We start from the raw sequence: 72089 nt of genomic DNA on the forward strand, positions 1-72089 counted from the left end.
AGTACTTGTGTCTCAAAATGTTTCCTCACACGTGGAAAAAAAAAAAAAGCCTCTAATGAACTGTAAACACTACATTTCTAATTTAAGGGAGTTTCATCTGTTTCTGTTTCTCCTGTCAGCTCAGCTGTTGCTGTCATTGCATCACTGTTATGTGTGGTGTAGTAATCTCCATGACTGGGACAGAGATGCAGATGCTAAAATGGAGGCATTCCTGACATGGGTGGACAGTGGCTCAACTCTCTCGGTTTCTATTTGCAGGCTATACAGTTCGATCCAGAAACTCACCTGCCTACTGTTAGCAACACGTGTACAGGCTGTACTCTCTGCCTCAGTGTCTGCCCTATTATGGACTGTATCAGGATGGTTTCCAGGGCAACACCTTATGAACCAAAGAGAGGCCTACCATTAGCCGTGAAGCCGGTGTGTTAAGGTGATTTTTAAGACAGCTGCTGTGAACTTTGATGTTCCAACCTAGGTTGATCTTTAAAAACAATAACAATTGTAATCATTATGATCAGCTCTTTCCAAACTTTATAGCTATGGATATATAATTTCTAAATAAGTGTCTAAATTGTAAAACAATGTCTAATGCCAGTGACCAATTAATGGTCATAAAATGGAATAATTCTTCTCTGAAGTAGCTGGTGAGTAACCGAGGACCAGTTAATTGGATGTGCTCTGTCCGTTGTCTGCTGTGAAAAATTAACTTTTCATGGCAATTAGTGTGACAATTTCTAAATTGCCCTATGCCGTGCTCACTCTTTGATTTCTAATTGTAAGCGAAATGAACTATTTTGGAACTGAGTGCACTTTCGTATACAGGAGACCGTTTCCAAGGAAACACTTCATAATTAAAAATTACCTGTAATTTTAACATTGTTTCTAAGGACATGTAATTAGCTCCATTAAGAACAATTGAAGAAAGTCAAGGCATTATTTACTATGACAAGAGGAATGAAACCTGGAAGAGAATTTTCTAGAGTCTTCTTAAGTCCCCCTTTCTGAAGTAACTCACTCTTTGGTGCTGGACACTGAAAGGGAGATTATTTTCTGACTAAAATGCTATTGACCACTCATGCCTGAAACGGGTGTTAGGCTGCCCGAAAATAGACTATGTGTCACTTTTATTTGAATACCAAAGCTGTGTTCCTAATGAAATAAGATATCAGGATGGATGTCTAATGAGTGCTACACTTTCACTGAACACAGACTGCTTGGTCTGCTTCTCATAGTCACCTTTGTGATGAGAGCAATTAATGTTCAAACAAGGGCTAGATTACACAGCACTGAGCCATAGGCTTCATAATTCATCAGCAACAAAAAAAAGCATCATATCTGAAACTTATACATACTGAGAAAAATGGGTCTGACTCTGCTTTACTTTGATACTCATGTGATTTTAAACTAATAAAAGAGAATGTGTATTTTTTGGATATTGATAAATATTTTTCTATATCTTTACTTCTATAATCAGTAAACAGTATCACATAAATTCATTTATTCCTTCTTTATGGCACATTTTAAAGTGAATCTATAGAAAGTAAGTGAGAAACAACAATCTGTGGCATGTTTCTATGATAAATATCTACACGATTAAATGTGTATGATTAAATAATCACAAATAAAATTTTATGATCTATTATCAATGTAGTCTCCTGTTTTATTTTTTCCAAATACACCCTTCTGCCAGCTATTTACATTTTGACACGAAACAGTTTGGGACTGTTTCTACAGAAAATTTCATCTAAATGCTGGACATGTGTCAGTTGAAATTTAATGAAGAAAATGATAGTATCATTCTCAAATGCTTTTCTTCTCTTCCTTCTTAACCCCATCTCTACTGAATGTAACAGGATACAGGCCCATGGAGAATGGCTACTTATGTGAAGATGCTGCCTGCCTCATGGGAGCATGCATCTCTTATTATTACTCCTTATATAGTTGTGCAGTATCTAGAACTTAGAAAATGGTCTCCTTTGTGTTGTTTTCACAATACAAGCCTCTTTGAGAGTTGGAAGTCCTTAGTTAAGAGATCCAGCTGTCTGAAAAAACAAACAAACAAACAAATAAACAAATAAATAACATGAATTGTGTAGAGCTACAAAGAGGCTGTGATATGTAATTGGTGAAGATGAATGTTGGAGAGAAGTGTGCATATGTATATGTGCCTGGACATAGATAGCAAATGTCAACTTTAGATGTCCCTCAAGAGCTGCCTACCTTATTTATTGATAAAGAGCCTCTCACTGGGGTCTGGAACCTGGCTGTCACCAAGTGAACTAGGTTTGATTTACCAGTGAGTCCCAGGGATCCTCCTGTCCCCACTTCCCCAGTGCTGGGACTGCAAACGCTCATCAGCATGCCCATCTGCCATACATAGCTTCTATGGTGAAACTAAGGTCCTCGTATGTTCATATGTTTCTTGTCAATCATCTCACTGATGGAGCTATCTTCTCAGCTCCCCAAGAGCCTTTTTACTGTGAGAGTTGATCAACTCTCAAGAAATATGATAATCCCCCAGAAAGACATCCTGTGCATATATACTAGAGTTCTCAAGAATCTGCCTTCTAGGACGCTATTCTGCTAGTTCAGATCAAAACATGGCCTCTGAGATCTCTCCTGAGAAAAAGAGCACACAGGGGTGTTTTAGCTCATTTCTATTCTACTTTGGGGAACTATGAGTGACCAAGGCATGGAGCTATTCTTTAGCAACCCATGTCTGAACAATGGTATCGTTCCTTATATGTGTTTCATTCTGGTATGTTTCATCACTAACGTTCATTGAGAAACCTTTTTTATCCATGCTGTCTGTGGAAAACATAATTTAGTTTTGCATCCTTGGCTTGCAAAGAGACTCAGAGTAGAATAAGGTGGAAAAGTAATCTCATTTTTGGCCCAACAAAACCCCACAATCCAGTGGTCCTAAAATGCATCTTTATAGCTCTTCTAAGTGGAGGCAAAGAACCTGCTCAGAGAATCTGGTTAATATTTCCCAACTAGTGTCTCAGAAACTTTATGATTTTCCACATACAAGGTAGCTAGTTGTATGTGTTAACTTGACTGGACAACAGGTCCCACATACTTGGTCAATCTTTTATATTCATGTTTATTATTAAATTGGTGGACACTAAGAAAAGCAAACTGCCTTCTAGAGCATGAGATGGTGCCACACATGAACCAGGGGCCTCATTAGAACAAGAATCCACCTTCAGGAAGGAGTCTCATACACAAAGTATTCATACTTCATTATGACTCCTCATCAGGCTTAGTCTAGACTTGAACTGTAAACTTTTCACAGTCCCTTGCCTCAGTCTCATAGTATCAATTGAACTCTGTAAGTCATCATGGTTGTGTAAGCCAACATCTTAAAGTTATTTAGTTCGATCCCATTGCTTTCTTGGCTCTGAAGAACATCAATGAATGTGATTGACACATCTTATCTGAATGCTATAATGATCAGATTTGGCTGCTATCAATTTTTTTCACTTATAGATGAAGACCGTATTCTCACTCAACCCAAGTAACTTACTCCAAGTTACCCACCTAATTGAGTGTGTTTCTAAGTGCACCAGCTTATTTCCCTTATTCCTTCATTTACTCACCTAGCTCTTCGTTCACTCCACAAATATCAAAGAGTTACAAAGTATGAACAACTTGATTAGAGATAAGGATGTGAAATCAAATGATGGCTGTCCCCTGACTTCAATTTGGGATGATATAATAAACTATAATCAACCGAGTGGCTCACAAGGAACAGAAAATTTATTCTCACTATTCTGGAGAACAAGAAAAGTCTAAAATCAATGTGTCAACATACTTAACAGTTGGCCATAACCAACCAGCCTTCTGGTTTGTAAATGTCATGTTTCACTGTGGCTTCACATAGTAGAAGGAATAAATACTCCCCATGGATCTTCTTATTAGAGCATTAATCCTGCATATGAGGGCTTCATCCTCACAATCTAATCACCTCTGAAAAATGTGGCATCTGAAAGCTATCACCTTGGAGATTATAATTTCATCTGGTGTGTGTGTTTATCTGTGTGTGTGTGTGTGTCTGTGTGTGTGTGTGTGTGTGTGTCTGGATGTATGTCTGTGTGTGTGTGTCTGTGTGTGTTTATTTTTGAGTTTCCATATATTAGATACACTATTCACTTTTCTTTGACTTTAGGTTTTTGTAGTAATTATTAAAAACAAAAACAAACAAACAAACAAACAACAACAACAACAACAACAAAAACGGCCACCAGTCAAGCCGACTGTTTAGGCTGTGGTGTCTCTGCCTAGCTCAGACGCCATGTTACTTGGCCAGAAACTACGTGTGCACCGCAGCTAGAAACAGCCAGTCAGAGATACCAACCTTGCCACCCACAAGAAGCCAGCATGGGAGATGGCTCTGCCAATCTTCCACACTGTCTCTGCAAGGCTGGGCATTGCCCAGACCATCCTGCCAACCACACAGGCTCCGTACAGATGAGACTCTAATGCTTAGATTATCCAAAGGCTTATATATTTGGTAATGATCAATAACAAGATGCCCATACAATCAGAAGTGTAACCCAATACCCAATCTAGGTATACCAACTACCTTTGACTTGCAGAGACACGTGAACATCTGCCTCCATGTTCGACTCTCTTATTCCTCTCCTAGTTCCTCCTCTTCCTTCTCCTCTTCCTCTCCTTTTCTCCTCCTCTTCCTCTCCTTTATTCCTCCTTTTCCTCTCCTTACTCCTCCCACCTTAGCTCCTCCTACATTAGGTAGCCAGTGACTAGTCTGAGAAATATCATGTGATAATGTTATCTGAAAGGCACTGCCCTTAGGAATGAGCTGGCTACATGGCAGGGTCTTATTCACTTTTATCCTCTGAAGTTAATCCAATTAACTGGGAAGCTATTATAGATTCACTATTATCTATCCAGAGCTGAAACATTTTCCTATTTCTCACTGATGCACACAATTCCACAAACAGCCTGCCAAGTAAAACTTGGATTTGATCCCTAATGACTCTGGGATGTCCTTGTAGTCTATAGCTTTTCCTTTTGTTTATTAATATGACCACTGATATGGGATAATGCACATTCTCTTAAATGTTAAAAATCACAAATGATATCTTTAAGTTGAGTGGTCTCATTGGAAACTCGATTGTGATCTACAACCAGCAATTATTAATCTTCATGGTACTTCCCCTTGTGACCATACTTAACCACTTTAACATGCAATATAAACTACTGTGTTATAAAGGAGACCAGGTCATTTTATCATTGGCTAAGAGTCAATGGCACTGAGTCATTCAGATTTAAGGATGCACACAATTATTTACCTGCTGATTTTATACACTACTTTTCCCTATGGTATGTTCTGCTCCAGCTAAATGGCTTCTGTGTCATCCTGCCTTCCTGCCAGCCTGGCCTTTTTATTCCACTATTACTGATAAACTCACAGTTATAGATTGCAGGTGGTTTTCAAAGATTTGCATTAATCAACAATTAATAGGTCAAGATTTTTTAAATTACCAATAATTTTCCTTTAAGAGGGTTCTATTGAACATATGGTTATCATGTCTTAGTGATGCTGGCTTATTTATCTTTCTGGGCTTTTCTGAGATGTATCTTCTTAGAACTCAGGCATGTGGTATAAGATACATTGCCAAATAGACACATATACATGGCTATCAAAATCTAAGACTACTAAAAAGAGTATCTCTAAATTTTTTCTTAAAATATTAAAGTTCATGTGAAAGATAGAAAAACTTTCAATTTACTTTTTGCTTTTTTGCACAATTTTAAAAGACATTATTGGAGAAGATTGAAGGATTTAGAACCAGAGTTCAGGAAACTGATCATGAAAATATTTATACTGCACCTTTTGTTTTGCAATGTTTGGACAACTACATCTTGCAAGCTTTACACGCTTTATGTTTCATGGTGCTCTGGCTGAGATGTTAATTAGCTTATCACCGCTGTGACAAAATGCCCAACATGAGAGGCATAAAGAATGAAGAACTTCCTTTTGCTCTTGATCTCAAAGATTTTAGTTCATGGCTCTCTGTACCCATCATGTTAGCCCCTGATGACATAAGGGCATAATGGTAAAAGAAGATGGCATGTCTGTTTACATTTGTTTACATTGTGACTGCTGGGGAAGGGTGAGAGAGGGAGAAGAGGAGAGAGAGAGAGAGAGAGAGAGAGAGAGAGAGAGAGAGAGAGAGAGAGAGAGAGAGAGAGAGAACGAAATCCCAATAACTCTTAAAGGGACTTTTCTTTCTCCCATTAGGCCCCATATCTCAAAGTCTCTACTTCCTATTAATAAAGTACATAGTTGGTAACCAAGTTATTATGTCAAATTCATTGGAAGGACACTAAAGAACCAAACCATGTTGACCAATATATGATGTTGTTTAAAAATAGGAATGATAGTTTATTTCTGTTTGAGATTAGAAACACAAATAATTACATTACAATCCAGAGTCTGTGCAAGAGTCATGCCCAATGGCAATACCTTCTCTTGCATCATAAAGCTTCAGTAACTTTTCAATTAAAACCTAAGTTTCTTAAAGACAAGAATGTAGTAATTTAGGCTTGTCTCTGGTAAAGAGAGTAATATAGTAGTCAAAGGATCTGCCTAACCAAGAACACCAATAATAAGTCATATCAATGATAAAGGTAAAAGAAAAACATTCAAATATTACAAAGTATTTTGGCATCTCCACTTCACCAAACTTTAAACTTAATATCTACAGTATTTATTGACCATGGATATAGAAATCAATCTCCAAAGTAAATATGTCTCCAAAGTAAATATGTTAGTTCTCAGTTTTTCTCATTCCTGCATATGTAATGTCACTTCTATCATAGTTAGATGTACTTCTAACCTGCCAAACCTTGGAAGAGGAAACCTCACTTGAGGAATTACTTCCATTATATTAACCAGTAGGCATGACTATTGAGTATTTTCTTACTGCCAATTGATGTAGCAGGGCCCATCCCACTGTGGGCGGTACCATCCCTTAGCAGGCACACCTGGGTTGTATAAGAAAATATCTAAGCAAGCCAGTAAGAAGCGCTCCTCTTTAGTCTCAGCTTTAATTCCTGCCTTCAGGCCCCTACCCTGAGCTCAGACTTCTCTCAAGGATTAACTATAAGCTATAAACTGAAATACACTGTTCAAGTTGTGTTGCGTCAGTGATTTGTCACAGCAATGGGACACAAACTCTTCCTTCTTTTTCTTCTTTATCTTTTCATTTCTCCTACTATTTGGAGATCAGAACTTTTAATCAAGTGACAGAAGCACAACTCAAACTGGTTTAGGTAAAGGGAAAAAAAGAATTTTATTGCTTAGCTAAGAGCTCTGAGGTAGAGTTCACTGAATTTAATAAATCATGAGTTTTTACTGTTCTGTCTGATGATTAGGCAAAACAGTACTGTCCTTGTTAGTTTTTATCATCAACTTGATACAACCTAGAGTCCATCAAATCAACCCACAACTATGTCTATGGAAAATTGTCTTCACAATTGATATGGCAGGGTCTGGCCTACAGTGGATAGAACTATTCTTAGGAAAGTGATGTTGGGCTATCTAAAAACTAGATAGGAAATAGCCAAAGAACGAGCCAAATAGCATTTCTCCATGTATTCTCCTCCATTCTCCTACCTTCAGATCCATGCCTCGACTTCCCTCAGTGAGGGATTGTGACCTGAAAGTATAAGATGAACTAAATCTTTTCTTTTCTAAGTTGCTTTCAATCATGATGTTTATCACAATAACAGAAAACAAACTAGGGTGATTACCTTCTTCTAAACTGTCTTAATTACTAGGAGCTAATATGTTGATGCTTTGGAAATGGCAACTGAATACACAGACTGAAATAAAGTGGCTGCTCAGTGGAGCTCAACAACCAGGCACATTGTCCTAGATCATCTAAATGGACTGACTGTAAGTAATCACTGGAGTCCTCCTAAGTGAAAGGAGAGCATCAGGAGGTGCGACAGGCGGGTAGACTCAGATCTGGGTTGGGAAATGGAATGAGTTACTCCATAAAGACTGTACAGCTTTGAACTGAGACCATCCAAAAAACTGATTTTTCTCCTGGGACCTCTAGAGAGGAGCATCATCCTGCCATTATCTTGAACATCATCCAGTGAGAACCATGTTAGAACATGCCATCCAGATATGTGATATTGTTTTCATATTGCTTTATGTCACTCAGTCTGGGAAAATCTGCCATAGCAGCAACAGAAAATTCAAACATCCTGCCAGGTGCAAGTGGCCTCCTGTAATGATTTGATTCTGTAGTGTCCTGCAAATGTGCTAAAGGCTTCGGTTTCTGGCTGCTAGGATATTTAGAAAGTCATTTGCTCATGAGGCCTTTGGCTTCATTGGGGGATTTTTGCATTGAAAGAGATAATTTGATGTCATTATTGGGACAGATGGAGACTTAGGAGGTGGTGCAATGTTGGAGGAGGTAGGTTACTTGGGGACTGCCTTTTGAAAGCATATCTTATCCCTGTCCTCTGTTTCTCATGTCCTCCTGGTCTCTGGAGTCTTCTTTGACATGACCCACTACCAGGATGTTCTGCCTCACCTTAGACTCAAAGCAATGAAGTCAAATGACCATGGCCTAAAACTATGAGCCAAAATTAATAACCTGATTTTTTATGGCTTCTCTCAGTTATTTGTCACAGCAATATTTAAAAAAAAAAAATGCACTTTCTGGATGCCTGCTACAAACAAATTCTGCATGACTCATGATAGATAGACCAAAGAATATTAATTACAATCTATTTCACTTCATTCTTCCCATAATTTTGCTGATCCCTGTTGACTCTGCTTTGAAATAAGTGCCCTGTGTCTACTTCTGTTCTCACTGTCCTATCTCAGGTCTTTATCTGGGAATTAAAAGAGATTAATTTTAAGCTCCCTTTTGTTTCTGTGTTTTAAGAAACTGTTAAGAAACATGATCTTAGAATTTTACAGTAGTATCCATGTGCTTACAGTAAATAGCAGAGATCCACAGACATAAGAGAAAACGAATCCAGAATGGTAAAATCAAACAGTATCCTCTAAGATGTACTCTTTTGGTAGCTCTTTTTGAATGTACATACCTTATACTTACCAAATGGTGTTTGTATTGTTGAACTTCTTTTTTTCAGTCAATAACAGCCTTGGAAGATCTGTTCGTCTCCATGACTATGGCATTCACCAGGACAGTTTCAATAATATGCAATACCCTATTTCATGAATATGGCATAATTCTGTGTTTTCCTTACTGCTGAAGGAAATGTGGGTTACTGTGGTTTTCTATAATAAGTAATTGCCTCATAAGTATTCCTATGCCCATTTTTGACATTCAAATATACATGCATTGGATAAATAGCTGTCAGTAAAATTAATAAGTAAAAGGAATATGCCATGTTCAGCTTTGTTTGTACTACCACTGGTCATCAGATAATTTCAGAATCTAAGTCTTGATTTAGATGCAACTCTACTGGCGAGCATACAAATCTGAAAACCAAAACCAACATAAAACAACCAAAAAAAAACTGAAGCAGATAGAATTTCATTGGTCCCTATCCAAATTATGTGATTGATCTGCTAGTAAAACTTAGCATGCAAGTTTCATGCTGCGATAAATGAGAAATGAAGTTCTCTTAATGTTTATGCATTGTAAGAGGTTTATTTATTTAGCAAAAGAAGTTTATTAACTTCCGAATTGTATGTTGAAATGAACAGATGACAGTCCATTTCAGGGTTGAGAATGGACTCACCTCTAGCTTTGGAATGTTTCTGTCCTTTCAGAATTCATATGTAGAAATTCTACCCTCCCACCATGGCAATGATACTGAGAAGGTGCTATTGCCAGAAGCCATGGAATGATTCTAACTTATTCTAATGGTATTAGAGTCCTTATTTTAAAGGCCCCAGGGGAGCTAGTTTGTCCCTTTCCCTATGTCAGACACAGCAAATAAGCAACATGTATGAATCAAGATACAGACCCTTCCTGGATCTGCAGACACCTTAATCTTAGCCTTCCAGTCTCCAAAACTGTGAGAACTTTATTGCTTGGAGTTTCCCATCACATAGTGTTTAATTTTACTGACCTGAAGGAAGTATGTCACCTTTCCTTAAAGAAGACCTTCATAGGCACAAGGAATTTGTTAGATAGTAGACATTCTAACAAGTTTGATTTGATATGTCAATAATAAAAAAAACTGTATTTTGGATATTCTAATGAAGTCAACCACTCTTTCTAAGAAATATCTTACTGACATGTAACCATTACATGTATTTATGGAAGTTCAATGTGATAATTAAAACCATGCATACAATGTGATCATGTGAGGAGATTTGCCATGCTCATCTCTTTAAACACGATTTCTTTGTGTTGAAAACCTTTCAGTTGCTCATAAAGCATATTGTGTGTGGCATATGTTTAGCCTACTGTGTCCCGGAGCCCTGTAATCCATTCCTCCTGGACCCATGGTCTAGCCTTCTGTTCTCTCCTCCTAACCCTTCTGAACTCCTAGCGGTCACAATTCTAACTCTCTACTTCCACAATATAGATATTTTAAGCTGGGACACAAGTCAGTCACTAGATGGTCACAAATCAACATCTTTCCTCCCCACATTTCCAATATTGGAGCCAATTCTATGTTCTCCAAGTGATAATTTATTAAAATCTCTCAGATGGGAAGGCCACTCACATTATCACGAAGTTGTTGAAATTCCTGGAGTACACTTAACTTTTGTATCAATCTTACCAGCTGGCAAACTATTTTAATTTGCTCACACAGAACCGGCTCACTAAGATGATCTCATACCACAGTATAAGGAAGAATATAATGGTCAAATGCCTACTTCAGATACTGTTATATCATCTCAAGCAAGATATTCTGAATGTCTGAACTGATAAGGCAGTATTGACTGAGGTAGCAAGTAGGGAAAGATTTCAAAAATGTTGATCAAGAGAGTTAAGAATGAAAATATATATATATATATATATATATATATGTATATATATATATATATATATATATATATATTAAGAATCTAGCAGTTATCAATTTCTATGTGAAGAAATGATGTAATACCAGGTATCCAGTATGTAATTCTAATAAAGTATTGAGTATGATATTATAATGATATCCTGATACCCATCCACAGGATACAAAGGATGCCTATTAGAGTATATATACCATTACTATGAGAATTGAATTTATAGAAAGAAATTTAGTTTACTGCTTGAAAATACAAATTCTTTCCTTTGGCCTCCACATGTAGGCACATGTATGCATGCACCTCATATATCTGCTGCTCTGACACATGCACACACACACACAAAGAGAGAAAGAGAGAGAGAGAGAGAGAAAGAGAGAGAGAGAGAGAGAGAGAGAGAGAGAGAGAGAGAGAGAGAGAGAGACCATAAACATATACTATGCTTACTTCCAGGTAACTCTCCACCCATTTCTTAACAGCTAAATTTTAAAAAATTGAGACTACTCACCATTGTTTATTCAATTATTTATCAACCCCTTCCTTTCTTTCTTCCTTCCTTCTTTCCACCTCACTGTCTTTCTCTTTCTTTTACTTGCAACAGAGTTCTTAAACATCAATATTATAGCAAAATTTAATGCACAAAACAACCGCAACCATGAACTGTTTTCCCATTTTCTATTGAACTTCATCTCATGCTTGGAGAGAGTTCCTTGTCTTTCTTCAGAAACTGCCACCAGTGCCTCGGTTTCTTCTCTGGGGACATCCTCAAGAGTAAGAATCAATAATTCCTTCTTGGCCCTGTCTTTAGTTCCTATGCATCTGACCATTTGTATTCAGGGTTCCATTTTTATATGTCTACAATGATGTGCAAGCCTTGGCAATCGTGATCTTGGTGCACAATAAATTATTTTATAATAGCTTTATAGAACTATAAATCACACAACAGCACTTCCAGTGCATGAGTCAGTAGTTTGAATTCATTCACAGTCAGAGAGCCAACACTACTCGGCTCACCACCCACGTCCTATGAGCGACACTCCCCATCTGGCTTCACTCCAACTTCATGCCAATGCTAATCTGCTTTGTGTCTCTGCAGATTAACCTATTTCTGGATATTTTGTATAAATAGAAACACTCAATATGCACCGTTTTAAGAGTGATTGCTTTCATTCAGCCCAATGGTTTCAAGGTTTTTTTCATGTAGTAGAAAGTAGTAATGCTGCTTGCCTTTGGGGGTGAGTAATACTTCATTATGAGGATATAATATCAATTATTTGCTCATTTGTAGGATTTGTGGACATTGAATTGTTTTCGTGTTTTGACTAGCATGAATGAAGTTACTATGAATATTCAAAATATAAGTTTTGTAATAGATACATGTTTTCATTTCTTGAGTATCTAAGATACCAATGAGTCCACTTACTGAGACATATGGTAACTCTATATGTAATCTTGTAAAAACAAAAAAAAAAAAAAAACATTAAGCCATCTCCCAAACAATAGCATTTTATGCCATCATCACCAACAGTGCATAAAGGGTTCCTCAAACTTTTGCTAACACCTGCTATTATTTATTCTCTAGATTTTAGTTATCTGTGATATAAAATACTACCTCATTGCAGTTTTGATTTGTGCTTAGCTAATGTCTTATGACCTTTAATATGACTTAACTATTTTTATATCTCCTTTGTGAAAAGGTTTTTTCATAGTCCCTTCTGTAATGATTAGTCTTGTCAATTTGATATGATTTAGAATCACTTGGGAAGAAAGTCTCAGGGGGTAATTGCCTAGATCAGGGTGACTATGAGCATGTCTGTTGAGAATTGTCTTGATCACATTAATTGCTGTGGGAAGCCCAGGCTACTGTGGGCAGCACCACTCCCTAGATGAGTGAAGAAAGCAAGCTGGGCACCAAGAGCACATGCATGTATTCATTCTTCCCCCATTCTTCATGTGGATGTGGCCAGCTTCTTTAAGTTCTTGCCACCTAAGGCTTCTATCCTGTGCTAGACTGTAATCTGGAATTTTGAGTTCAAATAAGCCCTTTCTCCCTTTAAGTTGTTTTTGACAGGATATTTTGTTGCAGCAGCTAGGAGGGAAACTAAGACCTCAGTCTTAATAGAAACATAGGGAGCTCCTATGAAACAAGATGAGAAATGTCCCTCTGGCCTTTATACTCACTCTCATCTATGTGCACATGTGCACACACACATATGAATCCGCACAGAGAAGAGCGCAGAGGCAAAAACAACAATATGCTAATATTTTTTCTTTATTCTGACAGTATCTTTATGGACAAGCGTATATAATCAGTGTTCTGTAATTCTGTTTTTCTAGCTACAAAACTACATAAGGATTCTGCACTGTGACAGTTTTAAAATCTTCTAAAATTTTACCCGTAAATATCTGAATTGTTGATGTTATTGTTGTTGCAGAAGGAAATGTGCTGAGGGGCTAGCACATTTTTTAACGCACACTCCCATCTTGCTGACGACTTGTGGAAGGCAAGGGTCCTGCCAGCATCTGGCTACCTGGCAGACTCCAAGGGCAGCTGGGATGGAACCTAAAACTTGCTTCTGGGTCTTCCACATAATTAACATGTTTATAGGCCATCTGGGTTCTTTGATTTCACTGTCACCATTTCTTGCTTTCTGAAGATTTTCTATGTGGCTCTTCCTCTGAGACTAAAATCATTAATAAGGCCTTCCTTAGTCAGGGACACTGGCTTCTTTAATGTGTCTGGCAACTCTCTGCACCCCCTCTGGATGCATCTCATAATGAAGCACCCTACAGACCAAAGGAGGGCGGTATTTAGATTTCACATTGCTGTCATCAAATTAGCAGGCCTCATTAGGAGGAAATTAGAGATTTGGGACTTCCTAATATAATAGATTCTTAAAAATCCCATCCAAGGAATTAGAAAACCTCCTCAAAGAGAACTACTGCAAAAGGAAGGGCTGTGTCTGTGCAAAGCTCCCTCAGATGGGGAGACATGTGGAAATATCAGACCTTTGCCATATTTGAATATTCCCAGGCCTCCCCAGCACATGTAGAACAGTAAGTCACAGGCACATTGTGTAATCAACTTCAGTGGCTGATGAACCGTCAGTGCAAGCCTACTCATGTACTAGCTCTTTAAAACCAGCTGTTAAAGGGGCACGATAGTTGTACTTCGTTTATTTATTTATTTATTTATTTATTTATTATATTTGTTGGAGAAAAACTATGTGTACATGAATGCAGGTGTACCCAGAAGCTAGAAGAGGGAGTCAAGTCCCCTAGAGTAGGAATTGTAGGCAGGCTGTTATCCACATAGGGGCATGGGTGCTGGGAACCTAATTCAGGTCTTCTGCAAACCCTTGGAGTGTTGTTTTTGTTTTTGTTTTTGTTTTTGTTTTTGTTTTTGTTTTTACCACTGAACAGAACCATCTTTCCAGCCCCAGCAGCTCTTTTTTTTCCTCAGGCACCCCACTCACTCCTCAGTTTTCAGCAAAGGTTGCTGAGAAGTGATGTACTCTCCTAACCACCTGGGTCCTAGCCTGCTGACCCTGGAAGACACTGTCAGTTCCCAATTCTCTTCACTGTCAATCAGGCAGCCACACTTACCTGGCCTGATTTAACTGTGGAACCGTTTCCTCCTGTGTGAAGTTTGCTTGCATCTCCAGGGCAAGAACATTTCTTTACTTCTCTTGCAGGACCCTGTGGCTTGGAGCTGTGTGAGAAAACAGGAGACACTAGCTAAATATTTTACTTGACTAATTGTCAACCTCATATAGCCTAACCTTAGGAAAGACTAAACTCTACTAAAATAGATGTTTTGCTTCAGGGGAAAGGGAAAAAAATAACCTAAAGAGAAGAAACACATTTCCCATTCAAAGACTAGACAGTCACCCAGAGCCACCCACGTTAATCAGCTTACTGCCTCAGGTAAGTAAAGGCAGGGGCCTCAGAAGGGTGCCACCTGCCATATAAAGTCTCTCCCTAGGTGGTATGCTCAGTAGCTCCATCTTGCTACCACACATCAAACTCTAAATCTCTGGGCAAACTCCCATAGCCTACTCCAAATATAGTTTCATAAGCAAAATACACAGTGAGAGTCCAAACAGTCAAGAGCCTTGGAGTACTACACCCATTGACCCGGCTGTGCTTTCCACTGGGCTAGGAAAATGGGAGGAATCTAAGGTGAGCCGATGACATGGCTGCATTCGTCAATCTCAGTTTCTAAGTCTAGTGCCTCAGGATTGGCACTTCATCAACAACAATAAGAGTCACAATAAAAAATGTGGTAAATAATAGTAGTAATCATAGTAATAGCAATAATAATAATAGTAGTATAATAATATTATGTATACTAATAATAATAACTGTTAATATTCACTGATCTATTATATAGTATCTATTTGCCCTAATCCCTGTATTTATGGTCCTCCAATTGATTTAGAATAAATGATGGATATAATTTACAAATTTAGAGATCTGAATAGTTCCTGATGTCACTAATGAGATGAGAGCACTAAGCTTCGTGTATCTGTTGAGTTTTAGTCATTGGGGGAATAAAATTCTGTATTAGAATTTCTTTCCTCCAAGAACATTTTTCATTAAGCATTAAGGTCCTACAAACAGGCCCTGGCTTCCCAAAAAGCAGCACCTAGACCTATAATCACCTCAGACCCAGATGCTTAGATGTAGATGTAAAAATACAATTAAAGCCAGGACAACACGACTCTGTTAGAGCCCAGCTATCCTACCACAGCAGGCCCTGAATATTACAACATGACTGAAGCACAATGCAGGGTTGTAGAAAGAAAGATACAAGTCACCTATTTCTAGATAAGTTATCTACTTCTTCCAGGACTTCCTATCTGCATGGAGAATATTTCTGTCCACTTCAGAGCTTTCCCAGGTAGAGCACACCACAGAAACCCTATAGTTGTTTCCACAGACTTTCTTAATAACCACTGGAAGAAACAAGAAAGGCTGAAAAGTAAGTCTTGTTGCTTTAAGTAAATCAACCACCAGCATCTTGTCAAAAGCTTAACCACTGATGTGCATCCAGCTATGGACATTCAGTGAGTACAGCTTAGGTAATGTACTGACTAGTATAATGAGTGATCCCACCTCAACCTAACACAAATAAACAAGAAATCTGAACTCACCAATAAGAAGACAACCTTCTCCGATGCTCCAGAAACATGTTTCCAACATGAAAACCTAAATCTTATAATATATGGGCTTCCTTTATTGCATTCAGAAAAGTTTCCTTCTTTCTCAAATTATGACATATGCCAATATGTGTATGTATAGATAAATCACACGAGACTAATGTTTTATCCTCCAAGTGGTAATTAGAAGCAAAATTTAATATAAAACTAATGTTTTTCTCACCTTTGCAAAAGCTTAAAACAAGCATAGTGTAGAATAAAAAGAAAGCATCATTACACTGTTTTTTATCACTTGTTCAACTTGTCAAGAAAATAAGTACCAGATATCAAACACATATCATACAATCACACACACACACACACACACACACACTACATATGCATGCCAGGTGTTTTCTTTAGGTTTCTTGCAACCACTCTATTTCCCCTTGTTAAAAAAAAAAAAAAATTGAACATAGTAACCACAAACAGAGCAACCAAACATATTCAAACATATTAGGCAACCATTGACACATGGGCTCTCTGGAAGCTAATGTTTCAAAGGAAGTTAGTTAATCGTATCATGCAAATTAGTGCTGGAGAATGAAATCATCCAATCTGAGTTCTAGGATGTCTTAGTCAGGGTTTGTATTCCTGCACAAAACATCCATCATGGTCAAGAAGCAAGTTGAGGAGGAAAGGGTTTATTGCTTACATTTCCACATTGCTGTTCATCACCGAAGAAAGTCAGAGCTGGAACTCACACAGGACAGGTAGTTGGAGGCAGAAGCTGATGCAGAGGCCATGGAAGGGTGCAGCTTACTGGATTCCTTCTCCTCGCTTGCTCAGCTTGCTTTCTAATAGAATCCAGAACCACCAGCCTATGGCTGCACCATTCACAATGGGCTGGGTCTTCCCACCCTTGATAACTAATTGAGAAAATCCCTTACAGCTCGATCTTATGGAGGCATTTCCTCAAAAGAGGCTTCTATCTCTGTGGTAACTCCAGCTTGTGTTAAGTTGACACACAAAATCACCAGGTACAGTGGATAATGACATTGTTGATTCAAATGACCAAGCAATGAATATGTAACATCTGTGCATTACGTATTATGTGTAACATCTGTGAATATGTAACACCTGGTCTTGCAAGCAATTGAGATACTTCAAGTGACTTGAGATAGGATCCAGTCATCTCTAATAAGGAAAAGAAATAGTGGTAGTGCCAACCACATCAGGGGCATTCTGTCATCATTGATTATCTCTGATAAAAGGAAGAAAGTAACAACACAGTGTTTAGGAGACCACACTCTATCTTTCCTGTAAGGATCTACAGGTTTTTCAGGAAACAGAGGTTGTAGTCATATCCTACATTGTTTTGGCTATTTCAGGAAAAACTGTGCTGCAAATATTTCTTAATCTTCTAGCAGATCTTAGTTTATTTTAATTGCTCATACCAGAACAATGAAATAAGCCCAAAAGTTTTTTTTCTAGTACATGGATAAAATATCTTTTAAAATACTGTCTTAAAGAATACAAAACTCAACTACTATATCTCCATTTGATTGACTAATAAACATTTATTCAAAGAGCTAGGTGTTGATAGTGGTACACGGCATAGATAATTTATGGATTTTTCTATATATGAGTTACTTATTTTCAAGTTCTGTATTATATGCAACTTGTATTCTTATTGCTATGCACAGCCCTTGGAACATGGTATATAGCAAGTCATTATTAGATAAATGAATTAAATTAAGTTTACTGTCCATTGTCTATTCTAGGTTCTGAGCTAGGGTCAATGCATACACATATGTAAGACACATATCAAGGAGCTCAGGAAGAAGAATGCTGTGACCTATCTCCTCAAGGGAGGGATGAGTCTGAAGAAATCTAAGGAAACATGGTGAATGGTATAGGTTATATCACTGTATATAAAGTATGCTTACATATTGTTTGTGTAGCATATCTCATTTTTAAATTATATACAATATATTTATGGCACATTAAAGTTATTAATTTATATTTATTATTGGAAAGTTATAGAAAAGGGTAAGTTTTTTTAAAAAATAACTTGCCCTCACAACAAAGTAGTAATGTCAGGCAGAAATCTAAATATTAGGCTAGAACAAAGAAGTAATTTCAGAAAGAAATCTAAATTTTTTAGCCTAGAACAAGGAAGTAGGCTTCAGACATGAAAATGACCTTGGGTCAGGACAGGAAAATAGGCTCAGATACTTTGGTCATCCTGATAAGCCTTTAGAAACAGTGATCACTGGAGTGTTTTCGTACTTGGGTTTAATGCCTTGCTTTTTCTTTGACTATTTGTGTTTATTGTATTGCTTGTTCCTTGACTATTTGCATCTATTGTATTGCTAGACCCTCAACCTAGAACTGACCTTAATACATGCATGTAATTAAAATAGTATAAACACAAAAGGGAAGAGGGAGTATAGTATAGGAGGTTCTAGGGAGGGGAAATGGGGAAGGAGGATGGCATCTGTATTGTAAATAAATAAAATATCCAATAAAAAATCAAAACTCAAAAAAAAGTAACTTGCCCTCTCTTAGGAAAAATGTAATTTGGGCTATTAAGAAATGATTCAGTGGGTAAAATACTTACATTGGAAGCATGAGAAGTTGAGTTCAGATCTCTAGAACCTACAAAGCTCTGGGCACAGGTCTTCAACCAAGTGCTTGAGGGGATGGGAGTGAGTAGATACATGGGGGTCCCAGGAGAGGGTTGGTCAGTCTAGTTAAAAAGGCAAACTTGGGCTTGTTACATCAAGAAGTGAGTTAGAGAATAAGAAAAGAAGACATCTAGCATTGATTTCTGACCTGCACATGCTACATGCTAACATATGGAAGAGTGCATGTGCATAAACATGTACATACACATATGCATCCACATACAAATACATACATTTTAAAAAATAAACTTTACTTCTATCACCCGGAAGTAAGTAATTGCTTTGATTATGCATAGGTATAGTGATAGAGTGTGTTTATATTATAGGGGAGTGTGTGTATGTGTGTGTGTGTATGAGTGTGTGTGTGTGTTTCATAGGTACATTTATAGTTATGCGTAACATGAGAAAACTATAATATAAAACCTTTTTAAAAACCACTAAGAAATGAAAAGCTATCTGAGAAAAGATACCCCGAGATACTTTGATATACTGGTAAAGCAGATAAATTATTTTCAGAAAGGAAAAGTGTTTTAAATGCTCCAGTTCAAGAAAATAGCATATTTCAAAATGAACAAAAGATCTGGTCCCACTGACTCAGAGGTAGGAGACAACTGTCAAATGGTCTTGAAAAGAACTTAGAAACACCCTGTAAAGTTAAACACACATTCACAGCTTGCTAGGATTGTGTGCTCTGACTTCCCAAAGTGCACATGTTACATTATCAGAGCAAATGCATTGAAATTAGGATGGGAAGCTTTGAGAGGTGTACAGGCCATAAGGGATTAGTGCCCTACAAAAGAAACTCCAAAGAGGCCTCATACCCTTGCCATAACAAGAAGCTAGCATGCTGACAATAAGAAATGATGCCTAACCAATCCAATCTATCTGTGATTTGATCTCAAACTTCCCAGCTTCCATAGCATGAGAACAAGTGTTCTTGTTTAAAGTATTCAATTTATATTATGTTGTAGCAAATAGTGGGCATCCACCCCGTGTCCAAACATGGAGGGACATATTTGTGTTTTTCCACAATGTCAAAATGCATTGAATAACAGTAATTCACAAAGATGCATCAGTTTCTTTGGCAGAAAGTCATCATATTCTCTCAATATTGCTTGACAGTGTGCTGACTGGCAAACTCCAGTTTCTTTTATTGCAGTCTTAATTACTACTATTAACTCTCCAATCACACACTACACTTCACATATAGAGTATAGATTGCAGAAAAGCTACAAAGGGGTTAAAGAAGCTTCAGAGTTCAAAGAGACAGAGTGGACAGGCCCCACAGAGAGAGTAACTGAAGGTAATTATATATATATATATATATATATATATATATATATATATATATATATACACAAAACACAAAATATAATATATAATACATATATTATATCTTAATAATATAATATTGTATTATAAGATATTATATGATATCTTAAATAAGATATTATCAAGCTAATCCCAAGCTGTTGGTGGATGAAAATCAGTTTGATGCAAAACATAGCAGCCATGGCAAGGCAAGACAAAGCAAGAAGATCAGCAGAGTCAACAGGGACAGAGGAGTGACGATTCAATAGAAATTATGTTGAAATGGAGTCAGGAACTAGGAGCTTGTTGATCCCCTGAGACATGCAGTAAAAGAGGGCTGATGAGCAGGTGTCACCATGTAAAGTGTCCTTCCTTCCAGGTAAGGTCATTCTTGATCTATGTGTCCATAAGTTCATGGGCCTGTTTTTTCTGATGTGTTTTTATTGCATCCACTCTCCACATGTTTCTGACTGACTTGGCTTAGTTCATGGTTGGAGATGTCTTATAATTAAATTAGCTGCCAATTTATACCTTACTTTGTGCTAGACAGATGATTGTTCTGTTTCAACATCTGCACTCAAAATAGATCAACTAGAAGTTTAGTAAAATGGAGCCACACAGGTCAAGGCACAGCCTGAAAGCCATTGTGGACACAGTCTTGGGTAATGCAGAGCAAAGCACAGCCTACTCTCTACAAAAACCAATAAACTAGGAAAGTTTGCTCTAAGATATTTGCTTACCAGAAATGGGTACCAGATTCTAAGCAAGGACTTATACTTGAATTATCACAAGATCCTGATGCCTGAGAGACACAATTGTCAAATGTTGTGCAATCAAGAGCCCCAAACCATTGAATATCCAGGTGGGATACTGCTAAGTCCTCCATGGCCTTAGAAGGTATGTCATGACTCAGTTATTGCCCCTGGAGCAGGGCCAACAGGCATAAGGCTTGTTTGTATAATGTATATATTTTACTTTATATTCCTCCTTCAGGGGAATGTCCTTCCTACCAAGGTTAATGATTCCATGATAATTAGAAAAAGCATGATCCCAGAAGCAAGAATGTATCTATGTGAGGCTGAGACCTTAAGGACAACCCTTAAGGCTGTGGGAAAGAACTCTGAAGCATTGAGTTCAAGAATATATAGTTTCTCAACTATGCAAAATATAACCATACAATATGAATTGTATGAGGGGCTTAATGAACCTGAAAAGATCAGAGGCATCTGCCCTAATGAGTCAGTAAAGGGAAAAGAATAGTTGAAAAACAAGTCTCATGGTTCAAACGAAGCACTAGGAAGTGAGGGCTAAACTTACTGGTTTTATTACAAATGCAGGCAGATTTCTGAGTTCAAGGTCAGACTGGGACAGAGGTGAGTTCAGGTGTGGTGGGAGTGGTGATCTCAGGATGACCCAATTAGCTTATTTTTGTGTTTACAAAGGCAGGTAGATCTCTGAGTTCATTTGCTATGTTTAAAAAAAAAATGTACTTGCTTTTTCTAAGAATTATGGGCCTAAAGTCATAAAATGCTGATTTGTGGGATAATCGAAAGGAAACCTGCGTTATACGACTGAAATGATATGTAGAGAAAAGACTGGGCTTTAGTTTTCAAAAGATGAGCTGTCTAGGGAGCTATGGCAGTTCTTTATTTTGAATTTGCCTGATGGTTTTCTGACTGGTTGGAAAACCCAATAATTTTTTTGAGCAACTTTTCTGACTTTTATTGGAAAATCTATGTATTTTTCTAGCAGGTTTGTTGACTTTGGTCAGAAAACCAAAAAGCTACTTCAAGAGCTAACACTCTTAGAATTTTTCTAGTGGGATTTTTAACAAAATAAAATTTTTTTCTAGCAGCCTTTCTGACTTTAGTTGGAAAAGTAGAGTGCTGTCTCAAGCAGAGAGCTATCTAGAGAGCTGTCTCAAGCAGAACAGCAGAACACAGAGCTGTATCTTGCACCCCATCATCGACTTCAAGTCACTTCTTCCACAGCTCTCAAACACGCCCTCCTCAGGATCCCCAACCAAGGCCAGGCTGGTCCTCAGCAGGATATTATATTTTAAGTAAAGGATCTATCTCCTGACACAAATGTCAGCATGGTGAATCCAAAAAACTCTCATCCTGAAATTTAAAAAGTCAAACACAAAAGGGAGAGTATTGTATAGGTTTCATTTATATAAAATCCTCATGAAGAACCCTGACTTACCATGATCAGCAGGAGACCTGGGCTTGCTTAAGTTGAGAATATGAGTATGGTTTTACTAGAGAAGGGAGCAGGGAATCCTTCTGTTAAATTGAATGGGTGTTCTCTTTGTTGATTTTTTTAGCAATTACATAGATGTGCATACATTTTAAAATAATTCCAAGTCCCTATATATTGTATATAGTATGAGCATTTTACAACAATAGTTGTTTAAAATTTAGATTCTGTTGAATAGGGTAACTTTTGGCATAATTATAACATGATAAATGAGGCCACAGGGGTTTGTTTTTGTTTTTCTGTAACAACATGCATATGCCTCTGAATCATTTCTAATAGCTTCATATCATGCCCCATTGCAATTCACTTAACTTGCTTATTTACCCATAATATATATATATCAATTCTGATCATTTTTATTATTATATATTAAATAATTCTTTTGGCTTTGAAGTTGGGAGTTTTACATGAAACTTCAGATTGAACAGCATCATAAGGAGAAGAAAGAAAGCTTTTCACAGCAGGGGAAGGGCTGCAAAGAATACACATTTTGAGAATGTATCACATATTGAACATGTGACAGAACTTCAGAAGGTTTTTGATTCCAGGGTGACATGTGGCTATTAGGAAAAGTGAGAGAAATTACAGAGCCTCAAATCATGCATCCTCTCCTAAGCCAATATATGACTTTTGGAATTTTATTCAGGTAGTACATGGGACAAATTGAGAATATTGGAAAAGAGGAGACATAATTTGATTTAGGTTTTTAAAAGGTCACTTAAGGGTATAGAGAGATAATTCAGTGTTGTGCTTGCCTTGAAAGCATGTGAAGATACTTTTCAATCTCCCGTGTTCAGAAACCACTAGGTACAACAGCATGTGCAACCCAGCAGCAGGGAAGTGGAGACAGGAAGCTCTCTGGGCTTGCTGGCCAGACAGTCTAGCTGAACCTGTGAGCTCCAATTTCAGTGAACACCATTGTCTCAAAAAACAAGGTAGAAAATAAGGAATGATATTCAAACTTGACTCCTGCCCCCCAATTCTTGCATACATTTACACTCACTCACACAAAACACACATACACACATGCTCAGACACATGTTTAGACATACGAATACACACACAGGTTCTCTCTCTCACACACACACATGCTCACACACATACATACATGGTCTCACACACACAGACACACAAATGCTTACACACAGATACACATATGCTCACACACAGATACACACATGTTCACACACACACACACATACAGTCTCACACACAAATGCAAAGAAGAAAAGGAGAAGGAAAAGACAAATATTTCATTTTGCTATCTGACGATGTGTGGCATGGGCTCCACTTAGTGATCGCAATCCAGGGAAGAAGAAACCATGAGTTCCCAAGTTTGAACACAGAGCAGAGAGGAAAGTTCAGAGAAAGTGTAGAGTCTGGATTTCCTCCTGAAGAATGAAAGATGAAGAGAAGAGATTTCTGAAAAAAAAATGTTGAGGCTTCTGTGGGTCTATATCCAAATCTGAAACTCAGCTCAACATCCAGAGCAGGTTGCTGCTGTCATGCATTTAGCAAATTCTTCTGAAGTCTCTTTCCCACAGACCATGGTAATAGACCTATGGGGCAAACTCAGCCACTTACATTATCCTCCTGTACTGAGCTTTAAAAATGGAATCACCTTTGCTGCTGTGGAAGAGGTACTAGAGATACTGCTGTCTTAAGTACACTCATGCTGAAGAGCAAGATGACAATGTATTCGATAATTATTCTGAAAGCCCATTTGAATGGATTTTTTTCAGGTTGCATTCCAAATAGCCTTTTATCTTGAAGGAGTGTTTGTTTGCTTTCCAGATCGTCTCTTAAATTCGGACATAGGTAAACTTCTTTGACAAGATTTATAATGTGCAAACATATACTTATTCCCTTTATGCCACGGGTCTATTTATTGGATTAACTAGAAGGATTTGATGTGAAGGCTTAGGATGTTATTGAAAACACACCACTTCTATTGTAGCTAAGAAAATCAGCTTTAGAATTAGAGACCTTGTACTGGGCATTGTGTATAGACCTCTAGCTTTTCATTACAGCTGTTCTCTGTTACCATGACAACAGAATTAACCATTTCATTAATATCCCTGAGAAAAGACGTACATCTTTATGCATATCTCTGTTTAAACATGGTCCCTGCTTAAATGTCAAGGTCTCTAACATGTTTACAAGCTTATGTTTATTGTCCCCACCCCCAATATTGTCCTTAAAGCTTCTATGGCGAATTTTTTTAAGTGATACTTTGAATCTTTGAAATTAAATTTCTATTGGCTACATTGACATGGCAGCTTTTAAGTGTCCTCTGAGTGGTGAAATGAACTTCAGAATCTGAAGCTTGTGAAATCCATAGGAAAGGAAATTTAATACAAAAGAAAACAGTCACCTGTGATAGGAAAAGTTGGCTGTTTGTTTGTTCCTTGGGGAGGTGGCGCTCCACTTGGTGAAATGGGTGTTACTATAAATATTGAAGAGTAATCCCTCATCAAAACAGGTGATCCAGCTGTTTCAGCTGGGGCCGAAAGCAGGTAGAGTACTGATTGCAATTGTAATGAAAACGGAGAAAAAATTTCCTCCAACAAGTGAAATCCATTATTTTGAAAATAATACCTCAAGAGAATAATTCTACCCAACCCCCAAAAGGTACAATGGTCCTTTTCATAGTTGTGTCTGCTATTTCTTTTGAAGAAATAAAATGCATCTTAGTGAGCAATTCTCTATAAATACTTATATTTTAATGACCAATTTGAACTCCAATTTAAAAGGGCTCAAGGAAGCTGGTCACTCTGCCTTCATTAAGTGAAGTTAACTAATTTTTAATAAACAGAGCCATCTCCTTTTGAATTATTGCTATTGGTAATAACTATCTAGCCTACAAATCAACCATGGCTAACTACCTAGGCAAAATGTTTTAAAAGCATTACCTTATTTAAACCATGAAATAGAAGCTATATGGAGAAGGTAGGTACTGCTGTCCCTATCTATAGTTGAGGAAATGAAGTCTTTGTGGATTTGTTTGCAAAGTCACAGACAGTGTACGGTTTTCAGCTCAGTCTATCTGGCTTGAAAGCCAGTGCAGGCATCTTTTGGCATGGGGTGAGGAGGGAAGAATGGCCTTTCATTCTTTGTTTCTGCTCATAGAAATATTGTAATAACATTTAACATATTTACATTCCCACCAGACATTTTGTCCTGTAAGGATGGAGAATGTCTGGGGAAGGATTACTCATAATAATTAAACTCATAAAACAAGAAAGCACATCTGAAGTGGTCGTAAAATTCTTAGGAGCAAAACAGTCCCTGGGAAGCTAGAAGTGCACAGTGCATAGGAAGGGTATTGGTGCTTCACCAAGGCCTCCTACCATCCAACAAGATAAAAGAAGACATTTCATGCAACAAGGCGAAGCTTCTTTAGCTGTGGTTGTTTGCTTAAATTTGAGGTTTGTTTTTTGTTTGTTTTTTTTTTTTTTTGAAATAATGGTTCTATTTAAATATGATCACAATAACATAAAATACACCAAGAGAGAACAACTAAACAGTTTTCAGTCTATTCGGGGCTACGTAAGCCATGCCACAACAAATTTTGGAACATCTTTATCACCTCTCTAAAGGAGAAGCCTGCCTTTGTTCAGCCAGTCCCCCTTTCTTCTTCCAGGCATGTCGATCTTCTGTGTGTGGCCACTTTCACTTAGCATTCAAGATTCAGCATTTCCTTTTAAGGGCTGAATACTATTCCATTCTGTTCTTGTTCCTCGGTAGGTATTTAGGTTCCTTGTTTCTTTTTGTTTGTTTCTTTCTTTTCTTAATTGCTATCTTACTGTTGTGGGCTTTTGTGTGAATGTTTTGAGGGAGGGTAGAGATATTTTTCTGAGATTTGTATTTGCTTTTCAGCTGTTCTTTTATCATCTAAAATGATAAAAAAAAAAACTCAGACATCCTCCCATGACTGAAGATTTCATAGAATTCTGAAGAACAAACTGCATCACACCTTAGTGTTTCCTAACTGTGACTTACAGGAAAAGAGACGAATGGTTTAGGATTCGTAGTTACTCTTAACACAATCACAAAAAGTACTCAGCTAATTCTTCTATATGATGGTAATCGTTTGTTAAGATTTAAAGCCCTAAACATTTAAAATACAAGAGAACACTTGCATTAAATAAATGTTCTTGTTGAAGTCTCTGGTAGAGTAAGCCACCTTGTATGCATCTAATACACAACTAGAGGTACTACCACATCAAAGAAGCTGGTCAGAAAAAAAAAGGGAGGGGGCAGAGGCAGCATCTCTCTTTCTTTGACAATAGTTTTTGAAGGATCCCCAAATTTCTTCTTTCCTTATAGTGAGAAAACCAGGGGAGACATAAACTTAAAAGGCCCAGGAAAGTGATTTTGACTTATTTTTCACTTAGGTATAGAATCCATTCACAAGTAGACTAGATCATTTTTTTAGTTAGAAACACCATCTATTTGCTGACAAAGAAACAGAACATCCCACTAGGAAGTTAGTTCTTTGTAAGGAAGATGAGAACCATGCATGATCCATTCTAGGTACCGAGATCCAAAAGAAAGGCAAGAGGTACATTTTCAATGTTTTAAAGCATTGTGGATTTCAGGTTTAGTACTAACTTCTATGATGAAATACATTAAAAAAAATACACTCTCTGATCAAGTAAATGAGTTATAGGTTTTTTGTGTGTTAAATACTTGCTTCTGTCTCTGCACCAGAGGGCAGTCTTTCATCAAAACCATGGAAACCAGGGCAGGACTCTGCTGATGAACACAGAGACCCTCCAATCAAAGGCCTTCTGAGAAGGGAGGCTCCCCTAACAAAAAGACTGAAGAAATTATGACATAGTTAGACCCACATGCTGTAAATCAAAGGAGGAGTTGGCATGTCTAGATTATCACACAAATATGAAAACTTTTAGTGGATGTTTTGTCTTTAGTGTTATTCAAGAGCAAACATCTATGAGCCATGATGGACTCCTGAAACTAAAGCAGAGTTTGAAAATAAAAAAAAAAAAAAAAGGTTGAAGGGATGAAATAAGAAAAGGACAGGAGGTGAGAAGGGTAGAAAGGAGGGAGGGGAGGAGAATCGGAAGGGAGGAGAAAGGGAGGGAAGGAAGGAGAGGAAAGGGTAAATTTCCCATGCAATCAAATCTCCCAGCCTCTAATGATATTTTTTTCTGTTGTACACATAAAAAGTTTCTTATTGGTAATCAGATTTCAAGGTTTCAGAAGACAGTTATCCAAATTAGTTTCAAATAAATAATAGTTCATAATATGAATGTTATAAATTCAAACTGGAAAATACAGTTAATAAGATTTACCTACTGCCTTACAAGAAGGCTCGGCCTGTAAAATAGCTTGTCCTGAAAGCCTGACAACCTGAGTTTACCATGAAGATGGACAAATAGAAATGTATAAAGGTGTCCTCTGACCTCTATGTGCATACCACGGTGCATGTGACCACACATGTATTACATTATACACACACCTTCTTCTTCTTCCTCTTCCTCTTCCTCTTCCTCTTCTTCCTCCTCCTTCTCCTCCTATTCTTCTTCTTCTTCTTCTTCTTCTTCTTCTTCTTCTTCTTCTTCTTCTTCTTCTTCTTCTTCTTCTTCTTTTCTTCTTCTTCTTCTTCTTCTTCTTCTTCTTCTTCTTCTTCTTCTTCTTCTTCTTCTTTATCATCATCATATAGTTTTAAGATAGTTTTAAGATTTATCAATAAGTTAAGAAAAAATGGGAAAAATTGCCGTATGCATACACTTTCAGAGTAATTATCCATGCTTGACAAGAAGCATGCATTTTAAATGCACTATAATGAAACTTGAATTTAAAAATTAAAGTTAATTTTTCACACAGAAAGTTAAATGCAAGTATCATGTCTAAAGGTTCAGAGTAGTATTTTTTATGAAGTATAAACTAAGCACAGCCCTTTTTTCCCTCTCAATCTTTCATAAGTTTATGAAACTTTCAACTAAATATCTCACAGGAAATTACTGTCTCCCAGAATATAAAGAATTTATAGAAAGGACGCTGATCAGCTGTTCTCCATGGATACAGAGGCACAAACAAGCAGAAATTGGTTTAATAAAGCAAGGACACAAAGCAAAATTTGACTGTCATGGTGATATAAGAAAAGGGGGTAAGCTTTTCATCACTTCTCAAAGATAACTATCAAAACCAATCCGGAGACATGGATAAGAGCTTTCTTTACTTATTGCTTAGATTTATAAAAATGAGAACTAGGTGGGGTAAATAATGTACACATCCATAAATCAGTCCGAATCTTTCATTTGCTTTTAAATAAAGTGGCAGTTTCTTCGCAGTTAAAAGGCAAGCAAGGAAGTGGGTTTCCACTGCAATTGGGTCTCAGTTTGTAAAGATACAAGTGTTTGCAGTTGTGTTTGCCTGGGGAATCGGACAGCAAGTTGGTTTTCATTTTCCTCAAGATAACGTAAAAGGGAAACAAACAAACAAAAAAAAAATGATAGCCAATATAGAAATGATCTTTTTTTTTTTTTTTTTCTTACTTGCTCAACAAAACTTTCTGGAACTTAGAAAGAACATCCCTAACATACCGGGAAGGTAGGTGCCAAGCGCGCTGCCCAGTGCACAGTAACACTTCTGGGTAGTTTTCCTGAGTTGTATTTTTATACAGGTGAAACTTTTTCTATGCCATTATGAGAATCAAAGTCTGAAGCCTGTTGTCACTTTCAAAGGCCGCTGCAGAACTGAAAATGTAGTGAAGGCAAAATGGAGAAGTTCACAGAGCTGTTCCCGAAGCCTCTTGCAATCCACAGGAACCCGTGCTTCCTTGAAGCTGATTTTTAAGAAAACATACCAGCTGAATGCTTCCCCCCAAAAATTAATACACCAGGAGATGTTCCATCACAAACATGGCTCTGATGAGAACTACACAAGACTGTGGAGCTGAAGTGACTTAACCAAAGAGAGCAGAAACCGTCTTTGCACATCTAATATTTACGGTATTGGAAATGTAAGCAAATTAAGCTGTCAACTGTACTTCAGTTTAAATGCTGTGAGTGTGTGGAAGAAGGCATACAGGATGTTCTGCAAGGGTACAGTGAGGGATCAGAACTGATTGAAGAGAGACAGTGGTTACAGAGTATCTGTGAGGTGAGAATCCATGGCACCATGCAGAAGAGAGAAGGAAGCTACAGTTGTCAAATGTGGAATTAGAAAGGAAGTTTTTCAGTCTAGCTTTATAAGAACAGTGGGGTGGAAGAGAGAGTGAGAGACGAGAGAGCGAGAGACAGCAACAGAGAGAGAGAGAGAGAGAGAGAGAGAGAGAGAGAGAGAGAGAAATTGAGATTGATTCTGTTCTGCTGGGAGAAGCTCCTTTCCACTTGTGGTTCATCCTGGTCAACAGCACTGACCTTCTTGTATCAGTCTTTCCCCCACTTATTTCTACAAACTGCACCTGCTTCTCTGGGTTTCCTCAACAGGTGTTTCATACCCTGCTGATGTCTTTCCCCCTTGGCTATGGAATCTGTCCTTTTGAAACAACAGCACCATGTACAACATTCTATCTCAGAGCGGTGCTGAAACAGAGTACAAGCCATGCATAATTCTTGAAAAGCTGTAGACATGGGTCTTTATAACAAAATAAAAGCCCCATTTAAACTATAAGGCATTACACTTCTATCAAATAAATTAAATAAATGGCCAGCAGGGCTGTTTTACACAATTTATGGGTGCCCTCTGCAGTCAATGCTACATCTCATTAGTGGCTCTGTCACTCATGAAAAATGTGGCAGCCATCAGCATCACACATTAACTGAAAGCATGTGCCCACACATCAAATGTATACTTTTTAGTTATAGAAACAAGGCACAAAGCAGATGTGTGTGTGAGAGGAAGGCGGTGAGAGAGAGAGAGAGAGAGAGAGAGAGAGAGAGAGAGAGAGAGAGATAAAGACACAGAGACACAGAGAAACAGAGACAGAAACAGACACAGAGAGACAGAGAGACAAAGAGAGACACAGACATCGAAAGAGAAACAGACACAGAGAAAGACACAGAGAGACAGAGACTGATGGACAAAGACAGCATGTGTGTGCATGTTTACTCTGTGACAGCAAAGATCATTCAAAATTCTCCAATTGTTTCTTGTCTTTTTCTTTTTTTACAAACACAGGGAAGATGCTGTTCTTATCCTTTCAAAGTTACTTTTCTCTACTGACTTACATTTTCTGCTTTTATTCGATGCAATAGCCCAGACTTTGCCTTTCTTTCTTCTTGACATTTCATTTTTAATTAAAAATGACATTTTAATTAAAAGGAAACATATGTAGAATAAACAGAATAACTCACCAACAGCAGAGAGCTGAGGTTGTCCTGTCAGCTCAGTTTTAACCTTTCTGGCTCAGGCAAGGCTCTGCTAGGCTTCTACACAGTGGTTGCCAAGGCAAACTCTCAACAGGAAATAAAACAGAAGGAGAGAAAAAAAGATGTCATCAAAGATCCACCTGTATCCCCAGACTCCAGAACCACAAAGGGTGGAAAGAGAGTATATACCCATTACAAACTATGTTGCTTTCAGGACCAGAGGATTAGTGTCTTTTTTTTTCCCCTGTTCAGAATATTAAAACTAGCACTTCGGTGAAAGACCCCAGTTTTGCAACTTTTCATGTTTACAGATGGCCTGATTTGGCAATCTTAAATGTTAAGGGAATTGGAAATCTGGTAGGAGGTAAGCATAGCCAAAAGCAAAAAGTTACAATTAAAATGAACTATCCTTCTATAGACATCCATCACTCAAGCCACATCCTGCTGCTGCTGGGACCCACGGCCAGTCAAGTGCCAGCCCTTTCACTCAGATGAATTGGTTCTCTGCACAAAGATTTATGGTATAAAAGGAATCTATCTATCTCACTCCCTCTCCCCTTTCTCCATCCCTTTCTCTTTCTGCCTCAGAGTGTATATGTGTGTGTCTATACTCTATATAAATATACAAGTACTTTGTACTTCATGACACGATTATGTCATTTTGACCTGAGATCATTGTAGATGTGTCTAGTGATGTAAACATAAAAGCATACTGAGCAGGGTATGCCTCTGTCTAATATGGCTGGAGCCACTGTAACAACTGGGCATGTAAAGAGAGTGCTTTGTGAAACAAAGGCAAAGGTTGAACTTATTTGCAAGTCCACGAGTGCCAAAAGTTAACATCCCCCCCATGCCCCTCCCAAAAAGAGGCAAAGCTGTAGACTTCACAAGGGACATGATGCTGCCAGCAACTTAATTTTGGACTTCAAGTGTCTAGAACAGTGAGAAAATAAAGCACCACAGCTATTAACCAGTCAGATTGTGGTACTTTATTACAGCGACTGTACAGAGAAAAATATTGTCAGGCATAATGATCTTGCTATATTACTGAGGAAAAATGAGCTTCGGAAAGCTAAACTGTTTTTCAATGTTGCATAGCTCTAAATGAGCCAAGATCAGTCTGCCTCAAGCCTATGCTTTTCAACACGTCTCAGGCCTCCAGTCTTCAGCCACTTACCCAAATTGGAATTATCTAAAGGCATTGAAATTGTCTAAGGTGTTTATGTCTTACAAAGTCCTATACCAGCCATTGCTAATGAAGTGAGTCACTACACAGTTCATTTGAAAAAAAAATTACCTCATGTTAAGAATAACGACAAAATCGATTCGAGAAAGTTGGCTAAAAGGGCACTGGCTATGGTTCCAGAGGACTTGAGTTTGATTCCCAGCACCTACATGCCAGCTCACAACTGCCTGTAACTCCATCCCTAGAAAATCGAATGCTGTCTGTTGGCTTTGATGAGCACTGGGCCCCTCACCCGGATCTGAGGCCTGGACCAGACCTCTCCCGGGTCTGCTGTTGTGTGGATCCCGGATTCCGCCGGAGACATTCTGGAGGCTCCACGGATCCCACAGCCAGCTTTAGGTAGGAATACCCACATACTGCCCTAAGCCCATAGCTGGGTGCTGTGAGCATTCAGATTCCAGCAGATACCCCCCCCCTCCCTGCCCCTGTGGAGTAGCACCCCTCTTCCGCCCTTCTCCCGGATCTGAGGCCTGGACCAGACCTCTCCCGGGTCTGCTGTTGTGTGGACCCTGGATTCTGCCTGAGACATACCGGAAGGTCCACTCAACCCAGAGCCACAGAGGAACAACTGAACTCAGAGCATCAGACAACATATCCTGAGATATCCTAGAGGAGACACTGCACCCAGAACAGCAGACACCTAGCTGGACTGCTGCCTTGGAGGCACCAAATCCTGAGGCATTCTAGAGGTACCATTATAATCAGTACAGCTGGAAAAGATCACAGAGATATCTGGACCCCTAGGAGATCAGACACAAGTGAGATAACTGGAAAGGCATGCTTCAGTCAGAGACAGCAAGTACAGGCAGCACTAGAGTTAACCAGATGGCAAAAGGCAAGCACAGGAACGTAAGCAACAGAAACCAAAGTTACATGACATCATCAGAACCCAGTTCCCCCATCATAGCAAGCCCTGAACACCCATTCACACCAGAAAAGCAGGAGTCAGAATTAAAATCACTTCTCATGATGATGAGCACTGGATTCACAGGGGAAGTTCTGACATGCGTGTGGGCAAAAACATCTATATACATAAAATAAAATTTTATAAGTTTAAAACTGACCTCAAAGTCATCAACCTAGAGTCTCAAAATGTATTCATTGAATTCATATTGTTTGTGTTTGCAGATATTGCTATAAGAGCTGCATTTAGATCATTTGAATAAGAAATGACTTCTGTAGAGTTTGAGCAACCACTCCCCATCTGGGGGTCATGTCTGAGGTTACTTGACCTTTGGATTTCCTGACACAGCTAGCATATGGCTACTGTGAGGGCAAGCTTTCAAGCTTATGTGCATTAAGTTCCCTGAGAAATGAGTCGTCTCACCTAGTGTCTCATACCATAAAGCCTTCATTGCCTCTTTACCATGATGGATTGAACCCTCTAAACTGTGAGCCGGGATATGCCTTTCTTCCCTTAAGTTGCTTTTGTTAGTTATTGTGTTAACAATGAGGAACTCAGTAGTTATCATATACTGTGGTACTCAAGTATCATGGACACATTAAGAGTTACATCCCTGATGTAAACTGCGAACAAAGAATTGTGCCTAGACAAGATGACAAAGGATAGAGTTTTCTGTTAGATACTCAAATACTATCTAGCTATGCAAGAATTCAAAGGAATTTTCTTGTGGTGATCATCCTTGAATGCCCTAATATTGATTAAGTGCAGACTATATTGAGGAAATGTGTATTCTCATTGCCATCAGCTACCCAGTTGTATACATTAAAAATTCAGATAATGAAACCCAAATCATCTCTTTCTGCACTCAGATCTATTCTTCCCACACATAACTAAATGTCAACCCCAGAATTATCTTTATTAAGATGTCATCTCTCCAGCATACTTGAGTCCAGGCAAGTGACTTTGTTATTCAAGATAGAAACTCCTGGAATCAACCAGAACTCTTCAGTGGAAAAGGCTAACAGTTTGTATCTTCAAATCTCTTCCTTCAAAACTCTTTGCTGTTAACATCGCTTCTGGGTTGCCATGGTAATCCCTACCCAACCCGAATCCAAGACCCAAATTAAAAGCATTTCAAACCAAAGTTTCAACTCCCAGTACATCCAAATTCAACTTTTCCCACTGTCCAAATTCTATTTAAATAGAGTTCTCTTTCAGTTTAGTAAATAAAGATCCTAACTTTATCCTATTTACAGGATGTTCTGGTGGTGTTTGAGTTGATACCTTACAAAAGTAATAAGAGACAGCACAGTACAAAATCATGTCCATGGGGTTACATACATCTAAGTGACAGAAAAGCAGAAGAGTCCAGGAAAGAGAGTGGTCTGTCTGTTATAGACTTCAAGGCCAAGAGAATTGAAAAGCAAGGAGGGATCAGATGAACTATATATTATCCAAAGAACAATGGACACGTGAATACCTGTCTGCATACGTACATATGACCCTCATATACACACTAACAAGTATAAGTGCACATGCAAACATGACAAGAGTGTTCTTTACCATGAAGCATCCTCCAAAAGATAAACCAACTCAAAGTGTAATTAGCCATAAAGTCACAGTAAACACACTAGGCCAAATTGTTTACCCTATGTGTACATTGTCTTTGGAAATATGTAATTCTGACTTCTCAAAATAAATGAACCTTGGTTGCTGATACAAACCTTTACTTCTGTGAGTTGGGTGTGTTGGTATATTCCTGTAGTCCTAGCATTTGGTAGTCAGTTACCTAGTGGGATTGCCTTGTATCCAAAAGCAAGTTTTAAAATCTTCCATTTTTGTCTCCTTCCTACAAATGAACAAAGACAAATGAAGCAACCATTTGGATATCAAAACTATGTTACCTAATGGTGGTAAAATCATATAGATCACATAAATATTACCTGGCATAATGCCCTTCAAAATGATCTTGGAGACTGGGGAGATAGCCTAGACAATAAAGTGCTTGCTGAATTTCTGCACACTCGCAAGAACCCAATCTGCTCTTCAGTACCCAAGGTCATGGCTGAATACCGAAGAACAAAAATTGATCCATATCTATCACCTTGCACAAAACTCCAAATGGATGAAGGACCTAATCATGAGCCCAGATTCCGTGAATCTGATATAAGAGACAATGGGGCTATTCTTGAACTCACTGGCACAGGGAGCAACTTTTGAGCAGGACACTGATAGCACAGGCACAAGATCAAAAAATCAATAAATTGAACCTCATAAAACTGAAAAAAAATTGGCAAGGCAAAAACACCATAGTTCAGGCAAAAGCAGAAACCTAGAGAAAAGGAAAAGACCATTACTAATTATACATGTAATAGAGGCTTACTACATAAAATATATTTTAAAAACTAAAAAAAGAAAGAATGTCAAGAAAACAAGTAACCCAATTTTAAGTTGGGGTATAGAACTAAGCAGAGAATTCTCAAAAGGATGAAACGCAGTGACCGGGAAGCACTTAAAGAAATGTTCAACACTCTTAGCCATCAGGGAAATGTAGATTAAAATTACTTTGAGGTTTCATCTCACACAACTTATAATGGCCAAGATCAATAAAACAAAGCAGCTCATAATGACAAAGATACAGAGCAATGGGAACATTTACTAATTACTGATGAAAGTGCAAACTTTACAGGCATGAAAATCAGTGTGAAAGTTCCAAAGAAAGCTGGAAATAGATCTACCATAAGATCAGGCTATACCACTCTTGGGTATATGCCCAAAAGCCTCTGCATCCTTCTGCAGAAATATTTGCTCATCCATGTTCATTGTTGCTTTATTCATAATAGTAGGAAACTGGAAATAGCCAAGATGTCCATCAAGTAATGAATAGAGAATGAAATTTCTGTTCATATACACAGTTTATAGGCATGGATTACCTCTTATTCAGTCATTAGATTATGGGGCCCCATGGAAACCCCTAGGCTTAATTCTTTCTCTGTCCTGATTAGTAGCTCCTTTCCCCCTTCTGTGTATTATAATCACAAATACAGTCAGTGCACCAGTTCACTGAAGAATTGGGTTGGCATCATGACACCCCCAGGCAATGCAACCTTTCCCACAGTGGCAACATCCCACCAATTTAACTAATTCACAAACTGCAATGTTTTTGCCAGAGGACTACAGTAGCTCTCTTCTCCTGCTGATTCTTCCCTCCTGACAATCAGTTTTAAATCTACTAACGATTATTTTGCAAAGCTCCTTCTGTATTCACTCAAAAAGAAAAAAAACCCAACCCTCCCCCCCCCCCAAAAAAAAAAAACAATACTAATCACTTGCTTACTCATTTAGCCTTGAAAACTAAAGTTCTCCAAAGGGCAGGCTTCTTTTATGGCCTTTTCTCATTAGGTCTCAGTCTATCTCTGGATATTGTGCTGACTGGCTTTTGTCAATTTGATACAAACTTAGACATATCTGTGAAGGAAGAACCTTAATTGAAACAAAATGCCTCCATAAGTTTGGTGTGTAACAAACCTGTAGGGCGTTTTCTTGATTGCTGATGGGTGTGGGGATGGCTTGCTCATTGGGTTTTACCACCCATGGGCAGGTAGTCCTGAATTGTAATAAAATGCAAGTTGAGTAAGCCATGAGGAGCGAGTCAGTAAGTTAAATTTCTCCACTGCCTCTGTTTAGTTTCCTGACTCTAGTGTCCTGCTTTGAATTCCTGCTCTGACTTTCTACAAGGACCGACTGTGGTATGCATATCACAGCAGTATAAACCCTGCAACATATACAGTCTGGAAAAATTTCTGTGGACTATGACTCCTTCATACCCCTTACTTTAAAATACTGTGATTGGCTTAGTCACACATTTTGTCTCCAATAAATCTATTTTATATTTTATGTTTAGATAACTTTCTCTTCTAAAAAGTCCTTGTCTGAGACATTGTGATCACACTGGTCTACAAACCTTCTTTCTGATAATATCATGCTTCTTTCTTATCTGGTTGTTTGGTTGTATGATTTTTGTGTTGTGTTCTGTTTTGGTTTTGTGACAGCATCCCATGTATTCCATGTTGGCCTTGAACTCACTTTGTAACTAAAGATAGCCTTGAACTTCCAACACTCCTGCTTCCACCTCCCTAGTGCTGGGATTACTGATATGTGCCACCACTCTCAGTTATAAAATGCTGGAGATCAAACCTAGGACTTTGCCCTTGCTAGGCCAGCACTCTTCCAACTGAGCTATATCCTCACCTTGATATCATGATTCCTGAGACTCTGTAGCTATATCTGTATAAGTCTTTTTAGATAGCATCTGCTTGTCAGCAGCCACTTCTCCTTGGAAGAAATCACAGTGTGATCATGCCCTGTTTCTGAATTACCCATCTACCTGCTATGCCTTTATTTCCTCATTCACCTATCAGAGATAACTCAAAATATTTTCAGAATGAGCTCCTTGTGAAGACCAGGTAAGACAATGCATATAGTGTGCTCATACCTCACATCTAGAAAACACCATCTCTAAGTTCGCTATTATTCTGCTACTCTTATGTCTCATGAACCCTATGTCTTACCTTAGTCTGTTTTATCTCATAGTTAAGTATCTGCATGGTGTACTACACTAGAAATATTCAGGACACTAACCAGTAGCCTTGCAGATCATCAGCCAGTGAGTTCATGTTGCCCAATGGAATTATTAAACTTCCTGAAATAAATCATTCCTAAAGGTTTACCCTTTCTTGTACTGCTAAAACTTATTGAACTTTTCTCTCAAATATAACCCATAAATTGGTATTACATATAAATCTGGAATCCCTTAAAAATTAAGACTTGGAAGTATTTTAATTTTATTATGACACCAAGACACTGTATTATTCTTCCCCTAAGAGATTAATTCTGAGTTGAGATAAGAGGTGACCACAATATGGTTTCTGGACTAGGGGGACCACACGTGCTTTCAGACTGGTCTGTAGATTGATCACTTGGAGACTGGAGGTTTATAATAAGACACTATCTGTGATTTTGTTGTTGTCATGATTTCATAACTCATTATGGTCCATAAAATCCAAATATTACTTCAATGATACATTATACATGTTGTTAATTCTAAATTTTATTTTATTCTTGTATTTAGCAAAAATGGGCATATGAGTGTATTCAACAAATATGATGGACAGTAACTGACATAAGATGGCAGAGAGTGACAGCCAACCCTCCTCAGGCTCTGGATAGGAAAAGACTTTCTTGTCTAATCCACCTAACCACATACCAAATCCTTCTTACTGACCAGTTGCATTTGAACATGACCATGTCTTTCTCTTTGAATCAAAGATCAGACAGAAAAAGCCAAAAAAGAAAAGAGCAGAAACCAAAACTTGAGTCATTTGAAGCTATGAACACATAACCAAGATATAATCTATGGTTTTGGACCTAGAAAATTACTCAGATAACTCCAACTGAACAATGCAGTGCCTGTCTTATTTATGGCTTCCATTCCAGGGTAAGTCCTGGTTACTCAAGAAGTCAACTTGACAATAAATAACTTGTCCTTTAGAAATATTTTTACTGGGCCCATAGTTATGAATTCATTTGCTATTCACTGTGATGGCTCATAGCATAAAGAATTAATTTACCATTTATGTGAATAAGACACATACCTCTTAGTAACTACTTAATTAAGTGAGTAGGGTTCTTTAATCCATCCTGATATTTTAAAAGCAATTCACTCATTTTTAAAAATCATCAACTTCTTTTTATTATTATTATAGAAAGGTAAGTGATGACAGATATAGATAGATAAAATAGGTATATGATAGATAGATGATAGATGATAGATAGATGATAGAAACATTATAGATAGGTAGAAATAGATGATAGATAATCGTTAGAGAAATTGTTATTTTATATTCTATAAAGTCAAAATATTCAAATTTCTATGGGTAAAGGAAATGCAATGACAAACATCCATGAAGCACAGAGACCAAGTAATTAAATGTAACTGTGTCCAATTCATAGCAAGGCAGAACTAAATATATTATCCTGACAACTGAATATCACCAAAGTAATACTGCTATTTATTTATGCACCAAGCTCTGTGCTTAACTAATAGTAGTGTTTTTATTACCATTTTACAGATTAAAAATCACAAACACTAAGGCAGAAACTCGAAGTAACGTTTTAGGTTGAATGTCATTCATTGAAAATGCTAGAGCTTAAACTCAAGTAATTACGGTCAGTGTCATTGTCACTCTTGGTCAATGGTGTTTTAGCTCTCTAGCTCTCTTTTATACAGTAACATGTATCGTATGATATTGTTAATGCTAATTATCTATTTGACAGAGCCTAGAGTCACATAGGAGATGGCTTCTCATCATAGAGCATGGATGCATGTGACCAGTTGCTTCAAGATCCTGCTGCCTTGAAAATCCTTGCTTTTCTGTACTTTGCACTGTGAGCCAAAAATTAGGGTTTTTTTCCTTTGAACTGATTTTGCCAGAGCATTTTATCACAGCAATGAGGATAAAAACCAAGATATGTGTCTTTTTGTGTGTGTGTATGTGGTACCGTGTGTGTGCTGCATGTGTTTCTTCATGTCGCTGTGTTCACAGATGTGTACAGATGTGTGTTCATGCTTCCAAAGGATGTCTTTCAATTGCTCTCCACTTCTATTCTTTATGAGACCAAGTATGTCAGTAAACCTTGAGGCTCATCTATTGAGGAGGCTGAATGTCCAATGAACTTCATTTATGTTTGCATCTCTGCTCCACCCCAAATCCCAATGCTGGAGTTACAGGCAAGTACCACCATGCCCAGTTTGTGTCACCAGAACTAGAGAATCAATTTCAGGTACTGCCAGTTTTATAAATCAACTTTACACGAGCTAGAATCATCAGAGAGAAAGGAACCTCAGTTGAGAAAATGCTTCCATGAAATACAGGTATATGGCACTTTCTCAATTAGTGATCAATGAGGGAGAGCCCAGCCCATGGTGGATGGTGCTATCACTGGGCTGGTGGTCTTGGGTTCTATAAAAATGCAGGCTGAGCAAACCATGAGGAAGCAAGCCAGTAAGCAGCACCCCTCCATGTCCTCTGCATCAGCTCCTGCCTCCATGTTCCAACCCTGCTTGAGTTCCTGCCCTGATTTCCTCCAATGATGGATTGTAATATGAAGGTGTAAGCCAAATAGACCCTTTCCTCCCCTACTTGCATTTTGGTCATGGTGTTTTGTTGCAGCAATAAAACCCTGACTAAGACATCATACTTTCACTGTGAGAGATCTTACCCATTGGGCCATCACCCCAATATGTAAACTTTATATGAGAAGGTTTGTTGTACATGATCAAAAACCCCTGAGGCCATTTTTAAACTCAAAAAGGCAGTAGCTTATTAGCAAAAGAATTGACATGTGCCAGCTATGGTCTTTGTTGGTATCTTGGGTTGTGCTCTCTAATAATCTTTTCAGTATGTTACTATTGTAGTTACTTTCTTACTCTCTCATTGCTATGGTCAATACTCTGACAGAAGCAAATTGAAGGTGAAAGGGTAAATGTTGTCTTACACTTCAGGAGAGATACAATCCATCATGGTGGGGAAGATATGGCAGTATTCCCCCACCCCAATAACTCACACCCATCTTCATTCCTTCTTTTGTTGTTGTTTTAATGAGTCACTGAGTCCAATTAGTGTTACCAAAATATCCATAGGTAGGGCCACCCAATGGGGCATGGCCAACTTACCAGGAGCTATACTCTTAAGAAACCTGACTCTCCTTCCCTTTAGTATCAACTGCAGATAACTCTTCAGTGGGGGATAAGAGCTGATGAGTGCCTTGCTCATGCTTCAGCATTAGCTGGCTTGGTCTTGTACAAATTTTGTGCAGGCAGCCACAGTTTTCTGAAACTTCGCAGGTTCTGTCTTATCTGAAAGATCCTGTTTCATGGTAGACCTCCCTGACCTCGGGCTCCTACAATCATTCCTATTTCTTTTCTGCAATGTTCCCCAAACATATGGGAGACAGGTGTCATGTAGATAGACCATTTGCAGCTCAGCCCTCCACAACATTTCTTCTATGTGCATTGACAAGTTGTGAGTCTCTGTATTAACCATACTCCATAAGGCAGGTCTTTGTAAGAGGATCAAAACAATCTTGAGTATTTCTCTGTGATCCCTCTTCTTCCCACCCTCACCCTCCTTACCTGGGCCTGACAAAAGCATGGGGAGTTTTTCCTTAATGCTTGTTATAAGAACATATGTTGATGTCTGATGTGTATGAATCTCTCTCTCTCGTCTGATGTCTCCCTAATGTCTTCTCTCTGCTGTGTCTCCCTAATATCTGAATGCTACTGTCTGCCTCTGCATTTTATGTCTTACTTCTAAGCCACGCCTCTAAGTTACACCTTTAATCATGCCCTTAGGTCTTGTCTCTAACTCTGATCTCTATACTTCTAAGTATACTATTAAGTCACACACCTTTAATCTCACACACCTTTAATCTCAAGGTATCTAAACCAAGATTATCGGAGTGTTCTCAGCTGTTGTAGGCTATTGTAATTTAAATCTCATGTCAGGGTATATGGCTCAAGATGGCTGCAAAGCTGATAGCCACTTTCTGCTAAAAGTCGGCCCCCAACAAACATAGAAGAGGATTCTGGAGGTGAAACTAATAAAATTATGGCATTCCCATGACCAAATTCTCCTGGGATTCTTCATGCTCATGTTCAACTGAATGTGAAGGACAGTTCAGGTTTTTAGGCCTCTAGTTTTGTTCCTAAGCCCTGGTATCTCTGCTTTGGTCATCTTTTTTTCTCTGACAAACTGATCTACCTCTGTAGTCTAGGAGCAAGCTGTTTTCCCAAAGTTCTTACTTTTCTTAGGTATCCAGGAACATTTAATCTGGACCATGCCTTCTTCTGGAAATCTATATAATGACATAAAGGAAGGAAACTTGCTTTTTGCCTGCTTGTATTCTCCTTGATGGCATGTCCATTCCTTCATTGGTGTTGGGGCCTACTTCTTAGCAAATTCAGAATATACTGAACACCAGCTGAAACAGAAAGCCTTGTGAACTGAAATACTACTGGAATCGTGGACTTTCAATCACAGTCAGCCATTGTAGAATTAGCTAAACTTCAGCCTGCAGGTCATTCCAATGATAAATAGATAGATAGATAGATAGATAGATAGATAGATAGATAGATCATTCTACAAGTTTTGTTACTAATAATAATCCTAACTAATACATGGTCCTAAAAATATTCTTAACCAGTTAATTGAAAAGTGGAATTCATAAAGTTATTTGAAGTCTTATCTTAATGAGTCTCAAACACCAAAATACCTTTCAATTAAACAAGTTCTGATCATTATTATTCAAAGTAGGTAAGAGTATCAAGTTTATCTTCTGGATTGGTGCAAATAAAACAAAGAGTTAACATATTTATGTTCCTCCCTAATACCTAAAAGCTATACAAATAGAAACAAGTTACTTCCAGGAAAGGAGTATTATAAGGTAACCACTTCCCTGCGTACACACTATTTCTGTTTAAAACCAAAACAGTTCTGCATAATACAGAGCTTCTCTGTGCATGGTTGATGTAATTGGAACAAAAAAGAAGGCACAGTGAGATTCTATTACAGATTAAAGCTGTAGACTGTTTAAAAATACACTTGATTAAATCTCATGAAGATGCCAATGCTTACATCTGTTTTATACTCACATATGTGGAGAAAGAGATGAGAGAGAGAGAGAGAGAGAGAGAGAGAGAGAGAGAGAGAGAGAGAGAGAATCCCTGATTATATCCAAAGAATACTAGGAACAAAAAATAAATAAATAAGGAACAGGAGAGGGGAAGAAAGGGCATGGAAGGGAAGAAGAAGAAAAGAGGGAAAAGGAGAAGAGGACAAAGAAGAAGAAGAGAATTTTTCTCCTATTTTATATCTGACTCCACTTCTCCAAGTCACATCTTCAGCCCAAATGATGTCCTGGCTGTGTATTAAAAAAATATAAAAGTACTTCATTGGTTTTTTGTGAACTACATTCTATGAAATACCTAAAATACAAGCCCAACACCACAGGGAATGTAACCCTGTAACGGTGATACATATAGTTTAAAATTGCTCAGAAAAGCAAAGCAAAACAAAACAAAAACAAACAGCATACTGACAAACCTACCTTCCACTTAGTAGGCAAAATAATTCTCAGGCTTGTTTTATTCTCCATAAAGCCAACTTTCAATAGGTTTGTTACAGCACTGTTCCAAAAGAGCTGTCAGTGAATGCCCAAAATAGAAAAATCCTTACATAAAATAAAAACATAACCACTGTGCAACTTGTAACTTTCAACATCTGAAAGACAGAGAAAAGCACTGATATTTGCTAGAAAGAATTGTAAAACCAAAGACAAGCTGACAGGTTTGGGAATGTCTCTGCACAGTGAGTGGCCAGGCACTGAAGACAAGGTGGTCATGAAGGCTTTGTGGCAGGATTGGCAGCCTTCTTGGAAATCCATCCTTAGGCTTACAAAAGGTCTTTTGTTCCCACAAACTTCAGTCTCCTGTAGAGAGAGTTGATACGGGAGTCAGGACACACTTTGGTCAACTTGATGATTTCGTAGTCCTAAGGGCTGAAAAATAAAAAGCAATGGAAACTCACATTATATTGCCCTCATCACAGAAACAGTCTTCTAGTAAGAGACAGAGTTTCTAGTCAGCTCTACAAGGATGACCATGGATGAGACTAGGAGCTGATACTACCTATCATACCATCAAATTTATGGGTTTAAGCTTCCATTAGACCTCTACCACAGTAGAATGCGACTGTTGAGAGACAGTGTCTTGGAAGATGTAAGTGAAAAGTTAAAATGAGGTGTTCAGGTCAAGTGCTAAGCTAATGTGACTGCAGGTCTCCTCCCAACTCCTTCCAAAAAGAAAATGCTTGGACATGACATGCAGAGAAATCAGGAATCTGAGTTGTATGTGCACAGAAAATAGACCCTGTACTCTCTCTCTCTCTCTCTCTCTCTCTCTCTCTCTCTCTCTCTCTCTCTCTCTCTCTCTCTCTCTCACACACACACACACACACACACACACACACGGAGAGAAAGGGGGAGGGAGGGAGAGACGAAAGGAGAGAATGGGGGAGAGAGAGAGAGCCCCAAGATGGAAATCAACTCTGCAGACACATTGATCTTAGACCCCCAGACAGTGAAGCTGCAAAGAGATAATTGCTACTGTTTAAGCCTGTCAGTCTGTGGTACTTGTTCCAGAAGCCCCATGGATTGCCCTTTTCTGGTTTTTGAGCTAGGGTGAAATGGATATCTCCCATGTCCCCTTTCAATTCCTCTCTGTCTCAAAAAAGATGTACAAGGGGGGACAAGCAATTGGTGATCTGTCTTCCCTAATCTTCTCCTTTCTCTCCATAAGACTTCTTACTTTGTCATCCATTCTTTCCTGTCGAGCATATGCATATATATATATATATATATATATATATATATTGAGTGGAAAGGGAGTCTTCTACTTTTATTAGGTACCAAGGGAGGTTACTTGGTCCCAAATGATCTTAAGAAACAATGTCACAATGTAAAGGGCCTAAATCCGTGGTCAAAAATCATAGCACAAAATTAAAAGGTGAGACAGTCCTATGCAATATTCTTAAGCATTCTGGGGTTAGGCTTCATATAAAAAATTAAAAACTCTATCACCTTTTTGGGCAGTCTAGTTTCTTCTCAAAAAGGTCAAGGTCATCTGAATGGTGTCTGAAGAAGACCTGTAACTAGCATATGCCATGCTGCATACTGTAATAGGTTTCCATCCCTCAGTTGGTGATTGATTGGATTGGCTTACATGATAGGAGGTGGGGTAGCCCAACAATGCCCACATGCATGCCACAAATGAAAAGAATCTAGAATCTGTTCAGTCTAAGAAACTGGAAGCCTGAGCAGTCTCAGTCAGGTACTGAAGTTTCAGAAACTTCCTGGCAAATAACTGTTGTTGACTCCACATTGGAAAGCTGAAGATGCTGGAGTTTGCAGGTTATGACTACAGAGATAGAAGACATGCCACACTTAAGGAATGGAGTAAGCACACAAGCCCTGTCTTCCTATCTCTTCATCTTCTTTCCCTCTGTGCTCCCAGCCCATTGGACAAAATTGCCCACACTCATGGTGCATCTGACCACACCCACACACCCATCTCTTTAACACATGTCAACACTCTCTTGAAACATACCAAACAGGAACAGCAGAGGGGTGTGCATCGTCGTCTCTCAATCCTAACTAGGTTGCCAACAGAGATGAGCCATCACAGAATGATGTCTTGGTGGTTCTGTTTTTAAGATATAACCATAAGCAAGAACCTACATGAAGTATTTGTCTATGGAAGGCATCGTGATAACATTACATAGATTTACACATCTATCTAAACACTCTTCTGATGTGAAATAATTACCATGTATGAGGATGGCATATTTGAGATTCAAGAAATTAAGTTGTCCAAGACCACACAATTGATAGAGAGTAGGCTTTAAAACTACACTGTAAAGCCCACACTCTTGATGAACTGTATAATATTGGTCCCAATATCCAAGAAGCATCTCCAGTTTTCTTTCTCACAGACTATAGCTCTAATGTCCTGTTTTTTTTTTTACCCCCTACCCAATTTCCTCAATGGCTCTAACTTAGGTACAGGGTACACCTATATAAGGGAACTTTATTTCTTTTCAATTTTGCATTTTTCTTGCATTTACCACACACTGTTTCATTCTCTCTCTCTCCTATCCCCACATATACCAGCTCATCCTTTGAAATTACAGTGGGAGTCTTCTATCCTCATAAAATAGAGACCGTATTTATTCATTATTAAATTGCCCTTTGAGCTTTCTGTGAGAATGCACATTTATTCCCAAGTGCAAAACGCATTACTACAATTGGCTTTAGTATTTTCATCATGATGTGCCCAGAGTTCATGATAAACCAGAGAGATTTTCTAATATGAAATATAAATCTAAATAGAACGCATCATTTTGAAAAGTATTAAAGCTAAAACTTTTTGATATTCATTTTTCCAAATGATTACGCTCGGAGCTGCTTGCCTGAGCAGTTTCTCTCACACTCACTTAAGGGGAAACGTTTCAGCCTGATTCCCATATTTCTTTAAATGTATCAGGTCCCAAATGTGCATTTCTTTTCTCACTTATTAACACTGAAAGAGAAATGTGCCCTTCCTGTCAGGGTTCTAGCTCAGTGCTGAAAGTGTGACCCTTGAAAGACCCTTTCACTGTCATAACTCAGAAGACACGCTTTTCTAGAACCATCTTTCACTGAGCAGCTTCACAGCCAGGTAAAGAAAACTACTAAAATGTCCCTGTGGCAAACTTGGGATCCTTCTAGTTGCTGGCTCAGGCTGGTATTTCAGTACTGAATGACTGACAGACAGTGCTGGGCATTTACTGTGTCTCTGTTTCCTTGGAATCGAAGCATTCTGTGAAGGCTCAGGGAGTAGAATAAAAACTCACAAGATCTCAAGAATCTCCTGAGAGAGTCACAGGGCTCCTTCCCAAGGTTATGCAAGCAGAAACAGCTGCTATGGAAAGAGACTATCCAACCATGAAACTGCCAGCAAAGCAACTCCAGGGATGCCACTTTCCTGAGTCTGTACTAGTACTAGCTGGGACTTCTCAATCATTTACATATCTGTAAGTAGCCCCTCAATTACACTCTTACAAGAAACCTCCAAAAACTCACTGGTTCACTAAGCTAGAGTTGAGTGGAATCATTCCCTTGGGATGCTTTCAGGACCCCATTGGATGAAAATATGGATGAAAAGATATATTGGATGACATATATTGGATATATATATATATCATATATATATATACGAGATATATATATATATGAGATATATATATATATATGATATATATTGGATGAAAAGATGCTTTTGTTTTTGCTTTTGTACCTCCCCAAGTGAAAACAAACAAAAAAACATTAAAGCATATAAGTTACATCATTTTTTTTATTAAAAACTGCCAAATAGAGGAATAGAGAGTTGGCTCAGCACGTATGAGGGCTTGTTGCTCTTGGAGAGGACCCCAGTTTGATTCCTGGCTCCCACATGGGAGCTCACATCCATCAGTTTAACTCCAAAGCCCTCTTCTGATCTCACCGAGCACCATATATGAACATGGTAGACAAGCATATATTCAATCAAAATACTCACACACATACAATAAATAAATAAATAAATAAATAAATAAAAGCATATATACACACTTACATACATGCATACATAATAAATATGTAAGTAAATAAAGCTAAAACTAAAATAAAAGTATTAAAAATAACCTTCAAGTGGGACCTGAATGAACCTAATGTACAATCATAGATGCAGTCAAAACATTCACACACAAGTAAGAAACAAGGAAGGAAAGAAAGAAAGAAAGAAAGAAAGAAAGAAAGAAAGAAAGAAAGAAAGAAAGAAAGATGCTACCAAACTCTATGACCATAGTTCAATCTGGCAGAGGAACAGAACTGATTCCCCCAAGTTGTCCTCTGCCCTCCATATCTGCAACTTGCCATACATCTGCCTGCTCTAGCCAGATTCCATGTAAAAAGTGAAAATTGTTTTAAAGTTCCTAGCGTTGGCTACAATATCAGAGACCCGAACATGGGATGCACATGGCACATGTTCTTTGCCAGCTCAGAACCATTCTCTTCACAACCCTGTGTCACAATAGTGCTACTGTATCCAGAAGATTTACAGTAGAATTTTAACACAGGATCATCTATTTGTCAGGTTAACAAAAGCAGATTTACAAGTTATTTTCCTCAATGTATTCACTTAATGACATAAGCCAAGAAATTGGTTTCAAGCCCCCATGTCCGATAATTTTATAATTTAATCCTAACTTCAAGTAAATAAATTTAATAGGGTTTTCTTCCTTAGCAGACTAGCAAGTGTTGTTGATTCATACCCTGACCCTTACCCTGGGGGTTTCTTCTATCTCAACCATGTATTAGTATGGTACTGGCATATTTTCACATGAATCTATCCCTACCTTCCCAAGACATGTTTTATTCATTCTACAGGTGAGAAATTATTACAAGCTAAGTTGATATATATGTTGCCTCTCCCCAGGGGTGACCCTGCTATGCAACCAAATCATTATGAGGTTTGTGTGAGAGGCTTAATGTTTCTACTCAGTATGAAAGAGGGAAAGTGAAGTAAGGTGCTGTTAACTGCTAAATTAACAGTTGAGGAATGGATCAGGAAAGATGAGGGAGAGGAAAAAATGAAGAGAAGAAAGGAGAGGAGGGAAAGAAAGACAGCAGCTAGCCCAGTCCTTGCACCCGTGCATCACACAAGTACCCGTGTCATGCTGGCTCCGATGCTGCTGGTCAGTCAAGCGTATGCATCCGTGTATATCACAAGCCTAGCTAGAACTCCCCTAGGACATCTGATACACAGAAACACTGGTACACTGATACACCAGCTAAGCAGGCAGTACTGGATTCTCAAGGGTTTGTCTGATGACAACCCTAGGATTTTTAAAGGTCTTATCATGACATACTTTCCTTCGTTTTCCATGATTATCACAGAATTCTTCATTCAGAAACAATTCACTTCTCAGGTTTGGTTTTTAGTACTTCACAAATTTGCATATACTGGCATATTCTTAAAGTATTCTCTCCATGAGTTTACAGGCAATTATTTTCCAGTTTTCAGGTCCAGAAGGCCCAAACCAACGAACATTTGTAGCAGAAAAAATTCACAGTCTCTGAAGGAAGTTCACTAGAACTGACGGAAACTTTTGGGAGGGGATGAATTGACAGCAAAAGATTCTGTTAAAGGGTCATTTGTCACTTTACATTTGGTCCTCGACATCTGGTTGTATCAAGGTCTCATATCACACTTCTCAGCATGACACTTGTCCAGTATTTTCATTGTGATATCCGTCAACAACCCACCTTCTTTGACTGAGAGAGAGAGAGGCTTCAAAGCATGTCAGATTTCCTAAGCTTAAATCTAAGAAGTCCACGGTCCCTCATCTGGCTTTATCTCCTATCATGTAATCAATTTCGGTTTTCTTTTCATTAGGTGCCAATGGTCAGGTAAAGTATTTAAGCTGACAGTCTCCACAGAAAGTAGCGGCAAGTGTTTCCCCACAGGCAAGTCTTCTTTACACAGTGGGCCCAGCCTCTCAGCTCCTTTAACCCAAGAAAATGCCTCCTGCAGTGCTAGCTTATGATCTTTTGTTCCAAACTGTTAAGCATATAGGATAGACCAAGCATGATGGTTCATGACTTTCATCCAAACACTCACTCAGGAGACAGACAGGGGCTGGTAGACCTCTGTAGGTTCAAGGCTGGCTTGGTCTTCTTGGTCTTCTAAGCCATGGCTACTCTGTCTCAAAAAAAAGGGGGTGGGGAGCCAATTCACCACTACACAAAGGAGTTGGAGGCCATGTCACCATGCCAAATAACCCCTGCTCTGTCTTTTGGGCTTCTGTCCTCACGGGAAAATATCGTCTGTAAGTGAGCAGAGCCAGGAAAAGAAGGCAAGATAAAAACCTACACAAATCAGTGTTAAGTGAAAGAGGAATAGTGACTAAAGAAGTGAGTGTGCTGAGAGACACATATAGCTTGTTTTCTTATATTTAAAATTTATATGTAAAAATAAGAGAAATTTAGGTTAGAGGTGGTTTTTTGATGCTAACACTTAAACTCTGCTGTCCATCAACAGTTCACGCAATGACATTGTGTGTTGTTTAGCCCAGGCTCCTTCCTTGATATTTGACTATTACAGAGAATGAGATATACCTATGTCGGCTAACAGTTTTAAATTACCTCTATGTTCTAATTTATGTTAATGGCATAATAGCATAACAATGATGAGAAGTGTGTACCAACACTCACAAATCAGTCATGATGCATCTCAATTACAATTCTCTTCTGATCTCTGATCATCAGCAAAATCAAATTAGCAATGCAACCCTTAGTTACTGAATTTCCCTAACACAGAGAGGCTTAACTTGGGTACCTTTTCATCTCAGAGCTACTGTAGGATTGCAAAAGGAGCAGGTGGGTCAGGAGAAATCAACCAACATTTGCAAGTGTGCTAAGTTTTTGCACGGAGTCTCCGTGAAAATAACCAGAAGGTAACACTCAACTCATGATAGGGGTTTAGAATCACAAAGATGATGATGTTCATATGAGTGAGCTGGATTGTGTAATATAGAATTATATGAAATGAATTGAAATAAATGAACCAGGGGGCTCATATTCCATTTGGACACAGGACAAGGTAGATCTACATAGAGATCTCCAAAGGAGGAGTTTCTGTGAGCCCTTGTTTGAAGAAGTCCCTACTTACTCAAATGCTTTCAACAGCTCAGGACCCTGTGGAATCCCATGCCCACACTATGATTGTGAAGCAGGGCAAGATCTACAGAAGCAAATCAACATACACTGGTCCAAAGCATTCCTGGAAACGTCTAGCATCATGCAACACATTTAAAGAAAATGCTTGACTAATTATGAAGATGAAAATATGACTCTGAACCTCTGATCAGTAAGGAACAGTGCTTCCATTTTTTGTAGAGCTCTGCTTTATAGGCCAGGTCTGGACCTCAAAGGCCAACGATTCTGGAAGTGTCCTCTTATCACAATGGTCACATGTTGAAGGGCATCTTGATGTACACACCCGGTACAGTTTGCAGTGTCTTTGTATGCTATACTCGGGGTGTATTTTAGCATAGAAGAAACTGCATAATTAAAATAGATCTAGGATTCTCTCTCAAGTTGCCAAGTCCCTAAAAGCTGATGCTCGTGGGGCCAAGTGTCTGAGTTATATAGCAGAGATTTTACTTCTCTTTTGGATTCTCCTGACCTGAGAGATTTTTTTTCTTGCTATTTTTTCTACCCAAAAGCCGTCTGTTGGAAATAAAAACTTTAAGGAAACCTATTCCATTTTATGCTTTTGAAAAAAAAAGTTAAAAGAAATTTAATTTAAACATGAGCAGAAATAAAACTTTTTAAAAGTCCAATAATACAGACAATACCAAACAACAAAATCAAACAAACAAACAAAACAAAACAAAAATAAAATAAAATAACAAATACTCTAAAACAAAAGACTCTGTCTCAGTCTATGGCCACAGTGCTTAAAACCATTTGCCTAATGGGAAGAATCTGAGTTTATTTCTCTTATACCACTCACTGACTGACTTTAAGAGCTATGAATAAATAAATAAGTAACAATTCATTTATCATCACTGTGTTTTATGTTATCATTGGAAAATAAGGGAAAGGTAAGTCCATTCTGTGGGATTCTTGTGGTATCTAAGACGACAAATGATAAGACCTCAGAATATGCCTAGACCCAGTGCTTAGTAAAAACTGATCCGTCTATTGTTCTAACAAGGAAATCGACACTATGCCCTGGGCAAGAAGAATAGCAAATATTCCAAACCCTACCTCTTTTACAAATAGTTACTGCACACCCCAGGTAAAGAATTACAGACACAAGGAAACCTCCTGTCTATGTAACAGAGGGGTGTCAATCAATCCTTTTCTATGCCTGCACACAGTTCCAGAGCCACTTGGAATCCCACTGACAACCCTGGGAGATGATGCAGTATTCTGAACCATCACAGTCCCTAGTCTAAACTAAACATGACAAGCGTACAGATCCGAACCGCACCATTGTAAAGAAATCTTAAGTTAATGAGCTGATCTCTTCCACCATTCAGTACGAGCACAGTAACACAGAAAGTCATTAAAATGTTCCCTAGTCTTCAGACATGTATTTTTATTGTATGCCTAAGACAGACAGAGAGAGTTTTGGAGGCTGGAATAGGTACTAAAGCCAAAGAGGATCAATTTTTAAAACATTATTCCTGTAGAGTAAAAAGTAAAGTGTTTTTATACAGTCGAGGAAATACTGTGAGCCCTGCAAGCTTCCTCCATTTATGGCTCTAATCAGCAATCCAATCGAGATTCCAAATAAAGATATTCCTCGGAGTGAGTATCTGAGGTTACTGGAGAGATTGTTAAAGAGGATCTTTGGGTTTTTAAGTGCTGGTACCTAAACTTTGGTGGTCATCGATTCTCAAACAAGAAAAATTGGCATTTCTATTAATTTAAGATAATAGTTGCCAAAATAGGCAGGAGGCTTTAGCATGCTTATTATTTTTTTTTTATCACGTTGCCCTCTGGATGTGGTGTGTTGGATGGGTTTGCTGAAAACAAATCATATTTTTTTAAAAAGCAGACTGGCCTGCCATGTCGCTCCCGGATGCTGACATCCTCACCCTTCTGCACGTATTAACTGGTACAGCTCCGAGAGTGATGCCTCTGGAATGTGGACGCGTGTTGTTCAGAATCACAGCTCCCATGATATAATTAGTAACCCATTCTGAGTCCTGTTCCCAGGCACGAAGAGAAATCAAAGCGACAGGAAAAGAAAAATACTTCAGACCGAGAAACAATGCTTTGCCGTTGACAAGGTTTTGCAGAGAGGAAGCTCTCAACAGTCTCGTCCTCCTAACGCTGGCACGCAGCCAGCTGGCATTTCTGTGGGCTACGCCGAGAACCAGTGACTGCCATGTGGGCGGTTGTCAACCTTAGAAGCAAGAAAAATAGAGGGAGAGAAACGAGTTGAGAGCTGTAACATCAACTTTCAGAGGCTTTTTGATTTCTACCCAGATGGCACGAATATTTCTAGGTATTGGTACTCATACAATACATATCCAGAATCATAATTACCAGATCTTTAAAGTTGACAATATGGGATTGACTGTCAAACTGGGACAATACAGCCCAGAAAGTGGTATAGAAATGCTCAAATGCATTAAGCCTCTAGTGCAAATGATAAAGGAAGTCATAGAAAATGTAGATATTCACACAGTATCATGTGATGTTTCGGTACTTGTAAATATTGTGTAAGGTTTAAATCAGAGGAACATGTCATGTCTATCTTTATCATGTTTTTATAGTGAAAATGTTTTCAATCCTTCTAACTGTTTGAAGTCAATAGCACATTATTGTAATAATCATTGGTCACTGTTTAACCAGAGGTAAGGACCTTGAATGCCTTAATTATGCATTAAACCGTGAGAAAACCAAAGTATAAGACTATAGTACGTTGGCCTGGCTAGCCTGCATATAATGTCTTCAGCACTCCTTCCGTTAAGCCAGTTTGCACTGACCTCTCCTTACAGTTAGCCATGCACATGCCTAAGAATTTCCTACTCAGAACCAATATAAGCCCCGGGTCATCTCAGCCCATTATTAATATTTATTTCAGTAACATAATAAGACAACCCAGTTAGTAAAGAAGTTCTTACTGTAAAGCATGAGAACTTGAGTTCTAGCCCCAGAACCCTTGTACAAGGGCCGGGAGTGGGGTGGTAGAGAGATGGCTCACTGATTTAGAAAGAGTACATATCGATCCTACAGAGGACCCACATTCCATTCCCAGGGGCCAATTTAAGCAACTTACAACTGCCTGCAATTTCAACTCCAGGGACTCCAAAGCCCTCTCCTGATATCAGAGGGCATCTTCAGTCATGTATACATACTACACACATACACACATACACACACACACACACACACACACACACACTTTAAATTATTTTAATCACAAATGTAATAAAAAATTTAAACCCATAAAGCCAGATGTGGTAGCATGTACTTGAGTGTCAGAAATTGGAAGGCAGAGACAAGTATCCTAATCTGATGGGTCATGCTGAGGTCCTGGGAAAGGCTCTCTCTCTAAAACAAGATGAATGACTCTTGAGGAATAACATCCAAGGTTGAACTTTGGCCTCTAACACATATATATGTACATACACACCAAAAATCAAGGAAAGGGAGGAAAGAATAAAAGAAGGAAGAAAGGAAGGAAGGAAGGGAAGGAAGGAAGGAGGGAGGGAAGGATGGAGGGAGGGAGGGAGGGATGGGGAGGGAGAGAGGGAAGGAGGGAGAAAGGGGAAGAAGGAGGAAGGGAAAGAGAGGGAGGGAGGGAGGGAGGGAGGGAGGGAGGAAGGGAGGGAGGGAGGGAGAGGGAGTTTAGGTTCCCTCCTCCTGCCCCTGTCACCCATGAGGTATTTTCCTAAAGGTTACATGTGATGAACATGTGCTCTACCACTGAGCTACACCACAGCCACGGGACTTACAACTTTATAAAGGCTGATCTTTTTCTTCTGTATACTAGGATATGAGGTTCACCTGGATATGAAAAGAGTTCGTGGGGAGTAAGGTCTGTTGTCCTTAAGAATTAGAAGCCACCAAACCCTACACAAAACTGTCTGTGATTTTCTGAGAACTCTGTGTGTTCTTCAGCGCAGCTCCTTTCTGAAATCCAGATTCATATACTTAAAACCAACTCATTCTCTCTACTTAGAGATGTATGACCAAAATGGAGCTTGATTCTCCTCTTATAACACTATTCCTCTCATTGTCTTATTGATCTCATTACAAAGGAAAAGGTCACTGTCCTTCACATACACAAATGCACATGCCCCTACCACTAGGACTAGAACAGGACAAAAGTTTTAATTCGATGTGAGACATTTAAATCTTTTAGATGTAAATGCTATTGGGATATGTGGAAGAACTGTGTCAGTGTAACTGGGTGCTGGACCTGGAGTTTCCTTTAATGCAACTGGGTCATCCGCTTCTGCTCCACAAGCTAGAACTGGAGTAGCTGCTACCTCACACTTTGTTCCTGTGATCCTGACTCTCCAGCATACTCTACTTGCATGTGCCACCATAACTGGCTATCTCACATTTTTCCAAATGAGATTATGTTGTTCATTTCTTGCCCATGATCCCATCTGTTAAATCCAGTCCTTCACATCCATCTCAGAATCCACTAGCTCCTTTATTCCCTCATCTTATGATGTCCCCCCAAACCTTATGTCAAGGAGCTCCATGATAGTCCCCTCGGGTTCATCCCTAAGCTAGGATATTAGCACCCCTAAATATGTAGAGGGTCACAAGTGGGTTATTAGTACAAGAGCCTACAGCCATTAGCATTCACATTTTCAGGATCTGAACGTTGTTTGGATGCTAAAATATCCTGATGCCACTGTGATTTATTCTCAGTCAACAGACAAGAAGGCATCCTCATTCTGTTTCTGTCTGCTGCTTCTCTAATCCTTCAGTGGCAACCTGGCCACCCACTTCCTAGTTGTCCATCTTTTATTCCCCATGAACTCTTTCCATACCCAGGTAAACCTCATATCCTAGTGGACAGAAGGAAAAGGCCAGCCTTATAAAGTTGTAAGTCCCACGCCTGTGATGTAACTCAGTGGTAGAGCACATGTTCATCATAGATAAGTCCCAAGGTTTGTTTTTCAGTAACAAAATATCTAAAGAATGAATGTTTTGCTTTAACTTAAAAAATAAATGTATGATGAGAAAATATATGCAAAGGAATGACTGAACAAGTTAATAGAGAAGTAAGAAAGCAAAGTCATACTTTAGCTTGATTCCAATATAAACATTTCAAACCAAAGATCATATTTAGCTAATTAAAACCTTATGGGACCCTCATTTTTGTTTACTTGAATCCTTGCTTTATTAATTTGTGCTTTCTGGTGCCACAACCTCTAGCCTCAAGTCATATGGTCTCCTGGCCTGAAAGTTACACAACTTCTGAGGCCAAGTTGCTCGTGCACTCTCTTCTTTCAACCTCAAAACAAACCTGGAAAGAAAGCATTTTTGATTTGCATTTTATAAATTAAGAAACTGAGACTCAAAGAGGTTAAGTTGCCCAAAAAGAATACGCTGAACAGATGTAAGAGCCAGAATGCAGACCTAGATCTGCCTTTGAGACTATAAAGAAAATGCCTTTAAATACCCCAGTGAACTATTTGCTTTTGTTTTGAAAGTTCAAAGCAGTTTATTCCTCATTATACCTGTAACAGAAATTAGACACCTTGATCAACAAAGATTGACCAAAAGATATAAAATAAATATATGAATAGGAGAATATAAGAAAAGAAGAAAGAAAAGGGGAATAAAGAATAGAAGAAAGAGGGAAGAGAAGAGAAGGAAAGGATGAGGGAGGGGATGAATGGTAGATGGAGGTAAGTTACACAGTACATAGTTCATAACACAATATCTAAAAGACAGCCACAAATTCAGTAGAAGCACTGTTGTGATTTTCTGATTTTGTTTGTTTGCTTTGGGTTTTTTGTTATCATTGTTGTTTTATTTTGTGGGGTTTTTTGTATATACTAAGGTTTAAGAGAAATTTTATAAAAAATATTTAGAGATCAAAATAAACAGGTCTTTCTGGCATAGGTGTTAGTTGCAAAAACGCTGGAATTGCATGTACTTGGGCCCCAAAACTTTTAGCTTTCCAATGGTACTGCTTTTAAAAGTTCTATTTAAATCATCTGTCTTCACAGAATCATTGTCTCCTTCTCTAATAGGGAGTAAATATATTTTATTTATACAAAAAATACAACTTAATATATGTATTTTAAAATATCTTTGGGGGTCAAAGAGATGACTCAGTGGTTATGAACACTTGCTGTTCTTGAAAAGGACCTAGCTTCAGTTCCCAGCTTACTATATGACAATCAGAACCATCTATAACTCCAGTTTCCAAATATGTGACACCCTCATCTAGCCTCTGTGGGCATTACATATATGGTACACTTATATGTGTGCAGATAAATAAACACTCACAAATTTAAAAAAATGAAAATAACTAAATATTTAACCAAAGGCTGGGAAGAGGCTCTTTGGCTCACTCTGCAAGCTTGAGATCTGATCCCCAGAAAACTCACAGAAAGTCAACCCCTGCTATAACCCACCACAGTGAGGGCATGGCCACCAGAATTGTTGGGGCTCATTAGCCACCAGCCTAGAAACCAGGTCAGTGAGAATCTGTGCCTTAAAGTAAGAAGACCCCAGTAGCATCCCAATGTCCTTCTTTGACTTCTGCATTCACACACACAAACAAACATACACAAACACACAACACATGCATCTGTTCTCCAAACAATCTTTCAGATTCGACAGTAAACACCTAGCACACAGACAGAATTACGTGATTGAACATAGACTATGATTACAAGGAAGCAATACTGAGCAGTAAAAAGGTAAAGTTAAATGCAAAATATAGACGTAGAGTAAACTAATCATATTACATTGTTGAGTTAACAATTTACATTGTCGCAAAATAAGCACATGCACGCACACGCCACGATCACATGCACATGCACAGACACACACACACACACACACACACACACACACACACTATACTTACGGCAAATATAGACTTCTTTCTCACATTCCACCCATCATTTACTAAGTAGTGAATTTCATCGAGGTTTTATTCTTTAGATTCTAACCACTCAGTCAAGTAACTAACAAACAGCCGGTACTCAATAAACATTGCTTGAGCCTTTCTAAAATATTAACCAGAGCCCTGGCCTAACTTTTAATATCACCCAGCACAAAAGAAAGTGCACGTTTGCTTGACCTTTTTCACTGTGACACAGATGACCACCCAAAGCTAACATCCTATGGGTAGCAGCTTAGGTGAGGTGCAGTGCTTAACATGTTACCTCATTCGATCCACTCAGTAATCCCGTGAGTCGATCAAGATTCCTTCATCTTTTTACCTAATTATTTTTAGTGATGACATAAAGGAGGGGGTTCAGAAAGTTAGATGTCAAGGTCAAGTTCATTCCAAAAATTTTAAGTTTCAAACACGGTATTCCACTCAAGTCCTAAATCCATGGGTTTTTGTTTGTTTGTTTGTTTGTTTGTTTGTTTGTTTTTTTACCTCAGCCACCAGTGCTTCATGGGCTCAAGTGCCCAACTCAGGGTGAATTCCTTATTGGTGGCAGTTCTTCTGAATGATGTTACATGTGGTCGATGAAGGTTGGAGATGTGCCTGCCCTGCATTGAGACATACTATGAGAATAAAATATACAGTGGGGTTTGACAAGCTGTGAAAAGCAAGAATATGAAAAATTTTGTGCATAGTTTTTAGATTGATTATGCACCCACATCCATTGATAATGACAACATTCTGGCTCTACTGGGTTAATTACTCCCCCAACCTAAATAAAGTCTATGGTTGAGTAAACAGTATCACACCCATGCTAATTTCTTATCTTTGTGAACACTAACATGTTTCTGCATCATGCTACCATTAAAGGAGTGTGATGATGATGTAAAGAAATCCTACATCCTTTTTACATTTTAGATCTAATTTTATTTCAAAAACACCTAATTACAATGAGTTCTGTTTCTAAATTTGAAAATATCGCGCCTAGAAAACATAGAAGTGATACTGAAGTGGGCCCAATTACATTCCTGTCGTGCCGAAGCAAAACATCAAACTACAATGAGAACAAAAATAACACCCATGCCTCTCAGCACCATCAATTTCAGACTCACATTTAGATAGTTTAGTCTACTTAATGAACAGTTTTATTGTTAAGAGCTAATTGGACCATCCGTTAATGCAACCTCATAACACCAGGAAAACAGTGACTAATGATTTGGATTCAGAGGTCAGCCAACCAAGCTTTGATTCTAGACAGAAATGCACTGAAACCCCTTCCTGGAAGCCAGCTTCATTGCTCAGAATCTTTTCAGACATTTTCACCACCTCCCTTAAAAAAAAAAAAAAAAAAAAAAAAAAAAAAAAAAAAAAAAAAAAATCTGCTGTGGTTTTCTACAGCCTTGAAGCCAAGAAAGTTTTGCTCTTGGAATTAAGTAAATATAATATTTTCTGTGGATTAGCATTCCATTATACAAGCAAAATCAGAACTCCCAGTCTGGAGACAAGGAATAGATAGATACCATTTGAAGGGCAGTGGTGATACTCAGGCTTGCTAAGATGTGCTTAACACAGTTATACTTGCAGGGGGGATAAGCAGGAAAACGCACGTTTGAAATACCAATAGCCACTCCCTCATGCCTTTTGTGGAGGCCAGAAGAGAATGAATAAACTACACAAATTAAGAGCTCACCATGAAGCATTGAGGGCTCTGTATCTGCCCAAGCCATGCAGTGAACTGAGAGATTATTGGCCTCTCTCTCTCCCCTTCAAAATTCAGAGTTCTGCATTCTAGCTCTTGCCCAGCCTCATGAACCCTCATCTGCCAAATGAATAGAGGAGATGAGATTTGTATTGTTCCAGTCGCTATTCTACCACTCTGGTAGGTCATGATATCAATTTCATGGGTCAAGGGTACTTTGTTTAAAACGAAACCGAACAAAACCCTTCAGAGTTCAGTGCACATATTAAGAATTGACATTACTTCATGAAACTTTTGTCATGTGTATATGTATAGTGGGTTATACATCCACACTTTTTTTTTTTGTTGTTTTACAGAAATGTGTATTTGTGATTTCTGGTTTATATGCTGTATTCCAATACAAAGTATCCCCAATTGTCTATATTTATACAATTGGATAAAAACATTATTTAAATGTTCAGGGTTCCACACATTTTAAAAGTAATGTACTCAAGATCAGTTATTTATAAACAATAAGTCCAATGACTAGTGTTTCTTGGTGTCCTGGGGAGGAAGCTCAGTGATCACTAAAGATGGCTGACATCCAGTCTTTTCTTCTCCTGTACTTATGCTGCTCTTTCTCCTCCTGAGGGGTGGTGCTATTTCCCCTATCCAGAACTGGGCTGGCCCTGTCACTTGCTTTTATTGGTATAATAATTTGTGCCTTGGCAATGCTTGGCCTTAGGGGGCCTAGAAAGCTATTTCCTGTTCCTTCTTGGAAACCAGCTACCATGTATGAACTCTGACCTCCCTGAAACCCACGTTAGAAGTGAGACCATGTTAGGAAGCTCATGCCTAACACATGAAAACATGATAGGATGATGCCTGGCCAGCTCCTGGAAAGACCAGGCCTTTCAAATGAAACACCAGTCAAGAAGATAAAAAAAAAATGCCATATTATATATTTGACTTACCATAGACACCACAGAAACAGAAGACCCACGCCTCCCAGCCCAACCCAGACTGCAGCGTGATAAGAAATAACAGTGTTATTTGAAAGCCCTTGAACATTGAGGTGGTTTGTTACAGAGATAGGTTCCTGAACAAGGTCCATGAAATTGTTACAAGATCGTTTCACATCCTGGGGGCTTTAAGAGTTTCCTCTGTTGTAAGAAGACCCTGGTTTATTCTTGGCAGGGTGGCCTCCTGACATACAGCTTCATAGTTAATTAGAATTTTTTTGTTATCATTTGAAATTTTCATATATTTATATAATGAATTTTATTCATTTTCCCTTCTCATTGAACTCCTTCACCCTCCTCTCAATCTCTGTCTCCCTCCATTCCTCCTTCTCCCTCCTTTCTCTTTCTCTCAATCTACTTTAATCCTTCTTCTCAACAAACCCCCCATTCTACTTTCAGTTTCATTTCATTTTGTTTGTGAGGGCCACAGAGTTTAATAAGAGTTACTTGCCCGGTGAATGGGAGATGTGAGCAGAGTGAGGATAGCTTCTCTGACTACAACACTGAAGAAGCTGACACCTTCTCTCCTGTTTATTGCTAATAGTTCATCCAGGAGGGGTGGGACCTCATGGGCTCCTCTCTCATCCGCATTGAAACACTACTGAGAACCCCAGTCTTGGATCTGTGCAGATAATCACAGCAGGGTTTAGTTCATAGATCTTTGCAGATAATCACTGCCGGGGTGGGGGGATAGGTCGTAAGTGCAGTGACCCTGTCATAGCGAAAAGATAGCTTTGTGCTGGCCATTTCCCCAACCTCGGCTTTTGGGTTTTTTCTACTCATTCTTCTTCAGTGTTTCTTGAGAAGAAGGTGTTATAGCTGCCTCAGTTGGGACTGAAGCGGTCCACCATCACTTACCCTCAGCGCTTTGCTAGTTAATGGCCTTTTGCACTAAGTACTACCCACAAGTTATGGAGAAAGCAGAGCAACTTGTAGTAAGGCTAGCAACAACGTGCGGAATTTAGTGACTGTGAAGCAGAGATGAAGATTTGAGAAAGTGGGTTCAAGTGACATAAATAGAGGATTTCAGACATCTCAAGATGTGGCACATTATTAAACCCACTGACATGGATAGAGGCAAATATTCTAGACGACAAGCGGAGAAGGCAAAACCAACCTAGGCTCCTAGACTTTTCTTCTGACATGAGACATTAGAGGGACAGTATGGACTCAAGTGAAAACTGAAGCATAGCAAATTATGAGCAAGTGACAGCCCTTTCATTTGTACCTGCAGCTGCTGCTAAGGACCACCACGGCCCCAGCTTGATCGAGTTATGGAGCTCCGCACCTTATCACACAATTCCATTTTGTTCCTCACCTGTCTTGGGATCTGTAGCTCATTAAGATAAGATCTGACAGGCTCCCTCAACACTAAATGGGGGCTGCTGGCTTCTCTTTATTTGGCAACAACAGCAAGTTCCATGGACCCATATTCAGTCATGCACCCTCACCAGGTTAGAGTTTCATTTACAATATTTTATATAATACATGGGCATTTAAACAAGTGGAAGTCTCCAGGTTTTTTCCTTAAAAGCACCTACCTAATGTGACACTTCTTCATTTAGGGGAACATTCCTAAGGAAGAAACTATAAATTCAGATGGTGTTTTGTGACATGGGTCAAAATAGTCTCCTTTACTTCACTATTCTTGCCATTCCCCCCTGAAGAGCCATAAATAACAATAAATGCTAATGCAGGCTCTTGTTCAGGAAACCCAACTTCTTTCCATTTAGTGAGCTTGATTTCGTTTCACACTGACAAGGACTCAGCCCTGACTGTCTGCCTTCATTTATCCTTCACACTTCGGATCTGCTTCTGCACTGGCTTACAGCTCAGTCCATATGGAAATTAAATACACCCACATTTTGAGATGAGAGTGTCTTTCCTCGCTGCTATTTGTTTCCAATATGATATATTTATTTCAGCGACAAGGTCCAATGCTTAAAGATGTAGTCAGACCAGAGCTGTGCAGCCAGAAGTGGGATTGAAGTAGTTCCTTGGTAACTCCTGCCAAAGCAGCAGAAGGAGAAAGAGGTCCCAGGGGCCTGGTAGGTTCTGCCTGAATTATCCAGATAATTGCTTGGACCCTTTGCCCTGACAATAGAGATCTGGATTGCGATGACATAAGCCAAGAGAAATATATTTAACTTTATTTTCCCTCATTCTATTCATAGCGAGAGAACTAAAAGTGAGTGGAGGGGACACTCAGGATTTATCTAGAGAACTCTGACTCCAGCCATGAAATGCTTGTGGAGATTTGTAAAGTATGTCCTGAATAAACACAATCGTGAATGAAAGGGAGGCACCCATCAACATTCCTATTCTCTAGTAAACTCCAGAGGTCTAGACTTCAACTATGCCTGTAGTTGTTGTTGTTGTTGTTGTTGTTGTTGGTGGTGGTGGTGGTGGTGGTGGTGGTGGTGGTGGTGGTGGTGGTTGTAATATACATTGTTCCATAGGAAGTCTTACTTCTCCGAATATTCTTAAGCGTTATTTATGCTCCTAAATGTCTAACTCCAGCTGGGAGGGCACACTTGATATGCCTTGGTAGAAATGCCCTGTTGCTGTTGTTTGTGACCGTTATCAAGAGATAACACATCAGAGTGCCAAGCACTGTACCTAAACATCTACAAGCTAAGCTCAAAAGTCTAAACAGTGGGAATTAAATGTGTGTGTGTGTGTGTGTGTGTGTAAGAGAGAGGGAGGTAGAGGAAGGGAGAGGGAGAGAGAGAAGGGAGTGTATAGCATCATAATTGAATGCATGCATGTGTATGGCCAGAAGTCAGCCTCAGGCATGGTTTTTGAAGCATCACCTTTGGGATTACACATGTGCTCTATCTCACCGCCTTTGTCTCATGGGGTCTGAGATGTAACTCATACTTGCAAAGCAAACACTTATTTTCCCATACCCCTGATCTTCTATTTACAAATAAAGAAACTGAGGCTTTATCGGTCATCTATCTAATCATTCTTGCTTGTGAAGGAATTGAACCTGTAGTCAAGAATAGATCCGTTTCCGTCATCATATGTTCCTTCCCTGTTGTATTCTTATTTCCTTCCCATGTTTCAAGTTTAGCCCATGCTTCATACTGCAATGATGCTGATGGTTCTAATGGTCGTGGAGATGGTAGTGAGGATGGTAGTGGGGCCGGTCATCCTGTTAGTCCTGGTTCTTCCCTCTGGTGTCTAGTGCTTAATTCCAACAAAAGCTCGCTGATTCTATTACCACTGAAGTTGAGCTTTCACAGAAAGCCAACCTCAACAATTAATAGCCTGGCCAGATGCCTAAGTCAAGATATTTGAAAGTGCATCATTGCTAATCAGGGTTTGAAAACTGTTACCTGGGTTCTTTAAAAAGCAATAGAACATGTTGTCTGCCCTGTACTGATTTGCAGAGAATAATGAGAGTCTCCGGTTTGCTCTGCAAAATACACTTTGTGGAAATATATAAAAATGAAATATTAAATGCAGGTCAGATCCCTTTTAACTCTGCCAATTGCACTTTGGAGGTCACCAGGCCAGAATCGAGGACACTAGCCTAAAAAGCCTTTTGAGGGTAGGGATTTATTATTCTTTGGACAAAACACTGCAATCAAAAGACTTGTCCCTTATAGTACTAGGGATCAGTCTCTTGTCTTAAGACTGATTTCCCCCGTTTCTCTCTTTTGTCATATTGCTCTGTCACTTGGTGTCAAGAGGACCAGCTCTCTTTCTCTTTGTAACTAATCACTGCTGACATGTAGTTAAAAATCTTTTACTCCAGAGAATCTGCCCGTGGTGTCTCAGGTCAACCTCACCCCTTGTTAAAAAAAAAAAAAAAAATACTATACATGGAGACTCGGTCTGGGATCTAAAAATATAGCAAGCTGAGGTGTGTGGACACTTTGTAGTGCATTGGGCTGAGTCATCTTTCACTGGGGTGAGGGCCTAATCACGAAGTCTGAAAGTCCATCACCAGCTTTGGGTACAGCACATAAAAGACACTGTTACTCTGTCTGCCCTGGGGAAATTTTCAGCATGACAACCAAATGGTTCCTTCCTGATTAAGTGGGACAATTACTTCAACACTAAGGAGCCCCCCCAAAAAAGTGCTTCTGTTTTCTTGATGTTTAAATAGTTCTTTATGTTTATGCTCATGTAATGAACTACCACTGCTGTCTAAAATTTGCCAGTAGGTATGTCATTTTATGAGTTTTGACAAACATGATGTAACCACCAATCAAGACATAGCACAATCCCCCCTAAGTATTCACAAATCATCACTCTCCACAATCTCAGGCCTCAACTTATTCAGCAGGTCTGTGTCAGATTACCCTGCAGCCACAGAGCACAGGCATGTGAGTCTGGCTCTCTTTACTCAGTATAATGCATTTGAGATGTATCCCAGCTAGTCTATACCCTTGGCTTGTTTCTTTGTATAAGTCAATAGCTTGTCCTTGGGAGCCTGTCTGCTTAAACACTCATCATTTGAAGGACATTTGAATGGTTTCCAAGTTTTGTTGAATGTAAACAAAGAGGCTATAAATGTGCATGCATGGTACATTTTATTCCCTTTTTTGGGTAACTGTGAATTGTTGCATAATGGTAAGAATATGTTTAATTTTATAAGAAACTGACCATTTTTCTAAGTAACTACCCCATTGTGCATTCCTAACCAGCAATGTCACAGAGTCTTTAGTGCTTTGTGTTCCTCACAGGATTATGTATGCCTTATTTTCTGTTAGCTTTTGATAAAGTTTCAGTTCAAATCTTTTACTTATGGTTTATGTGTTAATTTTTATTTCACTTGATTTTACATTCTTCACATATCCCAGACAGAAATCTATAACATTTACATGACACCCTAATAAATCAATTAAAATATGACATTATTACAAGGACAGAAAATTTGACCATGCTCCATGTTCCTTACTCATCACAAGTGAGACAGCAAGATACTTACCGAAGCAAAGACAGGTTAATAAAAGAAAAGTACAGCAAGTGTTTTCAACAAATGTTGCATATAACATGGGATCCTTTGGAAACAAAACAGGTCCAGGTAGCAGTGTCCACTTACATGCTTAGAGTTGATGTTGAATTTGATGGTGTTCCCAGGGTCTGGCCTGACTGTACCAGTATGAAAAGGAAATCCCAGCAGTCCTGTCTAAATTCCTCTTTGCTTCTGTGTAAACATTATTCCTTCTATAATGTGTGGAGTTAGCCCTGTGGATCTCCAAGGGAGAAGGGATGAAGTAGAGAGTGACCTTTTAGGGGTTTATGCCTAGTTTTGGGGGGGAGATAGAGGTTATGGTTTCAAAGACTCCCTGTTCAGTAAGAGAAACATTGCTCATTTCAGAGTAGAAAAGGGAACAGAAGACCAGTGGGTAGGAGAAGGTCAAGAGTTACCTCCCCTAGTCTGAGTCCCCATCAAATGCCTTTCAGTTGAAGCAATTATTGTGCATGAACAATGTGCCTTGGGCTATTATGTTCTCGGGGCCCCAACATTAAATCCTGTCTTTTATACCCAAAGCGGAGCCAGGGCAGAAAACCTGTCAAGTGATGAGATGTAGGTTCAGCCCTTTGAGGACTCAGCTCTTCCTTCTGCCTTCTGGAGACATCCATGAAAAGTTTGTTCTCCTGGGGTTCAGACTCCCTGGATCTCATCTGTCATAGTCACTTCCTGCTGATCCCATCTAGTCTGTGACTTTGAATTTCATCTCTCCATTAATGACTTCCAGGTTTCTTTCTCCGGACTGATCTTATCTAACTTCTGACTCTGCATCGCTAGGGAGGACTAAATAAACATTCTTGTATTCGGTGTGTGCCAGACTGAATTCCTGATCCTTAACACCCCAAATCAGCAAAACTGTTCTCTAGGTTTTTCACACGCTTCAAGAGCATGATAGCTTCTCAGAAATTCTACTGTGGTCATCTTGATCCAAGTGTCCACCAATGCTCCCCTAGATCACGGTAAGGTCTAGCACAAAGTACTCTCTGATCCCTGACAGACTCCTCCCTAACTACGTGGAGCTCAGACAGCAATCAGAAGCATGAATTTAAAAACAAACAAATAAACAAACAAACAAACAAAATACAAAACAAATAAACAAAAAACCCACATAAATTAGGTCATCCTGTCCCTCTTCTTAAAACCCTGACATAGTAAAAGTCAAAGTCATGCAGGGCTCAGTATACCCTCCCCATTCTCCTTCAAGCTCTTCTGAACCATTATTGGAGTTCTTGCATTATCAACAAATTCTAACTTTCCTTTGCCATGTAACACATAGTTAGATAACCGTATTAACAATGTGTATACAGTGAGCAATCATGAAGCTGAAAAAACAGAGTTTAACACCTCGCCAGCTTTGATTACTATATTCTAACTAGTATGTAGCTTACCTTCCCAGAGGATGTAACACCCCTGTTAAAATTTTTAAGTAGGAAACCATTACCTAGTAATTGTTGGGAATTCTGTGTACATTTTCTCTATTATTCATGAAACCCCTGTGCTGTGTTTGTGATTGCAATTATTCCCCTCAATGATGAGCCTGAGGTTCAGGGCTGTAGGGGACTTTCTTCAGTCATATAGATGACAAGTAAGGCCGGAGAGGAGTTCAGATGGGCCATGTCTCAACACTCCTCACTACTGACTTGTTAAAAATATGAGATAAAAAAAAAAAAAGCAAATACATAGAGAGTTCTTCCATCCTACATGTCTTATATAAAGTATATCAAAAGTAAAATTTTAAACATTTTAATTCTATCTTTGATATACTCTATACACACTCTGTTTCTCCTTTGTGTTTCCTTCTTCTCCTTTGCTTACACTCAAGTAGGTAGCAGAAGGCTCATAGCCATGGAAGAGGCGCTGCCTGAAGAAACTCCTAAAGCTGTAAAGAGAACACTGAATTGTGGTACATGAATCAAGTTCCCCTACCCTGGAAGCTAGCCAGCCTAATCAATATATAGATCTACTTGGCTTTATCCACTAAATGTTCCTGAAGCACTGTCTATAAAATAAATATTTGTGTACAGAAATCACATATTTTCATGCCCTTCCTTTGTGATTTTAGAAATGTGTTCACACACAGAGAGAAAAATGTTTGCTCCAATATTACAAAATGACACTAGTTGATGCCAAACATGTACCCAAAGGAATAGTCTGGCTTTGTCAACACAGCCCATGCAAGTTTAGCAAATGGACAACCAATCCATACGATCATTGGGACTCCTGAAAATGCACAACTCTGTCAAAACACACAATCAATTCGCTATCAAATATTTAAACAGCCTTCTTAGGCCTTTGGTGCCAGGTGTTTAATAAAATCCAGTGGAAACGGATGAAAATCCTTTCAGAGGCATCACTGGGCATGCCTTGCTTTACAGTTCAAAGGCAATCTGCGACCCCCTTTTGTCCATGCCCTCCCTCACTAATCAATACAAGTTTCCTGACCCTAATGAGTATCTAAGTGATAAAAGAGAGATTCTGTCTCTTACCTGATAAGAGCTATCCTAGAGACACCTGAGATAAGAAAGCTGCTTGCTACTTCTCTACAGCCCTGAAAAGGTGAAAGTAAGACGTCATGTACATAAATCAGAATGTTGCTGTGGTGTTTAAGGTTTTAGGATTCTATTCTGTTGAAGCTGGGCTTTCTCATATATAAGAGAAAATGTGAGCGATACCAACAGTTCAGTCATCTATAGAATTAAATATTAATTTAGTCACATTATCAATTTCACTCTCGTCGATCACCAAGCAAGTTCTATCTGTTGCCATCTGACAGACTTAGAAACTGATATTCGAATGGGTTAAGTCACTAACTCAATGTCAAGGAGCTATTAGGACTTGAATGAAGTTCTTTCTGAGGACAGAGATGTTTCCTTTTCAGCAGATCCATTAATTTATTGTGTGTCTTCAACTAAGATGATATATTTAATGACAAATATATTGTTCAGCCAATAAATATTTGTCAAATGACTGAACATAAGGAGTATATAAATATGCATGAATGAGCGCATAATGTGTACGAAGATTCACTCTGTGGAAACGATTACCATCTAGCCAGGAGAACAGCCTACATCTGAATGGAATGCTCCCATCCATGACCAATTATCAAAGAATTAGAGAGCAGAAAAACACTTAAACACCATTAACTGTAAGACAAACATAGCTTCTTTTTTTCTTTCTTTCTTTCTTGGATGAATTCAGAGGTTTCCTGGAGAAATTTTATTTATTCAAATGAGAGCTACTAGCTTCAGGAAATTTTCCTCAAGATGAGCTATTGAATGCAGAAAGGCATGCATTGGTACTTAATCTATTTCTGAAAAAAGAAAGCCATCATAATTACAAAGATGGGCAAACACTGGCAAATTTTATGATATAATGTGAGAAAATGCTTATTACAGAAATATTTGCATTACTAGCAGATCTGTCTTTAAAAGTGTTGACGTTTTGGTTGATTTTGAATGGCCCTTAATGGAGTCCAGGATTTTGCATTTCAGCCAGGTTGGCAGGCCAATTTACAGATCAGTCTTAGACACATGGAAACCATTATTAGCCCTGGCTGAGAATCCCTAGGGAGGGACCCTTTCACTGTCACTACTGGAGGCGGCTACTATTTTCAGACTTTTCATCTTGAGAAATCCTTAATGAGGCAATGACTGAACTGAATGGAAAGGAACATAGCTCTTGAGATCTGCCATTTTTGTTCTAATATACATCTTTTTCCTACCCTTCCACTTAATGAATACTTACATACACCAATAAATCCAAACCACTTTTTTTGTGGGCACATGGCCCAGTATCTATGAGTTGTCACTCTTCTTCACTAGAACCTTCTTTGGGACCTTAGGAAGAGCTTCCATTACAAAAGCCACATCCACAGCATCAAACTGGGTGGACCAAGGCAATGATCCTCTGCACTTCTGGATCACTGAGCAGTAAAGTCTGAAGTGTGCTTCTAGTTACATCTTTAAACAGGGTAGTAGCAGAAGGGAAAGAGAATCCTTGGCTCTGGCTGTTCCAGAACAGTCTTGAAGATTCATATTTTAGTGCTGTCTCCATTTTCTGACAATTTGACCTGCCAGGAGTGGTGGGCTGGTCAGTCCTATTCAAATAACCACTGCTCCACAACAGAGAAGAGTAAATATTCCTTTCACCTACCTTTATGGTAGGATGTTTCTCATGTAATTCAAATTTTCCAGAAGCTGAGCATTGCTCATCACACTAGGATGATCTTCCATGTTTGCGACCTTGATTCTTTTTGGGTGTTTCCTGCCACCACCTTTTCTATAAACCAATTCTGCCCAGTCCTTGCTACACGCTCTTTCTAGGGACAAAGTCTGTTGCAGATAACAACTTAGTAAGTTTCTTCTTATAATAAAACAACATATATGTAGACGTTCCTTGTATGCCCAATGCTTGCCCCCTACCTATTCACAATAACAAAGGCTCCGCTGGGATTCTATAAAAGCTGACCTTAGAGATGTCCCCACTCCCACATCCAAAGTTCATGGTCATGGAGAAACTTGAGAATTTAGGGAAAAAAAATTGGGCATTACCCATGTTGATTACTGTAAAGAAGCTTTAGACCATAGCACGGGCTTGAGGGAAGTCCAGTATGTCTTTATGAAGCTAAAATTTGTCCCAGAAAGCAAAGAGAAAAATGTGCTAATCAAATGTAAATGTGTCCCAAAGATTAGACAAATTCCTTCCTTAGGAAAGAATGCTAGAATGATAAGAAAGAGTAAGGCAGGAGAGAGGAATGACGGACTTGTATAGAAACAACAGGGTTTAAGTGAGAGTAGACCTTGTGGACAAGATGCAGCCTTAGAAACAACTTAGGAATAAAAATGGGAGTTGGATGCCCTGGAAGGAAGAACCTCATCTAAGGATTCTTATTGTGTTATTTCCTGTCCCAGTCATTTCAAAGATTTTATGATAAGAATGAAGTTTTCTACTAGTTACTTTTCCAACCAGCCCATAACACATATGTATCTATTCATGTGATATAATTGCCAAGGAAATAACAACAACAAGTATATTTCCCCTCAACAAGGGGTAATATACTGGAGATGGAAGAAGAGAATGGTAGCAGTATTCATTCACTTAAGCTATAATGCATATATAAATGTAACAGAGCTTGTTGCCAGTGCTACAGTAGTGGAGGTGATGTTTCAACACCCTTCAGGGGACAGCAAATATGAATGAAACAGATGCTATCGTCATTGAAATGTATATGAACTATCATATCAAAAAACACTTCTATAAAAGAAAAAAAAGTCCAGGATAAAATCAAAACTGGATGTGGAATCCATATCATACACCGATTGTTTAAAATCTTACTATTTGTAAGACAAGGTCTCCAACTGTTCCTTAGGGAAAATAAAAAAAAAAATCTACTTGCAAATAGCATATAATTACAAACTTTCACTTCTTATTTTAACTTGGCCTCCTGAATCTTACTCAGACTTCCACATTAATGTCAGAGAAGAGCCTTTGAACTTGTCTAGTCTGCCTTTAAGTTTGTTGTTCAGCTGGAATCAAACATGGTGAAACGTTACCAACTGAGTGAAAAACAAAGGAAAGAAATAACTGAAGAAGAAATACTAGCTCTCTGTGATTGTTGATGTTGAATGTCAACTAGATCAGATAGGAAGGGTTCTTAGAGATTAAAAAAAAAAAGCATATCTCTATGTGTATCCCTGAGGGTCCAGAGATAATTAGATCATGAGGACTCGGACTTAATCCATGCTAGTCCATAAATGGATTCAAAACTTGAGTAGACTGTTGAGATCTGGTGGAGCAGTGGAAAGTGGATCACACCCTTTAAGTATGCATTCTGTCCCTTTTCATTTCCTTTTCATTTTTTTTAACTCCCTGGCTGCCAGTAGGTAAACAGCTTTCCTCCAACATGCCCTTCTACCACAGAGTTTCTGTTTTGCCATGGACCTCCAAACAATGAAACTAGCCAAATATAAAGTGAATTAAGTTAAAAATGAAACAATATTCCTTTAAGTTCTCTCCCATATGTTTAACACAACCAGGAGGGATCTCACCAACATGGTCATACAGATTTAAAGTCCCAATGATAAGCCAAAAATTACAACTAGCTCATCCTAAAAACTTGAAGGATGACATTTCAGAGATCTGCCAACAAACCACTGACTCCTATTCATCCAGAACAACACTTATTTTTTTAATATCTTCATGGCTATTGAAATGATCACTAATCTGGTCAATTGGATGGTTTTACAAACAATAAGCCAAACAATTCATGTAGTGATCCTGTCACCGGCAACAGGCCAGCTCCTTCCTCTGTTAAGGAATTAAAAGCTTACTTTTAATAACTCAAGAAATACATCATGTGCTCATAGACAAATAAGTTGCTTGGGGTGGGCTCACACTGTGGTCACAGCACACTAGTCATTCGTGTTTGACTTGAATTGTTTCATCTGCAGTTGCCAACCAATTCATACAATAAGTGGTTATCAACATTGTCTCCATCTTAGGGATGATAAAATAAAGACTTTGTTAGGACTGAAGGTGTGGTGTTGTTGATAGAGTACTTAATTGCCATACCAAAAAAAAAGCCTTAGATTGAAAAATAAACATCTCATAAACCATATGTGGTCATGCACACCCATAAATCCCAACATGCAGGAGGTAGAGGCAGGAGGATCAGAAGTTCAAGGTCATTCTTGAGGCCATTTTGGTATATGTAAGTCTCTGTCACCTCTCCTATGCTCCCCCCCTCAAAAAAAAATGAAAAACACTATCAGGGCATCACACTTGTTCAGGGAGTATTAGCTACGAAATTAGCTCTCCACATTTCGTGGGCAGACCACACAATCTCTTCCAGCCACATTGGATGCTAGTCTTACTGTTCAGGTTTACCAGATCACAGTGATGCTGTCAGCAGAAGTTGAATCTGAGTGGGCAGGAAAAAAAAAAAGATCAAAATCAAAGACTAGGTCTTTCACATTGATTCAACATCCTGGCATCTCCCCTGCCTGCTCAAAAACTCATGCCCAGATAGGAAGCAGTGTGAAACTGAGCATAGAAAAAAAATGTTGAAAGAAAAACGTATTAGGAGAGCATGGTTATAGAAGTCCAGGAAGAAGCAGCTAATCTCCCATCACCAGACACTGCTCCACAAACTCTCAGCCCTTCCCGTTGTCATCACAGCCATCTCTCAACTGCACATGGAGA

At 38.7% G+C, this 72089-nt stretch overlaps 1 protein-coding gene and 1 long non-coding RNA gene across 4 annotated transcripts in view; both read left to right on the forward strand.

The window, feature by feature from the left end:
* The window catches only part of Dpyd (dihydropyrimidine dehydrogenase), an 831933-nt gene extending 830287 nt beyond the window's left edge, over nucleotides 1–1646 (forward strand). For 2 of the 3 annotated variants that reach the window (XM_076933188.1, XM_076933187.1), the window contains one exon: nucleotides 259–660. In XM_076933188.1, the coding sequence (XP_076789303.1) occupies nucleotides 259–429 (171 nt within the window). In that variant the 3' untranslated portion in view covers nucleotides 430–660. Of the gene's footprint in view, nucleotides 1–258 lie in introns of all 3 variants that reach the window. The other variant, XM_034501414.2, reaches the window with a different exon arrangement.
* Nucleotides 1647–26013: 24367 nt separating this feature from the next.
* LOC143442117 (uncharacterized) lies at nucleotides 26014–34615 on the forward strand. Its single transcript, XR_013110050.1, has 3 exons — nucleotides 26014–26137; nucleotides 28378–28530; nucleotides 29108–34615. It is a non-coding gene; the product is annotated as an uncharacterized LOC143442117 (long non-coding RNA).
* Nucleotides 34616–72089: the final 37474 nt, after the last annotated feature.

The sequence above is a fragment of the Arvicanthis niloticus genome, chromosome 4, assembly GCF_011762505.2.
Source record: "Arvicanthis niloticus isolate mArvNil1 chromosome 4, mArvNil1.pat.X, whole genome shotgun sequence".
Lineage (NCBI taxonomy): Eukaryota > Metazoa > Chordata > Mammalia > Rodentia > Muridae > Arvicanthis > Arvicanthis niloticus.